The 72,089-nt window shown below is 41.9% G+C and overlaps 1 protein-coding gene across 1 annotated transcript; it reads left to right on the plus strand.

Moving 5' to 3' along the window:
* Nucleotides 1-36,699: 36,699 nt before the first annotated feature.
* On the plus strand, nucleotides 36,700-43,123 carry LOC308289295 (CD276 antigen-like; the record flags this gene model as incomplete). Its single annotated transcript, XM_080730943.1, has 4 exons — nucleotides 36,700-36,843; nucleotides 37,491-37,757; nucleotides 41,977-42,285; nucleotides 43,050-43,123. Exons 1-4 carry the CDS (start codon nucleotides 36,714-36,716, stop codon nucleotides 43,121-43,123), a joined length of 780 nt encoding a protein of 259 aa, XP_080587069.1. The 5' UTR covers nucleotides 36,700-36,713.
* Between the last annotated feature and the right edge of the window lie 28,966 nt (nucleotides 43,124-72,089).

Raw genomic sequence — 72,089 nt, forward strand, 5'->3', positions numbered from 1 at the left:
AAAAAGTACGGCAGAAAATCACAGGTACCCCTCTTTTCTTTGAGCTTTTGGCCGTGTGGGTCCTCGACTAACATTGATTTTTCCAGTAGTGCTAAGGGTTTAGGTGTAGTCTGAAAAGGTGAGTCTTCCACGAGTCCACGGCGAGTCCACGGCGAAAGCTAGCGAGTGAGCCCGTTCTAAGTGCGACAGGGAGTTTATTCCACAGCTTGGGGGCCTGGAGGGCAAACTGTCTAGGACGAATGGATTTTTGCCCTGGGGTTTTTAGCGAGGGACGAGGGTTCTGTCAGCATCCCGGTGTTTCCTGATCTAAGTGCACGGGTGGGGGTGTAGGGGTTGATCAGGTTTTGGAGGTATGGAGGAGCCATACCTTTGGCTGCTTTGAAGGTCAGCATCATTGTTTTGTATTCAGTGCGTTCAGTGTATTCAGTGTATTCAGGGCCGCAACCGGGAGCCAGTGGAGGCTGCGGAGAAGGGGAGAGACATGTGAGAACTTAGGCTGGTTGAAGACCAGTCGTGCCGCGGCATTTTGGATCAGTTGGAGAGGTTTAAGTGCACATGCCGGGAGACCAGTGAGGAGAGAGTTACAATAGTCAAGTTTTGATATGACAGATGTCTGGATGAGGAGCTGGGCTGCCTCCTGGGTGAGGAAAGGTCTGGGTGAGGAAAGGTCTGATCTTTCTTTCTTTCTCTCTTTCTTTCTTTCTTTCTTTCTTTCTTTCTTTCTTTCTTTCTTTCTTTCTTTCTTTCTTTTAGTTTCTAGATGAGAACATGGTGATCTCATATATGATCTACGATCAGAGCCATCCATTAAGTCTGTTAGTTCTGTATCTGCTCTTCATCACTGAAGGTAAGTAATTACTCTGCAACTAACCTACAGATGTGACATAAACGTTGCCCTTACATTACATTGACATAGAAATAGAGGAGAACAGGTCCTTTTAAATGCAGGAAATTCAAATGAAGTGAAAGAAATTAATCTCTGGTGTTACAATAAGACACTACCGGTAGTTTAGTTTACAATAATGTTATAACAGCAGCAAGTGTTCTAAAACAACTAACCTCGTGTCATGTGGCCTTGTGGCTTATTGCTTTTTGCAACCAAAGTTCGCAGTATACCATGGGAAATGTTGCAGCTTGTCTCTGTCTGTCTGTCTGTGTCTGTCAGTCATTACACATTTTTGAGCGGTGCAAACCGCTCCTATATTTCACTTTCGGTTTATCTAGTTAAAACATATTAGCACGGGACGATTCTTTCATTCTTCATCGATTGGCTAGTTGATTAAATAAACATTAGAATCGACCAATCAGAAACCGTTCTACTCGTGACGACATGTGTTAGCCAAACAGAACAGACCAATCAAATGCTGTGTTGTTCATGCTAATTTAGATCTGTCTTGGCCATTACACTTGCACTTGAGACCGGTTTAAAGTTCATGAAAGGTCCAGGCGTAATGACCAGGTTGTTTCATATCCTGGACTTTTCCTAAACCCTCTGTCTGTTTTGTTTGAGCTTCTGGTCTGGACTGCATATTATTTTTCTCTTCTATTCACTCTTTGACTGCCACCAGGCTGTTGATGGCCAGGCTGTTTGTCTGACATCCTGTCTGTTCTCCCTCTGTCTCCCCCTTGCTTTATAACCCACAAGAAGCTCTATTTGGCTCTATCTGGTTTCAGACAGCGACAATTAGGAGTTTCTCCTGCATCTCGGCTACTCAAAATGGAGTTTCTGGTGACACATAAATGTGCACATGAATGTGCACGATAAATTGTTATTAGCCTTTGGTCTGGTCAAGGATACTAACAAACCTTAATATACTCCCGACATAATCTGTTTCCAAGAGGCAACCCAGCACTTCTTGGCGTTGGCCGTCAGTCAAAGTTAGAGGGAAAAAGTCTGACCAACCGCATATCCTGGAACTTTCTGGCGCAAATCTACGACCACCCAGGATTCAAGACAGGGACCACGCTACATTAAACCCTGTAGTCTATGGTTGCTGTTTCGAATCCTGGTTGGTGTTCAATTTGAGCCGGTGTAAAGGTCAGGACACACGAAAACCTTATATAGTCTGAGCAGACCTCTAGACTGACATCATACACAACACAAAGAATATTGCCATGCATGCCTATCAACACTGATTCGCGCAGGCGCCCTTGCAGGAATTATTTGCACCGCTCACTTCGCACGGGTGCGATTTTTACAGTCTATAGACTATGGGTTGGTTCCCTTGTCACTGTGACATCACATGTGATATCACAGGTGCAGGTGACATCACCTATGTAAAAGATCCATATGTATATGGATCTTTTACATAGGTGATGAACACTTTTCTTTTCTTTTCTTTTCTTTTCTTTTCTTTTCTTTTCTTTTCTTTTCTTTTCTTTTCAGGACAAGGGCTGGTAGTGCAAACAACTGTTGGAGCGGATGCTGTTCTACCATGTGTCGTTGATCCTACCCCTCATCCCACCATTGACCTGGCTGACCTTATCATAAAGTGGTTCAGGCCAGGTCATCAAGATAATGTGTACTACCAGAAGTACGGGGGTGATGACATTGAAGACTACGAGGGAAGAACATCCCTCTTCAAGGATGAAGTGAAGAAAGGCAACGTGTCCATCAAACTGTCCAGAGTGCAACCATCTGATGAAGGAAACTACACCTGCAGAATTAGAAACAAGAAGGTGCCCACTGATGCAAAGCTGTCCACTGTCCAACTCACTGTTGGTAAGACAATTGTTCTGAAGATTATAATTGTGGGGGAACTAAAGTCTTTAAAAAAATATAGCCTGCAGCTATATTCTTATAGCTATAGCCCCTTGTATCGCTAGCAGCGATAAGAGGGGCCAAGCAGGAATTGGAAGGAAAAAAAAGGAAGAACATGTGGCAAGTGGGAAAGGAGAAAACAAGAAACAAAAATATTTTTGCACACAATATTTACACATAGACAAGATAAGATATAAAGGTGCGTGAGCATTGCAGCGTGTACTGTGCATGACACACTTATGGAAGTTAGTTAATGTGCTAGAAAAACACAAAAAAATACAAAGAATCATGGGTTTAAGTGCAATTATGTCCGTGCGTGTCAACCATATGCACTAAGCCACCCCCAGGGGGTCCCCAAATTATTTGTGGGTGTCCCCAGATGATTAGCTTAATGTGCAACATTGTTTTCTCACTCAACAGCTCAACAGTAAACAAACCAGCACAAAGTTTAAGTGTATAGATAGAGGGTATCTGCACATTTCTAAACTGACAATTTTATTTTATTTTATTTTATTTAAATATTATTACCTAAAAAATGACAAATTAAACATTGGCCAAATTGTCAAATATTAGAGGAAGGAAAGTTAAAATATGATTATTTTGGGGGTTGCGGACTGAAAAGGTTGAGAACCACTGCGCTAGCAATAACAAAAAAAAGCAACATGCACAATAAGCCATAGAAACATTGAAGACTCTACTTGAAGACCACGCAATTAACATCATTTTTAAACAGCTGAACTGAGCAGAGATCTGAGGGATTGTTGATATTAAAAAGGCAGGTCTTTATTTTGCTCAGAATTGCACATAAAAAAAAAGAGATCAGTCAAGAATCTACCCTTATAGTTAACTATTATAACTATTAAGGATTATTATAGTCTGGTCAGTGCCATGAAAATTCCTTACCTTTGCGATTATATCGAAAAATAACCGTCCATTATTTCCAATTGCGGTCTTGTGTAAAAGACGGGTGTATCTCTCATAGAGTCGCGAAAAAATTACGAGTGTTTGTCAAGCAGTAAAAGAGTTAAGAAAATAAACTGAACTGATGCATTTGTAATATATAAAAAACTTTTTTTTTAGCCCATCGTAGCTCACGCATGGTCGTAGAGACCAAGCCCCGACCGCCATGTTCCTGTGTTTCCATGGGTTTGGGAAACCCGGCCAATGTCATATTGCACACCCAACGAACAAACAATTCATCAGTTAACAGTAAAACGACCTCTCCCCGTATTACAGCCACAGTGTTCAGTGTCTCCATGAAGCTGGAAGGTGACGACACGTTAACCTGCTCATCCAGAGGAATCTACCCAGAGCCCACACTGACCTGGTCCACCAGCCCTCCCACCATCCACACCTTCTATAACTCTACCAGGGTCACCAAGACTACAGAGGGGCTCTATGACGTCAGCAGTTCTCTGACCTTCACAGCAAAAGACTCACAGCTTGGTTACATCTGCTCTGTTGGCACGGAGAGAGGAGGAAAGGCTGCCACCTTGAGACAACTAAGTAAGACATTTGATCTACTGACTTGAATAAGCATTTTACAATAACACAATGAAAGTGAATGCTATGCACAGACGGGTCCCATGGGTTTTCAGTCGGGTTTCCCAGCTCTAAAATCCACCCTGGCACAAAATATTTTCTGATGGGTATCCGTGGACATATTAATTTGGGGGTACTTGACAAGAAAATGTTTGTGAACAACTTGTCTACAACAGCTATGACAGTTGGGTATATACCCACAGTCTTTTACAGATTGTTTGATATGGCACTCGACACCTACGACAACAATCAAGCATTTCACAGCCTTTATGCATTAACTCTCCTACTGCCAGATTATTTATTTATTTATTGGGTCTGGCGCCATCAAAAAGCGGCTTACCTTGGCGACGTTATAGTAGATAGACAGACAGACATTTATTTTTATTTTTTATTTTTTTTTGGTTGTGCAATAGTGCACTTTGGTCTGCCAGGCAGCAGAGGGCGGCGTCATGCGAGAATGAATGTGAATTTGCCTGTTATGTGTTGAAGAAGAAGAAGACCAGTCACTGGCCACAGAGCCTTACAGCCGGAGGAAATCAACAAGGAAGTGAATTGTTCTCCGTTGATCTAACGCATAATGGATTTTTTACACCATCACCGCGGAAAATGTGTTTACAGTAGACGGCCGCGCGACCCCTCATCAGCTTACAGTCATCAGACGAACGAACCGAACGAGCGCCGTATTGGCATCGAGGTTCTGTAAAAAATGGGGCGAACGTTAACGTTCAAAGCGTGGGAAGAGTTAACACTGTTTCAAAATGATGCAGTAACTCAGGGCTTGCTCACAGACTAACATTATGTTAGATTACAGTACAGTATGTATGGGAGCAGATTCCAAACATCTCCACCATTCTATTTCCTTGAGAATATGCACATTTTCACCTAGGAGTAGTTCATGTCCACATCATCATAATCAGTCTTGTGTTTATTAGAGGGGAACACACATCGCCTGTGGACGGCGTGTGTCTAAAGTTTTGCCCCCATTATTTTCAATGAACATACCCACACCGGCAGAATCAGACGCGTGCAGGTGCGCGTTCACGCCTCACCCGTCACTCCACTATGCCACTGTTCTATTTCCAGGCGTTGCTGTGAAAAAAGTCCAGCAGCTTGTCCGCAGCCAGTGTGTGTTCCCCTCAGCTCTGCCGACACAAACAGTGGTAGAAACGTTATGACGCTGAAGTCATGAAGTTGGTCCCTCATCAGCAGTGTTAATTTTGACAGCAAATGTGGTTGTAGTCAGTCTTTTGAATAAAATGTCATATAGTTTTAGTATGTTAGTAATCTGAAAAGTTTTAGTCTACTTTTAGTCAACTAAATCTAGATTTGATTTTGTCGACACAAATGTATTTTGGCAGTCCTTGATGGCGTCGTAATGGCCGATTTTACACATGCTAAAAATGGTAGATCTGCTATTTCTTTAGAGCAACACCTGAGTTGGATGAATGGATGGATCGACAACCTTTTAAACCAGGGTTTCATGCCAGCCTGCCTTGAATTTAACGTTCGGAGATCTTCCTGGGCGTTTAACATCGAGTCACATTATCGATTAGGAACACGCCTCTGTTCAATTCAGCGTAGGTCCAAAACATAAATATAAAAAAGGTTGTTTCAACCCACCGATACCATCCAAACAACTGTAGATTACAACCTTTTACATTTTTCATAAGGATGTTCAGAAGAATACATCTTATAGACGCGGGACTGAATCCCATTGCTACAGTGTACAGCGGAGTGAGTTAACAGATGGGGCTAGACTCGAGATAAACTGTTTCATATTGCTATTTGGGTTAGATCAGCGGTTCTCAAACTATGGGTCACAACCCAAAGTGGGGTCGCGGGCAGGTGCTGTTTGGGTCGCACTTTCAGCTTACAGACACACATTGTCCACATTATAACCACAACAGAGGATCTTTGTCAACTTCATAGACACATAAAAAACAGGAAATGTACATAAATCATGGCACCCCATCTTTAACTAAGATAAGATTACCTTTAACTTTGCATCCCAGAACCAGGGCCGATTTTAGGTATAGGTGACATAAGCGCCCCCCTCCTGTCCAAATAATGTATAATGCGCAGCAAGCCAAGCGTCCTTCTCTTCCCTATGCTCGTCAGCCCATAGACGTCAGCCAAGTTGGTCTGTGTCATGTAATTCTAATTAAGTCCATTGTCCTGTAAGTAGACTTAAAAATAAGACCAGTTGCCTAATCATATTACGGGAGTATAAATCCACCGTTTTGAGAGGAAGATCTTCTGATTGTTGTTATTGGCTACTTGAGCAGCCTACGTCTGCAGCTGGGATGTAAACCGAACTCACATGTGGACCAGTGTGGATTGTACACAAGGCCTCTGTGACTTAAACAATGTACAGTCTTTGAAAGTTTGTTAAACTTCAAACCTCCACAGCAGATTAGGTAAGGAGCTGGTTAATTACCTTCTGCTGGTTAGGCTGTTGTGCTGCGGTGAGAGCATAGATTGTAGAAAATATGAGAGGAGTCTGTTGTTTCTTTCTCTTTATAATATAGTTGTTAATTGTGTCTTGCGCCATGCTAGCGTCTAGGCTGGATCCTCAACATCTCTCTGTGATACAGTTGTGCTCTGTGTGTATATTCCTATACAGGAGTGTAGAGTATTGTCAAGTAAAATAAGCATGTCGTCATGCCGTAGGCTAGTTAATGGTTCATTGCTTTTAAATGTTCGAACAATGTTTTATATGGCTCTGTTGCACTGCACTGTTATGTGCTCTAAATCAGTGCTGAAACTTTCTCCTCTATAGGCTAATGATTCTGTTTTTGCACAGTTGGAATTGGCTTGACATTTTGAGGGTGATTACTTATCTTTCTGACGCTATTGTATATTTGTCCCCTTCTCTTGTATCATATTGAACAGTTAATAAGCCACCCAATCCGACCCAACGCTGTAAAAAAAAAGAAAAAAAAAATCAAAACCGCCAAAGAGGGGATTGTGTAGGGCCGCATTTGAGAGAGCTCGCATAGAACGCTGATTAGGCTGGCCACGGGCCTGCCCATAACAGACTTGTTCTAATAACAGCTGGGCCACCTTGTCCTTTAACATTTCAGCTCCGGTCCATGGCTACGACTCTGATGAGGTTGAGATTCCCTGTGAGGCACCCAGCTCTGCTCTGAAGGACTTCAGTATCACCTGGAGCTTCAACCACAGTGAGATCATCCTCAGCTACTCCTCCACCAGCCGTCTACTCCTGGTCCAGGACCAGTGGAAGGAACGAGTGAAGGGTGTGTCTGAGTCCGGTGCTCTCCAGCTCAGCGCCTCCTCTGGGAAACTGAAGGGTGTCTACAAGTGTGAACTCTGCTATGCTGATGACACATATGTGGCCTATACCACCCTGAAGATGGAGCAGAAACCAGGTAGTGTTCTCCAAATACATACAGTATTATGCTGTTACTTGTGTTACTCTTCTGCAGTGGTTCCCATTTGTTTAACTCAAGACACAAGAGAAATTATAAGTTTTCCCGAACTCTCACAAACCAGTGAAAATAGCAGATCTACAAGCTCACAACACGTTGCTTTGCGTCGCGTTGTGAACTTGTAAATCAGCTATTTTCACTTCTTCTTAAACCTTTTAAAACTTATTTATGTAAATTATTCATTTTTCTTAGGAAACGGAAAAAAGGGTATATTTACTCGCGACCCATAAAATGGGTCCCAACCCACTGTTTGAGAAACACTGCTCTACTTTACTCTAATAAAAAAATCTTTTGTAATTCACTGAAGCGTAAAGAGAAAATGCACATTTTATGTCAACTTGCTGTTGTTTCATCAGATTGTAGGCCGTCATTTCACTTGACTAGACTGGGCTGTCTTATATGAGGTTATAACACATTCTCATGATCAGGAAATAGAAAGTCCTGTTGAACATGAACAATGTAAAGAAAGGGAGCTCCTATAGCAACATAAACACATTACAACATCACCAGTTGCAGACCTTGGATTTCTCTAAAAGTTTGGCAGGTTTCACATTATAGATTTGATTGCTTTTGGTCAAGCAGGTCATTGTTACATTGCACTATTGTTGCCTTTCTGCAGACAAAACCCCTGCTATTCTTTTGGACAGCATATTATTTCTAGGCTTTGAAAATGGGATATTGTAGAGAGATGGCACAATACATTATACATTTTCCCTCTTTTAGGTGGTTATGTTAGAGCCCTGGGAAGTGGAATCGTGGCTGCAGTCCTCTTTGGTATAGCAGCAGCAGCAGCAGCAGCAGCAGCAGCAGCTGTATTCTGGTTCCGAAAACAGAGAAAGCCGAAACAAACCCTCACAGGTAAAATGAAAATCAATCCCCACTGACCCTCCTTTTATTAATTTTACATAGTGTAGGTTGATTATATTGCTGAGAATTTCTCTACCACTCATGTCATCTCTCTATTCAGCAGGGAACAACAGCTGAAAACCAAACCCTTCAGGACTCAGTTACAGTCACTTGTTTTTGTACAGTAGTGATGCAATGAATGTGTTAGACTAACAATTATTATTCTAACTGGTTATGATAATAATGCACCTTTTTCATTGGTAGCAGAAGACAAGACACCAGCTGAAAAGCAAACCCTTCAGACCCAATCAGGTACAGTCACTTGTTTTTGTACAGTAGTGATGCAATGAATCTTAGTCTAACAATTATTCATCTAAAATAGGTTAATGAATGATGATGATAATAATGCACATTTTTCATTGGCGAAGCCAATCTCAAAAGGACTTAAATGCTATTCTGCGAATTAGTATTGCAGTGAGCTCTAATGAACCTCTTTTATTTGCAGGAATAATATGACTGGACCTGGAAAATATGACTGCCTTCGCGGGATTGTGAGCTTTGAGCTTCTGCTATTTTCTAATTTTTTACATTTTAACTTGGGAAATGGGACATTCTGTACAATGAGTTCAATGATTTAATGTGTAATTAATTGGTGATTGATGGAAGCACCCTATTGGCACCTCATCTATGGGTGTCTCTGTGGGTGGCCTCCAGCTATGATAATGATAATGATAGATAGTTACCTACTCCTCCCGCGGGGGAAATTCGGGTATCGCAGCCCAACCCAGCTGCTTTTTTTCAGCTTAACCCAGCTGAACCCTATGAGGCAGCCCACAAGGAGCGCGAGGGGGGGAGCAGTGATAGCTGGAGCGGGGGATCGTACCTGCGACCTCTGGGGTCTCCGGAGTCCTAGGTATGGACACTAACCACTCAGCCATCACTGCTCTAAATATAGCCAAGCTATAAAATGATGACTCTCACCTGCTCACTCTCATGGCCGGTGTGATCATTTTGAAGGCAGGGTGAGCTGGTAAAGACATATTTTGTTGACCGCACTTTTCGCACTATCGCACTTTCACATTTTGTGAAATGCCAGGGTCCCTAGTGCCAGGGAACTTTCTGTTACTATCAGCCACTTCAAGTATACTTTAAGTGTATTTTGTGGCCGATATCTTTGCACTTGTACCAAAATATACACATTTGCACTTGCAGTATTTCTCTTTGGATAAAAGCATCAAACAACAGCACTCATATTGCTAACCACTTGATAACATCGACCCCCCTGATATTGTCATATATATATATTATATATATATATATATATATATATATATATATATATATATATATATATATATATATATATATACATCCACAACTTTCCAACACCCCATAGTGCATTGCGCAGACGCTGTACCGAGCTTCTGGCGCCGCAGCCGAGTGTGATTTACAAGCTCACAACTAGAATTGTAACTGGTGTTTGAGTGGGACATCTTGTACCCAGTATGAATTCCTTTTGAGAGCATAGGGTATATGAAGAATTTCAGCTATTTTGTATTTTGTTTCTGTGTTTTTAAAATGGGCAAACCTTATTTTATTGATTTTGATTGCTGATTAATATTATTCACTATGAACTTGCTAACGTTATTATTGACTTTGATTATCTTTTACTATTCAGTATGTATTTTCCTTGCAATGTAGCACTCTGAGAATCACTGAATGAAAAGTGCAATACAAATAACATTTATTATTATTATTATTACCCTTATTATTATTATTATTATTATTACCCTTATATATTCTGTTTCTTTCTGTTTGTTGTGTGAAGCCATGGAACGCTTGCCTGTGATCGTCAAGCTAATACTGAATTGTTAATTGATGGGATGTTGGATTGACAGATTAGGGCCATAGCCTACTTGTTTTATTATGTTTATATTATGTTTTGTGTGTGTCTTTCAATAAAGTTGTCTTTCTGTCTGTAGGCTATGTTATGTTATTACTTATTATGTTTGAATGCTTAACAGCATGTTGTGTTTTAGGGACCATTATTGAGGGCCAAATGCAGGTGCCTATATGTAAATGCTAATTGTTCATGAATGATTAGAACTGGATTCTAAAAATGTAAAAAGGGGAAGATGGGCCCTGTTCTACCCACTGGAGCTTAGCTGTAGGACCGAAGGCTGTTTTTCCCACTTGAGTTATTAAAATTTGTCTCCCTCTAGTGGACATTCACTCTAGTGGCAGGATAGCGTTTGTTCCATCCTTTCTGTGATGAGCATCTTATATTGGAAGAAAACATCACATTTACTCATAATGATCAAAGTCTGAAGTGTAGACTGACTTTAGCACTTTTTTTTAATCATTTGAAATGATCAATGATTGGTCTTCATCTATCAGTAGGGCAAATGTGTTGTTCTTCTACAGACAGTAGATCTTGATGAGGATCTCTTCCTCCTCTTCAAGTTTCCTCCCAAACATGATCAAACACCACCAGACCCAGAATGCTCACACTGTCCAAGTCCACTTTCAAAATGCTCCAATTTTGAAAGCCCTGGGGTTGACATGAATGGATGGCCATTCTGACTTCTGATGGTGGACCTTTCTGTCAAAATATTCTTTTTGCCATGGACATACAAATGAATGGACACAAGAGACACATAAAGAGTTATAGTCTTACATTAAAGGGGCTATGGACAACTTTGTTTTTGTAGGGCCGCCACTTTGTTTACATCCTAGTCTAACATAGACAAGAATGTAAACAAAGTGTCAGCCTGACAATGGCCAATATGATTATTTTATCCATATTTTACGCTTTGTGTGGTCATTTTTAAATAGAAACACATATATGAAGCTTATTTTTTCAGAAAATATTTTTGAAACATTATTTTTATTTTAGCATCCGTTAAAAAAAAAAAGTTGACTATAGTAGCTCCTTTAACTTTACAGGTCTGTAACTCTGAGAGTGCCCAAATGGACACATAAAATGTCATACATATTCTGAGGAAAATCTGTGCCATTCCCGGTAATCAACTTGCAGCTCATATCATTATTAGTATTGATGTTTTTATATAATAATGATAATGCAATTTATGTGCATTTGTGTTATTTCTGTAGTATTCACTCTTCATATTTCAAACTTCAGATATGAAACTATAGGCTTCTGGAAAGCTACTGACTGAATATTCTATTTGTCTTCTATTTTATATAGAACGTTTAATTTTCAAGATAGAAAGGTCATCTTGGGCTCAAATTGAAGCTTAGGGACATTGGAAGTGTTCCATATACAAATGAGGCAGTGATATTCACCATAAAGTGATGGGATATTACTGTTATTTGCCAAGCGGACAGTATTTATTTGTGTGTTCCTGTGTGTGCCACAGGCTGATCACCTTCATGCCACGCCCTATTTGATGAAGTAATTTGTTCAAAGGTATTCCAGACCAAGTATTGAGTGCATAGGTTGCAGCATCAAGAGATTGGGGTAAGTCCCGGCTCCTGCCCTATGGGCCTCATGGCTTGGCAAAGCTTACTTTCTTTTGCGACCTTTATTAGGCGAACCTGAGACCCAGGTTTGAATCCCTTTCCAGAGAAAAAAAAGAATCCCTTCTCTGTGGACTGTGGTTGTTGACCGGGTGTTCCGCTGTTTCCTCTGTGTGAGAGACACAGGCAGGGGAGAGCGTGAAGTTTGAGAGAGAGGGGAGACAGTGGGTCTGAATAATGAACGGCACTGAGTGCCACGCTGCAAGCTTGTAGATCTGCTATTTTTGAAAAATCGTGAAAATGTCTGCAAATCTTCGAATATATCATTTTCAAAGCAGACCTTTGTAACTCAAATCTTTGCTACTGGGGGTCCCTGGAACAAAATCTTTTGAGATTTTGAGGTCCACGGCCAAATAAATGTAATTTTGGGGGTCCTTGACATGAAAAAGTTTGAGAACCACTGATTCAGAAGGATTTAGAAGACATTTATAGAATCGGGTCAAAGATATTCAAAGCCTTGCAAAATTTGTCCTGATTTTTCACAAATATATCTACTCAAAAGTACAAATACCTCAAATGTACTATGTTACTTTACACCAGGGCTGTCCAAAGTGCTGCCCGGGGGCCAAATGCGGCCCGAGGACACTTTTTATACCGGCCGCAGCTTCATTCCTAAATTGTATAATAAACGGCCCGTCAGCACGGTCAAACATGAATATTTTCCCAGAGACTAGAGTATAATTTTGTCAGGATTCCTTGTTCCCTGTTGTCTCATTCTGAAGGGGTCAAAGAAAGACTATGTTATCGTATTTTTTTACCTTGCACTTCTGGTTTACATTTGGTAATGTGAAATAAGGCTGAGTTATTTCTGTTTTGTTCAAAGCACACACCGTAAATAACATCCCTTAAATACGATGCATGTATGTGACTTTGTTATGGTCCGACCGAAAGTACATTATGTCAGGAGATATAGAGTCGGCCCTTGGGTGTTTAAATATTTTCTAATGTGGCTACCTTTGAAAAAAGTTTGCACACCCCTGCTTTACACCATAGAAGCTCCTGCCAATTAAAAATGGCAAAGAATTATTCCGGATTCCAATTCAGAAATGGCAAAAATTGCAGATCTACAAGCTCAAAACCTGTGGCACTGTGACACAACTTGTAGATCGGCTATTTTTGCTACTTTTGCATGACATATTAAAAAAGTTAAGTTAGAGATAAGAGATTTCTGCCCAACAGTATGCCTCTGGAGTGAGTGTGGAAATATAGTGGCCCTCATCACCATTGTTAAAGTTACCCACCCTTGATTTAAAGGATCCCTCAGAATTCTGTCATTCTGCCATGATAACTTGTTTTGTACTTGTCTCTTAGGATTTTAGCTTGCCCTGTTTTAGGAAGTGTTCTTTGTTAATAAATGTTTTTCTTTATCTGATTCGTCAATGTTTAAATGCATTCTCTATTCACTGTAACACACAGAACCATCTCAAGGGAAGGCTTGCCCCCAAAAACACACTCAACCCCATTCCTTTCACTGACCGTTCACCCCCAACGGTTCTTGTATTCGTTTTAGGCATTGTTTTACTGAGGTTACGTTAAGGAATAAGGTTAGGTTTAGGCACTTATACAATAAGGTACCGCTTTGTTTACACACACACACACACACACACACACACACACACACACACACACACACACACACACACACACACACACACACACACACACACACACACACACACACACACACACACACACACAAATGTAGCGACCTGCAGGAACACACAGACAGAAACTATGAGTATTCCTGTATACTGTATGCGTCACTACATGTATTCCATAAATAGACACTGAGTGCACACACTCACCTCATGGTCCACAGAGAGGAAGCTGAACCCACAGGTTGAAGAATTCAAGGGACTTCTCTTGTAGAAAAGTAGTTTTATTTTAAAACTCACAGTAATAAACAGCAATAGTATAAAATAAAAAGAAAGGAAAATGTATAAAATTTCTTGTAAAACAGACAAGTATACCGACAAACATTGGCACAGGGGAGGGTGATAACTGGCACACTGGCAGAAGTGTGAAAGAGGATTTATATTTCAAATATTGTTTAAACGTGGTCAATTAAATTAAGTAACCCAATTTGAAGCAAATTACATCATGCACATTATTCTACATTCATTAAAACTCTGAACTTTGACTGGGGAGGGAGTCGGGGAGATGATATAATGATCGTTATAACAATGTCCTGCCAATCAAAATATGTCTGTCAGAATGTTGACGGGGTGTCATTAAAATTAATGTTGACTACTGACTACTGTATGTAGAAAATAAAAACATGGCACTTCATTTCAAAAAGGTTGCTGACCTCTGATCTAAGGTAGGAGATGTCTGCGTGCTTCAGCCAGCAGTTATTGGTAGAAGGACTCGTTGGTGCTCAACAAGGACAAACTATATCAAAAAGATACCTGGGCACTTCAAAAATGACTACCCAAATAAAAATGATGGAGCACTCAACTGGTCTGCACATTCATTTATTTACTAAACGTCGAAACGTCAGTCACCCTGTCGCTCTACAATAAATGAACGCGCAGACCAGTTGAGTGCCTCTGATCTAAGGTGTCAAAATATCGGTTCCATACAAGGCTATGTTTCTCACCCGATCGTAAGTCAGGGGAACAATGTGACACCTCAAACGTACACAAGGCTCCTCTACCAACCAACCCCCCGAACCGAATTACACAGCAGCCCTAGGGTTTATACAGGCCTTATATAAAGTGTGTTTCAACGATGTTGATTGCAGATCCGACAAACCTGACATGGCATTGCTTCTTCAACAGTCAAAATGATACGACACCATAGCAACGGGTCATAACATGCATAGTCAGAAACAGCAAGTCATTGATCAGAGGAATTTATGGTGTAAGCTGTTCTGAAGCAATCATGGAGAGACAGGACGTGGGTCAGATCTAGCCTCGTAAACCAACAACTTCCGTAAATCCAGAAGGACTCCAGAAGACACATGACAATGCGGTTTCTGGAAATTTTACGAGGCTATAGGTCAGATCTAGCCTCACGTTGCCAGACCGCCTCATCCACCCCACCTGCCGGTAGTATGAATGAGTCTGGCAACACCAGGCTAGGTCAGATCCACACCACGAATACTCTGTCTACTCAACAACGCATATGCACATGCATATGCACGCACACACACACACACACACACACACACACGCACACACCTCAGACCCTATGCATAGTGCACACCCCATGAGGACCCCCCGCACCCCACCCACACATACCAAAAAAAACAACTAATTCTGTAGAAGTGTGTGTGTTTGGTGGTATCGAAATACGCTGCTATGGTATTGGTTAGACGGAAGAGACTGTTCTACATGAGCAGGAAATATGAGCTGTGGTTTTGAGGTGTGGAAAAACAACAAACTTCCCCCTGCTTCAGTCCTCAGTGTTAAGCCCACCATTTGATTTTAGAATGCCACTGATGCTTTGTATGTGTACAGAATGCTGCATGGTATCAGCCTCACGGTTGACTATTTAACCTGTTCAAATAGCATGTGTGTCACAATATTTCTAAAATATCAGATATACAAGCTCATATGAGCATGGATTGGGGGGGGGGGGGGGGGTCTTTGACATGAAAATGTTTGAGTACCACTGATATAGAAACAGGCTTTTCAGACAGTCGTAGAATCAGCCTCAGGTAATGGGTCTTAATTCAAATACACATTTGAAGGTCATCTTGAAGCACCATGAAATGTGATTCAGACACACAGTGTGACTTTACACACCGGGGGCGAATAATATTTAAGCGAATAATTCGCTTAAAAAAACAAACTAAAAAACTCATAAGGTCAATGCAAGCTTCCGCACCGGAAATACATTTTTACGAGCGAAAAAGCGGCTGTTATTTATTCTCTCTTGTGTCGAATTGTGTAGACATTCGCTGGCGAACTCAGTTCAAAACGTTTTAAATGGGCCATTCTGCATAATGAATACTAACTACTTTAACTTTTTGTACTTTAAGTACATTTTGATGACAATACTTAGAGTATTTCTCCATTGCTCAGTGTATTGCTCAAGGACACTTCGGGCAGGTGACCTTATGTGTGTCCATGACCTGAGGCCTCCGACAAACATTGGAAGCACAAGCCTCTATCCCCTGGCAGCAGTCTGGACAGATACTGTAGCTGTAAGAGTACATTATGGCTGACCGGTGGGTGCCAGCACAGTGCAGTAGATGGCTTGTCCTGCAGGACTCTGGTCTGGAAAACAAACAAAAACAAAATAGTTTCAGCTCAGGTTGTACTGTCAGGAATCATGCATGGGAATCATGAATCATGCACATGTTTTATGTGTATAGCAGAGTCTGTCCTACAGCCTGCCGTGCACACACGCACGCACGCACACACACACACACACACACACACACACACACACACACACACACACACACACACACACACACACACACACACACACACACACACACACACATGCATGTCCATGTTTTATGTGTGTTGTAGAGTGACTACCTCTCTTGTTCCTGTGTCGATCGGGAACATTATAATACACTGGCACATCTTCACTCTGTCTGCCTGTCCTACAGCCTGCAACACACACACACACACGCACGCACGCACACGCACACACAATATTATGAATTATAATAAATGTACTGTATATCTTTAGACTGACTGTAGATAAATGGTAGATAAGGGAGTGTTACTGAAGCTAAGGAAATGGTAAAGCTATCATGTGAGCAGCCTGTACAAATCGTTGTTTTGTCTTCTTGTATACCTCTGCATTTCCTCCACAGACACAGACCCAGGATCAGCAGAACGACAGAGACTCCGGACAACATCAGAGGGTAGAAATATGGAGGCAGGTCCTTGTCTTTGATGGCTGGCTTGGCTAGAGAGAGAGAGAGAGAGAGAGAGAGAGAGAGAGAGAGAGAGAGAGAGAGAGAGAGAGAGAGAGAGAGACAGACAGACAGACAGACAGACAGACAGACAGACAGACAGACAGACAGACAGACAGACAGACAGAGATTATCATTTATTAGTTGTTGCTTCGGCAGGTTTCTAGTCAGGTTTCTGAGCTGTCCAAGAATAATGTATTCTAACCTCACTGTTGACCTCACCTTACCATTACAGCTGCCTAGACCCCTTGGGAAGATATGGCTTTAGCTTGCATTGACTGGTCAACTGTGACATCAGCCTTAGGGTTTATACAGCAGCTGACCAATCAGCACAACCTCTAAGGCAGGGGTGCCCACACTTTTTTGACGTGAGATCTACTTTTAAAATGACTAGCTCAACATGATCTACCCATCCAAAATGTTTCAGCTGAGGGCCTGAGGGGGGCTTTGGAATAGCAGCACTGGCATTACATTTGAGACAAACACACTTACTGTAAGAGGGAAATAAATGGGAAATACTGTGGGAAATGTCTTCATCCCATTCTGTATGGAAGTGGTAGGTTTTGGGGCTCTTTGTAATGCTACTGATTCTTGAACAAAGTATTGCATTGGAGGTTTGCCTACTTTAGAAGCCATGAAGAGTACTGACAGGCCCTTCTATATATCATATTGACACATTCTTTTTATATTTTAATTATATATTTTTAGAGGCATGTCATGTGATCTACCTGCACACCCTTGGTGATCTACTGTTAGATCACGATCTACCTTTTGGGCACCCTTGCTCTAAGGCCTTATATAAAGTGTGTTTGTGATAAGATGATCTCACCTCTCGCTTCCATCCAGCTCTCTGGTGACTCTCCAAGGCCAGAGATGAGACACTTGTAGAATCCTTCATCAGACTTGGAAACACTGTGGATGGTCATCTGTCCTGTAGCCTGAGACCTGATGAGGGATCCATCTTTATAGAAATCAGCTGGACGGTCAGAGGATGGTTTAGCAGTCGTCTTGTCTTTGTACCAGCAGTGCAGAGTGACATCACTTCCCTCCATCACAGGAAGTACAGGAACCCCCACAATGACATCTCCACCTGAACAATGATAAATAACATCACAATAGAAAAACATTTATTACATCAGTCTGATAAATAACATCATAATAGTGTATTCTACTATCATATGAGGACATATGAGGACACTGACAAAGGCCATTTTTCACTTTCCCCAAATGTAGTACAGTAACATATCGTTCATTCTCATTTTAGGCTAGTCAATCTGAGGTTTGACCCAAAAGAAATTGCAATAGTAATGGTTCAAGGTTTTTTATGATCCTTAGGGTCATCCAAAAAACATGTTAAAAATGTTCCATTATATTCTTAGTGGATCAAGGTGAATTCATGGGGTTCAAGTTTGGGTCCCTTCACTTACTATACAGCAAAAAAAGACCTAAAAAGGGACACAACAAAACTGAGCTGACCCCAGAAAAGTGATGACTCATCACTAAACCATAGTTTTGGGGGTCAGTTTTTAGCCCAAGGAATGTTTTTTGTGCAAAACAAATGCTTGGAATGGATTCAGAATCATGAAAACCCCCTAGTTATAGTAAGAGTAAGTAGTAAGTGAAGGGACCCAAACTTGAACCCCCTGAATTCACCTTGATCCACTAAGAATAAAATGGAAAACTTTTAACATGTTTTTTGGATGACTCTAAGGATCATAAAAAACCTTGAACCATTACTATTGCAATTTCTTTTGGGGCAGGCCCTTTTTTTGCTTAGATTGACTGGCCTATTGTCTCCACCACCCAAAAGGCATGTTTTTGCTTCCGTCCATCCGTCCGTTCGTGCATGCGTCCGTGTGTCCGTCCGTCCATCCAGCTAATCTCCGGCGCCGTTGGCCCGGTCGCTGCCAATTTTTTCACATGGGCCTGTTCTAGTGCCACCAGGAGGCCGATTTTTGCTAAACTAACTTTTTGCCAGTGTAACGGAGGTGATCCAAAAGGACATTCCTATGCAACAAGGGCAGATACTAGACTTTTGAGGCTTCAGGCTGGGGCTGCAACTCTCCACCACACTCACCCCCCTTTGACCTCCTCCTACGGGGAAGCCCGGATCCGGGTCACGGCACCAATGTGACAGAGGTGATCCGAACCTCCCCACCCGGCTTCGAACCCGGGTCTCCCACGTGAAAGTCCAATATCTTAACCATTACCTCAAAGGGACATCCCTATGGAACGAGGGCAGATACTAGACTTTTGAGGCTTCAGGCTGGGGCTGCGACTCTCTCCACCACACCAGTACTCCAACAGATTTTGTCTAAAAATCCCACAAATTGGTAGACAGTATCTCTACAGTCATGTGATCGACATGGATCTCTCAGATTTTCCATATTCCATCCCGATTGGCTAAAACTGTCTTCCAAAGTTTGCAGGATTGGTCTGTTTTTAATAAAATGCCTGAATCATGAACGCAGTGTGCGATTTTGGTGAAATTGTGGATGCACATTCCCACTAGGCAAAGGAAGAAATGCCACTTCAATTATTTATAAATCAGCCTCATTGTGGCCAATTTGTTTTTACCTATAACTCCACCGATCAGTGTCAAACTTTGTATGTGCACTCCCTAGAGACCAAGGAAAAACCTTTGCCCTACATTTTTCACATCAGCCTTTTATAGCGCCACCAGGAGGCTGACTTATTTAAAACAGATTTTTGGATATTACTCCTTCAGATTTTATCCAAAAATAACACAAATCAGTACACACAGTCTTCATGTGATCAAGATGGATCTGTGCGATATTTCATATTCCATCCTGATTGGCTAAGATTTGCCTCCAAACTTTGCAGGAATGGTCCATTTTGAACAAAATGCCTCAAATCATTAACGCAGCTTGCGCTTACCGTGAAACTTTGCACACACATTCCCACTAGGTCAAAGAACAAATGCCACCCTTTCACATTGGCCTGTTATAATGCCACCATCAGGTCGACCTTTGAAAAACATTTCTTTTTTAATAAAATCATGCATGCAGCATCTGTGAAACAGCCGTGAAGAAGACCTGGCACCATTTTCACATTGGCCGATTATGACACCACCAGGAGGCCAGAATGACCTTCCTGACCTGGTGGAGACCTGTGCTCGGAAGAGCACTGCTTCTATTTGAATCTTGAAGCTTGTCCGACTCTCCACCAGCCGAAGGCATGGGGGAGAGTATGTTTTCGCCCCTGTCCGTCCATCCGTCCGTGCGTCCGTCCCTCCGTTACCAGCTAATATCCGGCGCCGTTGTCCCGGTCGCTGCCAAACTCTGCACACACACTCCCTGGATGCCAATTCAGAACCTCTGCCCCACATTTCTCACATGGGCCTGTTCTAGTGCCACCAGGAGGATGATTTTTGCTAAACTAACTTTTGACAGAACTCCTACAGATTTTGTCCAAAAATCAGGCACATCAGTAGACAGTATCTCTACAGTGATCGACATGGATCTGTCCGATTTTCCATATTCCATCCTGTTTGGCTAAAACTGGCTTCCAAAGTTTGCAGGATTGGTCCGTTTTGAATAAAATGCTTGAAATCATAAACGCAGTGTGCAATTTTGGTGAAATTGTGCATGCACATTCCCAATAGGCAGAGGAATCAATGCAACTTAAAAGATTTCAAATCAGCCTCATGGTGGCGCTATAACAGGCCGATTTGTGTTTTTACCTATAACTCCACTGAACAGTGTACCACGCTACTTTTACTTTACTTTAATTGAAAATTCAACTTCTCCCAAATATGAAAATGGCTGACAAGTTGTCTGACATTATAGACCATCAATGAGACACAGAGTGAGTAGACAGAAATTGTGTCATCTTGTAATGAACATTAGTGAGGACCAATTATATAAGATAAGGTTGAATATGGCTGAAGTGCTCCTTTAACAGAAACTGAATTGATTATGTGTACTGAACGTACCAGTTACAGTGAGTTTAACAGAGCCACTCCTTCCCTCTGAAGACTCACACCAGTAATCCCCACTATCTGAAGGTTGCAGGTCCGTGACAAAACATCCTGTGTTGTTCATCTTCCCCCAGTGACCTCCATCACCACCACACTCTGATGTCTTGTTTCTGATGTTGGTTCTCTTCACTCTCCAGCCTGTAGAGTCACAGCTCAGAAAGACAGACTCTTCTTCCAAGAATTGAGATCTGTCAGGACTGAATGTGAGAGAGGCTGTGGACGAGAGGGAGAAGAAAGGTGATTTAATGTAGGATACTGTATGTTCAAATTAAAACTGTATGTCTTGTTGCAGTTCTGTAATGTTTGTGTTTTATCATCATATCTGATCGACAAACAAACTTACCTTTCATAACATCACCACTACTTGGAACGATCACCATGGAAATAACCACTGGGGGGGGGGGGGGGGGGGGGAGAGAGAGAGAGAGAGAGAGAGGGTATATAAAGAGGCACAGGGCCGGATCTACAATATGGGCACTTTGGGCACGTGCCCAGGGGCCCTTGGCATCAGGGGGCCCTCCAGAAAAATAAGGGAAAAAAAAGTTGAGAAAAAAAAGTCGAAAAAAAAAAAGAAAGGAACCCCCAGCCATTTAGTTATCTAATCCAAATGAAATGAATTAAATTATGCCCCAAGACCCCCAATTTGGTGGTCACAAATGGTATTTTGTAATTTTTTGGGGGAAGGATATGGCTTGTTTTGACCATATATTAGTACTATAATTGTACATTGTTATTTATTTTGATTGTCAGTGGCCACACTGCCACTGTTTCTTACCTCAGACTGTTATTGTCTTAGGTGTGTTCACTGGCTGCTGATATCGTTAAGCTACTTTTTAAAATATTGAAAACGGTTAGTCTGGAGCCCTGTAGCGCGTACGCAGAGGGGGGCCCTTGGAGCTTCAGTGCCCAGGGGCCCTCAGAGGTGGTAATCCTGGCCTGATCATACACCAATGGCGGAGGCACCAACCTGCTCACCTGGAGCAACTTGGGTTCAGAGTCTTGCTCAAGGACTCTTCGACACTAACTCAGGTGGAGCCCGGGATTGAACTGGGAACCATTCGTGTTCTAGTGACATTTGTTTCTACCCAGGGGCATAGTTCTGCCGATTTAAAATGACTCCAATACGGAACTAAAACTTCCTATGATTGGCCGCTAGTTGCGCTGTTTTCCCCCCCGGCCGATCACAAAAAGAATTGCCCACCATTGGATCCCATTCATTTTCCCCTTTCGTTTTCTAACCTTAATTAACATTTTCATGAATACTGTATGGTTCCTATCGCTAGTTAAAAATTGCCTTTCAATCACCATCATATTCGTTTTGTCGAAATGTGGTCCAATGTATTTTAAAATAAATGATAAAGTTGCGGGGGGGCGTGGCCAACTAAACTAATACCAGCCGGCTGTGTTCTTCTTCGTGTGCTGTATTTCGGGAGGCTCCGACCACATTCTCCCATGTATCCCTGCGTTGCACGTGACTGTTGGCAGCCAATAGCATCTCTGATGCTTTTACAATTCTATGATGGCGACACCCATTCCAAGGGGTAGAAAGGGCCATTTGGGCTGCATAGAAACCAATGGCTTCGCTTCGTCCATATTTTTCTACAGTCTATGTTTCTACCCCTGACATTTGTTTCTACCCCTACAATGCCGCCATTGTACTTGCATGCTGTGCAGTACTCTGGTAAACCTTGTTTTTAAACATGCTCTATAAATAAAATTGATTGAGGTTTTTCATGATCAAAGGTAATTCAGGTGAATACTAAACACAAACAGGATGTATAACATCACCACTGTTTGGAACATCTGCGGACACATGCAAGCATTACTGTATAAGCACATATAACTCTAGTCCAGGCCGATTATACTTCCTTGTGTTTTTCATACACAAGGTAGTTTGGGTGAATAATCGATGACAGTCGAAGGATGATGATGATGATGATTGTGGCTTCATATTATGAAATACACAAGCGGGGCATTTTTGTGGTCAGACATGGAACCTTCAAGCACTTTATTTTGGAATGTATTCATTCTAATTCTTATTAATAAGAATATTACTAATAAAAGTAACAGGAGGAGGAATATGTATGCCCACACATCACGGCCATGGAGAGTATGTGGTCCGACTTCCACTTGATTGTTTTAGTGAGTGGAGAGCATTTGTTATACACATTATTCTGCTCCCATAGATGGACATTTTTTTTGCACACTAATGTATCTGTTTCCTCTGCATTAGTTTCTCCACCGTTATTTTAACATTCATATATTATATCTTATAAATGCTTATACTTATAAGTGCTGGTCATAATAAATGCAGTATAGCTCAGTGGAACAGTACATAATAACTTGGTCAGTGATCAAGTGTATTTGTTATGAGTTATGCATAATTATATACATTTTTATAACAAATGTTATGGAGCCTTATAAGTGCATCACAATGCATTATAGACACAACCTAGTATTTTCTTTGCATACAACATAACGAATCCTCATAATTTCCGTACAAGAAAATGGACCAACACACATAACCTGAAAGTGAGTGTAATAATAAATAAAGTACAACATAATAAAGTATGTTTGTACTTACAGGCTAGAAGGCAGAGAGACGTTCTCACCATCCTGTCTTGTTGCACACTGACTGACTGATCTGGTGTCTAGAGCAATGGTCTAAGGAATTGTTTCTACAACAGGGGGAGTGGGGTCTGGGACCCCTTGTGGGTTCTCAGAGTTACTACAGGAGGTGGTAACAAATGTTTCTGTGATGGGAACATTTTTTATTTTTGGAGCTGTGTGAAACACAGGCTCCCTATACGTGGCTGTGTGGGTCTGTGTGTGTGTGTGTGTGTGTGTGTGTGTGTGTGTCTGTCTGTCTGTCTGTGTGTCTGTGTGTATGTAGCCTGACTTCGGCGCGTAACTAGTGCCGCACCATTTACGCCACTCGCGCAATATATACATCAAAATGTGCGGCTCGGCCGGGAATGGTGTTCTATTACCTTTCGTTCCGATCCGCCTTACCATGCCGACGTAATCGGCAAAAAACGACGCTTAATTGTCCCCATTGACTTATAATGGGACAATGCAAGAAATCACTTTCAAGTATTTTTCTCTCGTAAACCATAGGAGCTACAGTTTCAAACCTCGGAGAGGACATTCATAATGATTTTAAGAATGAATCGAAAAATAATTACATCACTCGGCCTCATGGTGGCGCTATAATGGCCCACTTTACGTTTTGCCCCGTAACTCTTGAACCGTGGATCGGAAAATTAAAATTCTTTTTTCCCTGGATTCCTTGGGTCAAGACGCATCTCCCCATATAGGCCACGCCCATTTGCGCCAGGATAGATTTTCCGCCATCTTGAATTTTCTCCAAAACACACTTTTTGCTCCTTTTCCTACATATTTTCTTCAAATGTCACAAAAATCGGTACACATGATCTACACACACACACACACACACACACACACACACACACACACACACACACACACACACAGCTCCACTTCACACGGGTGTGATTTTTTAAATATCACCATGAATCCATATTGCAAAAACAATGTTCCAATAAAATAAAATAATAAACATAAACAAAGATGATTAATCTGCACATGATTTGCACATTAAAAATATAAATTAAGCATTTAAACAAAGCTATAGTTTCTGTGTAAAACTTTTTTTTAATAACATAAATAAATCTAATCTAAATGTATAAATGCTGTTCACTGGAGTGCATTGCCTTTACAAATTGGACACCGGACAGGAGATGGCTCTTCGTGCCAGCACTTTTTACATACGCACGCACTTGGGGAGACCTCCTCTTCCATACCACATTCTCCACAAGCGGAAGAGGTGTAAAGAAAAGAGTGGCGGGCCGTCCAGTGCGCCCAGAGGTCAGCAAAGTGCAATTTTCAGAATTATAATGGTCGCTGGACAGGAGACGGCTTTTCGTGCCAGCACTTTTGACATACACACACGCTCAGGGAGACCTCCTCTGCCACACCACACTCTTTGCTATGCGGGGGAGAGATGTAAAAGAAAAGTGGCCAGAGGCACTCTTCTGACCTCTGGCCACACTGGACAGCCTGCCATGCCTTTTTCTAACCTCTTGTCTTCTCACACACACACACACACACACACACACACACACGCACACGCACACGCACACACACACACACACACACACACACACACACACACACACAGAATCTATAAGCCCACAATGTGTTGCATCAGAGACGCATTGTGGACTTGTGAATCGGCTCGCCTTTGCACTTGGAGGCAGACTCTTGGGGGGGGGGGGGGGGGGGGATTTTCAAGAATCCTAAAACCACCCTGGTATAGTTAGGTTCTTGTAAAGGAGCACTCATTTTCTATTGACCATGACGGAGGTGCGCTGTCTCAGGCGACCTTGATCCACGTGAGACACCGCCGAGCAGGGACGTACTGGGCCCCTGATTCAACCTGGGAAAAAGAGTTGGAGAGGCCCTCATTGCACGCGGGCATCGGCCATGCACCAGATTTTGTCGCCTTCTGGACACGCTGCGAGGCCCCAAATACTAACCGATGAACGGTTACTGTAATTTTAGGTCTCATTGTTATTCTGGTATAAAGAGAGTCTAATGATGTAAACCATGTAAACCATGTAGAAGTAGTCAAGGAAGCTAGGGAGTAGTCTAAGTAGTGGGCCAGTATTCAGATGATATACAAGCCAGAGCATGGGGCCAATGTGATGGCTCTGTGGGCTGCTGCTACTCAGTGCTATAGACAGAGCTCTCTATAGCTGCTGCTACTCAAAGATTGTCCATCAACCAGCAAGTTGCATTTCATGTCTTTGTGATTATGGTCTGACCATCTGCTTAGAATAGAACTTGTTACAACCATGCTAGTTGTGATGTAGTAGCCTAATGCAGGTGTATGTAAGCCATGTTGTGTTTGTATTGTGTTTTAGGTATAACGGTGCCAAATAGGGATCTCCATGTATGGGCATAACATATATTGTATGTACATGGATACATATTATTATTAATAAAGGATAACATAACATTGAAAGTCCATTATGGGCTTTCCCAGAAACAAAATCTATTTTATGCCCATATGGAGATTTCTGATGTGATCAATCCCAGTCCGAAAATGTCAATATTAAGTCCATATATGTATATGGATATATATTAATAAAGGATAAAATAAATAAAATGTCCATACAGTATGGGCATTCCCAGATGATGCTCTGTTTAGGGTACCCCCTTATGCCCATATATGGAGATCCCCAGGCATCAAACCCAAGCCCGAACTCGCCAAGGCCCTGATTGGCTTGTCGCATGTCACATCGGTGTCAGGCATATTCGCCTATAACATATTCGCCAACACGCATTTGGTCCTTTCGCCTGGCATTTTCGCCTTGGAGGAGAGTCTTTTCACCTACCTGTCTGAGCCATTTCGCCTACCCTCAATTCTGCTGTCAGACTGTCCATGTTTTCATATTATCTCTTTGTCATTTAAATATTATAGTGACTGTGACAGTGGTGTTACATGTCAAACCTACACACGGCTATCCTATGCACTCCATAGTAATCACATCAATACAGAGCTATTGGAATCAGGTGCGCCCAAATAATTAATTAATCCATGTCCCGATACTATACATTCTTTGGTGCAGTATTGAACAGTATTGTAAAATGAACAGTATTGTAGGCCTACGGTATATTGTTTTAACACTAGAAAAATATTGTTCCTTCGAAACAATTGTGGGCTCGCTTCTAGCCGGAAAACAATGGCTATAAAAGTACAAAATGTCAAGATCGCAGGCAGTGCTCTCTTTGACGTTACTGACGTCAAAGATTGGTCAATTTTTTCCAAAAATGTTATGCAAAAGTTGACCCGCTGGTGGCGCTATAACAGGCCAATGATAGAAGGGTGGTATCTGTTCCTTGACCTATTGGGAATGTGCTTGCAAGATTTCACGCACATCCCAGGCTGTGTTCATGATTTGAGGTGTTTTTGGCTTTGGCCACTTTATCGCTGCTTGCAGCTATATTTATTATTATTATTTTATTATTTTATTGTATGCACTTCATAGGCATGTTAGATAAAGGTCCTTAGATTGCGTGTAGAATGTTTCATGCAAATTGCTAAAAAGAAATCCTAGAATAAAAACGGTTTTAAGCGTTTCACAAACTGCTCAAAATGATATAGCGCCCCCCTTTGGCCAATTGGGGTATGATTGGTTTTAGTGATATTTGGAATAACACTCTACATCTTTGCCAAATGCCATGAACATGCTACTTTGTATGTATGATTTAGAGGCAGAAGAATAATTTGCATAAAAATGCAATATTCTTTGAATTATTTAAAAAAGCATGTTTCAATTTTAAAGAAATCCGATCTGACAGATCTTTAGATATCGGTCCAAAGTTCACGTAAAAAAAAAATTGTGCATGTGACGCGAAAATTTCAGAATAAAAGTGGGTTTACGCGTTTTACAAACTGCTCAAATTGGCGGAAAATCCAAGGGCGGAGCTTACTTAACAACGACACAAATGTCTTCCGCTCGAGTCAAAGCATGCGTGTAACAAGTTGCATGTCTTCAAACGAAACGAGTCAAGACTTATGCCCGTTTGAAGTTTGAATTTTCAAACGCTTTGTATAGCGCCCCCCTTTGGCCAATTGGAATAAGATTGGTTTCAGTGATATTTGGACTAACCCTCTACATGTTTGCCAAATGCCATGAAAGTAACACTTTGCATGTTTGATTTAGAGGCAGAATAATAATTTGCATAAAACCGCAATATGAATTGAATTATTAAAAATTAATGGTTTAACGTACAAACTTCTCACCACATAGACTGTATAGGTATTGGTCCAAAGTTCATGTGAAAAAAGTCCCAGGAGGAGATAGATTTTTACTGTTTTTCATATAATTCCGAATTGTGGGAGACCTAAAGGTCAGAGGTCAAAAGTTAGAGGGTAAAAGTTGTTCGGCATGAGGAGACGCATAAGTGTATACAGGTTTCATGGCTGTATGTATAACACAGCATGAGCTATACCTGTTCAAAGATCGCACTTTCGAAGGCTTCCTACAGCGCCACCATTTGGCCGATTGCTATAAAAAATAATAGCACACTTCGCCACTGTAAACTGAACACATTGATGTTTTTATTTTCATTTTCTCACTAAGTATGTAGGAGTAGAAAGGAACCGAAGTTCCCGTCTACTGTATGACTGATAGATAAACAAATAAATAATGACAACATCTAAAGTGTGCTCGCCTTATAGGCGAGCCCACAATTAGGCTATACAAAATATATATGTAGGCTATTAGCCTATATAGGTCTATATAAGATATATGCTACACCTAAATAGCCTATAGAATCAACCTTGCCTGTCAACAGGCATAAAAAACTATTTTGCAATTTTTTAGGAATAAAATGTGATGTAAATAATAAATGTCAAATAAACTGTTAGATTCACTTGACACCACTGTCACAGTCATTATAATATTTAAATGACAAAGAGATCATTTGCAAACATGGACAGTCTGACAGCAGAATTGAGGGTAGGCGAAATGGCTCAGACAGGTAGGTGAAAATACTCTCCTCCAAGGCGGAAATGCCAGGCGAAAGGACCAAATGCGTGTAGGCGAATATGTTATAGGCGAAAGTGGTGGTGACCGTCACATCGCATGTCACTCTGAGGTAAAATGTCTGGGTTTCCGAGGCTACTCTGAGGTGTCTTACTAGTTTATTTTTGTGTGAGTCTAGTGGGAAGGACTTCCTATATGGTAGGGAATCTTAGGAGTCGAAAAATGGTGATATGCAAAGCATTCTGGGAGTTGGAGTAATGCAGTCAAACACAGAATGTCATGAAATACTAAGATTTCTAAAGACACGTTTTGAACACATAAGAACCCCAGGAGTGTGTTTATTGTCACCACAAACAACATTAAAATAAGATTTGGTTGTCAGGGGTGAAGTGAGCCTTAACCGAGGTGCAGTGGCGAGGATCAGCCGCCGGGTGACGCCTCCGTGCCAGGGTTTGCCTGCGGACACGAACATAGAGTAAACAAGGGGCTGGACCCCAACTCTATGGGCTGGACCCCAACTCTATGGGCTGGACTCCAACTCTATGGGCTGGACTAGCGTCATAAACCTACCTAGGCTCCTCTTGCGCTGCATGTTGCACACACTCCACAAAGCCGAGAAGAGACTGGTGTGGAGAGACCGTTAATAAGGGAGAGACAGAGAGTAGAGAGTTCTTCTACCACAGACTGTAACTGACGGCTCCGTGATCTCTCGCAGCATTTTTTTTTCTTCTTTAATTTTGAAAAGAAAGATGAGGATAACGTTGCTGGTATTAGCCCTATGGACAAGCTGTTACAACACTTCTGTGCCAGGTAACGTCAAGTCAAGTTGTAGTAATTGCATATTACAAGTGTAGAAGTAGAACCCAAATGTGGCCAAATGTGAAAGCTGTGCTGTGTGTTGCTCAGCTCTTATCTAGTTATAAACGTGTTTACAAAAATACTGTTTGAATCATGTATTAGATTTAGAAGTTTGTGTAGGTCAGTAGCCTACGTAGGGATGCGCGGAAGCCAGACAGAGCCGCGCTGAGATGCGCTGCTGCGGGCATTACACTGCAAACACGAAATATGATAGAATGTGATCATTTACAGTTAGCTGACTTTTCCTGTCCACTGGGTGGACAGCTCTGCGTTATTGATGAGATGTTATTGATGAGATGATTGACAACGTCTTATAAATCCATGAATGTGTACCGAAAAAACTCTATGGTCCGGACTCGTTGTCAAATCTGTTGTTGTGTCTGTTTCATTAGGGCTAATCAAACCATGATATTTTTGTTAGAAGAAAGCTTATAATTTATAAACTTCCTGTAGTCGTAAGGTAAGTTTTTCTTGGTACGGCATTGAACATTATTTCAGAATGTCTTGAGGAAACTATGATTATTTTGTGTTTATGTTGTAGCCTACATTGCTTGCAAATTAAAAAATATCAAAGTTATTTTAATTCCATGAATAAATTAGGCTATAAATACAATCGAAGAAATTATATAAATTAGAACACAAATATTTAAGAAATATTGAAAATAGCTGATCTACATGCTCACAAAGGGGCGCAAAGCGATTGTGAGCTTGTAGATCTGCTGTTTTCACTAGTTTGGGTCACGGGCAAATGTCTGATTTCTCTTTTGGGTCACAAGCTATAAAGTTTAGGAACCACTGGTATAGACCATTGCTTAGCAGAGTTCAGTGCAATGCATAAGTGATGACAATTAAGGCTATATGGGAGCCCAACTAAAAGTAACTAAAAAGTGACTTAAACGCATTACTTTTTGGTGTAGGCCTACGTTTTTTTCTTTTTTTTTCTTCTTTTCTTTCCAGTAACAACACTGTTGAAGACCCCTAGTTTATGCCATTGTGACCTCCACAGGTTTTAGCAATGGGACAGGTGGCCAATAGGGACATCTGGGCACTGAAGTACAAAAGTACATCAGACTAAAGTTTATCCTTCAAATTATGTTGACGATATGTTTTGTAGAAATATTAGACCTTAATTATTATAATCATGTAGGCCTATACTTTACTGTTGTATGCATGCTTCAGCTGTTACCTTTAAATCATGTATATTTTACCTTATTTCTCTCCATCTTCCAAAGCATAGGCCTATACCTGGTTCTTATTTGCCTACTCTGGTTACCCAACCCAGCACTAGTTTAATCATATTGGCATACAGTAACAACCATTAGGTTTTAAAAACAAAATCAACATGCATTATTTCACATACCATTGTTTACCAGTCTGGGGTCGCTTAAGTCGCATAAGTTGGCAGACAAGGTAGCAGGCTACTGTGTCAATGTTCCCAGTCCCATGGCTTCTATGCTGCTTGCTTCCCTGCTTTTTCACTTTGTTGTTCAGGCTATCATGGATTCAATGTCTAATCTGTTTTTACATAATCTTCTGTCACACGTTATAGCCATGCTTATTTTCCCCCCGCTCAGTCGCCATAATTTCTCTATTAAATCGCCCCGTCATTCATATTTATCCTCCGACCTTAAAATATGGGACAATTATTTTCCAAAAACGTGACGATCCCGTATTTTACGGGACAGTTGGTAACCCTAAAGGTCGATTCACACTCTTATAAAGAGCCTAACTTATTTCGGTTCGGCACTAGGCGAACCCAAATATGAGTCGTCGTCCCCGGTTCGGGGGGGGGGCGTCAACCGAATAAACTCGGCTCCACGGTGCTGCCGAAATTTTGTGAGCTCCCGACTTAATTTCGGTACTCAGCGGTGTCTTCTCATTCATTCAGCCCGGCTTCATGTTCATATTCTCGGCTGTGAATCCAAGGAAACAGTGGTCGTTTGGGAGGGAGACACGGCGACTTCCAAATGCTTGTGTGGCCATGTATTGAGCGTCGCAGAGCGGATACATTGTCAGCTGGTTCTCGCGCGTGACAGACACACACACACACGCACGCACACACACACACACACACACACACACAGCCTTGCTGCGTGTCTAGTTGCCGACCGTTTTAAAGAGAAAAGAAGAGCTTAAACACAACGTTGCTAGTGTTCCGTGTTGATAGGTTTTCCACGACGAGTTGTGACTGTGTGCATGCAGCAAGAGATGCGACACGTCTATAATGTGAGCTTGTAGTTTAAATGTTTTCGACAATGCTCGAGCGTTTGTGAGAGTGAGTGAGAGAGAGAGAAGAGAGGTGGTGCTGCTGCCTGCTGGAGCTGATACTCACTGGACCTTCGGTCATTCAGCGTGAAGCGTGAGGGCCAGTCAGATATGTATCCGCCCTGCAACGCTCATGTATCGGCGACAAACATTGTCATGCCGTGGACCTCCAATATGTACAAGCGACTTCGGCACTAGCCGTTAAGCAAGTATGAATGGAGGTGGTTGTGTTCCATTTTATATCCTTCTCCTATCACAGCAGCTCACAAATCTTGCTGCTGTGTTTGCACATTGTCGTATTTTACCCAGTAGATATGGGAGTTTTTCATCACTGGTCATGTTTCAAACTCTTTGTGGTTATGATCTGTGGGAAGTATGTGTCTCTGATGTCTTGGTACAGTGGGCAGGCGGCTAGGAAGTGTAGTTCATTTTCCACTTCATTTTGTGCGCGGTGGGTGCAAAGTCTGTTTTCTCTAGGGAGCCAGGTATGCCTATGGCGGCCTTTCTCGATCGCAAGACTGTGCTCACTGAGCCTGTACCTAGTCTGTATTCAAGATTTGTCTCTGTTTTGGGTCTGTCAACTTGCTCAGGTATTCTGCCACTATGTATTCTCTAGTTTGCTTAGCTCCTTTCGGAACCACTCACTCCACGGCTATGCCGCTCCGAGATGTGGTTCCTAGTCAGGGCATGCCCGAATGAGGTATTGCCGGCAATGCCGGGGGTGGTTCGCCAGGTAAACAACGGCTCTTACCGTCATCCAAGCGTTGTGTTGAAACAATACTTTAAAAATGCTCACTTTTTTAGCCTGGTCTGTGTCAGGTAGCTTTCTTTCTGCTGTTTTATAAATATTGGTTTAATCCAGTGAGTTTTCTGTCGGGTGGCTCAGCTTGTGTACAGAGTTCCTGGACCAGTTGGCTGAGGGGGCATCTCTCTAGATTTTCTCTGTGTGTGAGTGCCTTGTTATGGAGTGTATCTGGGTCACTTTCATTTAGGTGGCATATATATATTCTTTTTTTATTTTATTTATTATGAGTGGATATTATTATGAGTGGATATCTTCCTAATTCTGCCCTGCATGCATTCTAATAAGGGCCGGTGCTGGGGACGACCTACCAAGGCAATGACACTCCCAAATGATCACAGCAAACCAAACTTAAAAGCAATAGCAAACACATAAAACATGGGAATTCCTACCACCTTGTCACCCTGTCCCAATTATAAGAGCCCCAGCACCAGGCCTATAACAGAAAACAGAATTAGGACTCAATGAAATATATTTACACAGACAAGCCTATTTAAGTACAGGCTATTATGAATGAACAATAATGTTGGCCCCACAATATGAGACTAGGAAACAGGGACGGCTCCAGGGGGGGGCGCTTTAGCGTCACCTGGTGAAGGCTTAGCCCCCCCCCCCCCCCACAAACCCAATTGTGATGAAAAAATATTTAAAGAATAAATAAATAAGACAATTGACTGTCTTCTATGTAAACCATAATATGAAATCATACTTTTTATGCTGGAAAGCATCTTCAGCCTCACAAAAACCCTATCCGATCACCTACAGTCCTCATATTTGGAGCTGGAAACTGCCAATGATCTGGTCTGTTCAGTTATTCATAACCTAGGTGAGAGAATCTTGTTTGTCGTATTAGTATTATTTATTATTGTTTGTTGACAAAATTCATTAGCCCCCGCTCTAAAAAAAGCCAGCCCCCCCATAGCTCCCTCAGTCACAATTCTCTGGAGCCGTCGCTGCTAGGAAACCAAAGTGCTGTGTCTTCATGATGACAGGGCATTGTATGACTGGTATGGGAGATTAAAGAGTTATGGGTATTTCTTATGGGGCGGTAACACCAAAACAGCAGCAAAACAGCAGATTGACACCTTGGCCTGAAATAGCAGGCACAAGCGGCCGTATTAGTATTTTAGTATAATTTGTAGACCAACATTCAGAGACAGTAATGGAGAGATGCACCATGAACATACCGTGTTCGCCTGCGTAGCACACACTCACACACACACGTCCTCAGCGGACGCTGGGCAGAATTGCTGGTGTGCGTGGCAAACTGTTGCCACAAGCCAGGGCTGGAACTCCGGAAGGAAAGCCTAGAACAACCACACTCACGGTCAAGTTCAAGTTATAATGATACAAGTAATTGCTTAATAGCAGCAAAACCAGAGGAACCTACCTTCACTGAGTAAGATACAAATATAGCTAAGCCAGAAGGCCAGCATGAGCTGGGGGACCACCTCAGTGCTGTGCATACTGCACACACATGCAGTGCAAGGTGCAGCACCCCCCACTTGAACCAGAGACAGACAGCTACTGATAGCTGAAAGCCATACTGCTTAAGTACTGCACTCAATCAGTAGACTAACAAGTGGGAGGAGGATGGGTGGTGGGAAACGCCCATACTGCTACATTTCAACATATTCTCACCTACAAAGCGTCAGACAACTGGCGCGCTGTACTGCGTTGGACGAGGGGACGCTTTGGGTATGCCTACTGTTTCAAGTGTTGGACGCATTGTGTATGGCCAGTGGTCTAGGACCACTGGCCACTATAAACAACGGAGCACCACTATAAACAACGGAGCCACGCCCTCTCAGGCGCCGATGAGCCCCGGGAGCCGCCGCCGAGGGAGCGGTAGCGACCGAGCCGCCGCGGCGATCGGTGCGAACGGTGCATGAGCCGACTCAGCAGCGTTACCGAATTATGTGCCGTTATGGACAGAATAGTACATTTTGGGGACTGCTTCCGCGTCCGAATGGGACTACGTTCTGTTATCATCCACGTTGTCAAATATAAAAGCACAAAAAAAGGAATTTCCCAGCCGTCTCCTTAGCTCAGTCGGTAGAGCTTGATTACTGCTAAAACTGAGACTCGGTTCGATTCCCTGTGACTGGAAAATATTCCAGTAAACACGTGTCGGCTCATGCGCACTAAGACTCTCTGTTCGCGTCTGACAGATGACGCTCTGTCAGGGGGTTGAAGCAGAGGGGGAGAGAATGGGCTGTACATTTGCATAGGAAAAGGTACGAGGTACTTTTTGTTGTCCTGCAGTTAATTCCCCCCGATTGCTCATATGCCTTAGTGTTGTAGTTAATATCTCATATGCCTTTTTGTTGAATTGTAGGCAACATTTCTTGTGCCACTCAGCACTGTGTGCTTTCAGAGTGGATTCAATGCATCCCCATCATCTAAACAGTCCAGGTTGAGATCCAGGGGCATGTGTGGAAGGGAGCGGAACCGGAGAAATGTCTTCGGCCAGGGATGCATAGCCACTACCAACAGGCTGTTTTGTTGATCTGAATGGACATTGTAAAGTCTCATCTGTTACTGCTTGGTAGAGGACACAAATGTCCCAGTTAGTGCTGGGGGGTGGCTTGGATTGCTTGGATGTAGGCTGGGTAGGGTCTATCACCCTGTGACACTTTGGCATGGTTGAGACAAAATCACCACGACAAAAGAGTGAATGGACTAACTGAATAATAATTACTATATTATAACATTATGGAGGCATGCTGTTTTTGTAAAGTGATTTGAGTATTTTGAGAAGTGCTATAAATAAAATGCTTACTGTTGTTATTATTATTATTATTAGGCTATTATTAACCCATTTAGGCCTAACCTATAGAATAGGGCTAAATCAGAAATTAGCCTACAAAACAAATATGTTGCTACATACTGTACATGTACTGTAAGCCCCTCCCAAACAGCAAAATGTGTTCCCGGCCTGAATGGGTTAATGTTATTATTAATATTAAAATAGATTTTCATGGAATTTTCGGTCACTATGGCAACAGACTAAACACCATGCGACCACAAGTTTCAAAACTGCTGTCAAGCATATACATACACATGTTATACATCAAAATGTTCACACCATTCTGCTGCTTCTTGCACTTTCTATGGGTAATCTGTGTGATTTATAGTTTTTTGTGCTGTAACCTTTTGTTTGAACACTGTGCCTCCCATTCAAACCAATGGAACTTTCAAACTGTGCTAACTCAGTTAATTTCACCGTTTCAACACGTTTTTTAAACTGCCGTCATGAGTCCTACACTGTGTTCAGTTAATCTGGGCAAGTTATATTTTTAGCTGTAGACCTGCCTGAATCCAGCTATGCTTCTTTCACCGAATGTCAGTGTAATTTGACCTTGACCTAAATGCATTTTCTTGACTTCTGATGATCTCAAAGGTATCACCAAATGAATGGGCATCCCTAACTTAGTTGGAAAGGACATCTTAAGTGTTGGGGGTCAAATCTGACTTGCCTCCACATCTGAAAATAAACCTTATGGTATGTACTAGCTATGGTAGAAATGTCATGCTTTTTTCAAAAAGTGCACAATCTCTCATAATATGAGAGCTTAGCCTCAGTCTCAGTGAAGAGAGGCATGGAGGAGGAAGAGGGACAGATACCATGTCTTTTCAAGACTGCTTTCTAAATTTGATGTTAATTGTAAACCCCTTTTATATTAGTTCTTTTTTTTTTAGAAATTATAGAAAACGATGACATTTTGGTGCTTCTACATTTTTGAAGTGGAAGCATCAGTGTTGCAAGTAAAAGAGTTCATTTTGAATCATGACGTGCCAAATAATTTTACATTTTTTAACTCAATTCTTTTGTGCTACGAACAATAGAAAAGGATTGATATTGATCAATAAGGAACCCATATTTAATAATTAAACTTGTTGTCTAATTATTTTCTTTTCTTTTCTTTTCTTTTCTTTTCTTTTCTTTTCATTTCTTTTCTTTTCTTTTCTTTTCTTTTCTTTTCTTTTCTTTTCTTTTTTTTTCTTTTCTTTTCTGGACAAGGGCTGGTAGTGCAAACAACTGTTGGAGAGGATGCTGTTCTACCATGTGATGTTGGTCCCATCATTGACCTGGCTGACCTGCCCATAAAGTGGTTCAGGCCAGGTTCTCAACATCATGTGTACTACCAGAGGAACAGGCATGAACTTGATGGCGATAAGGATCCTTCCTACATGGAAAGAACTTCTCTCTTCAACGATAAAGGCAACGTGTCCCTCAAACTGTCCAGAGTGCAACCATCTGATGAAGGAATCTACACCTGCAAATTTAAAAACAAGGAGTCCACTGTTCAACTCAATGTTGGTAAGACAATTGTTCAGAAAATTATGTAAATGTGGCAGAACCTGTGCACGGTGGAGCAGTGGTTAGCACTTCGCCTCACAGCTAGAAGGTCCTGGGTTCAATTCCTGCCGGGGGACGTGGTGGGTGCTGGGGGCGTGTTCCTCCCTCCGCGTCATCAGTGCCCACACCCTAGGTGGGGTTGGCGATAGGGCCTTTCTGTGGAGTTTGCATGTTCTCCCCGTGTCTCCTAGGGTAGATGCCCTCACAAAAACATGCAGTAGTCCTGGTTTCTATACTACCTCCCCCTAGCCAGTCGGGTGCTCCACAATGTCCCCTGGCGCGGCAGGGGGAGAGCGGAAACCAGGACTACAGGTTAGGTTGTTGCCACTGGGTGAGAAAATGGGTTGCAAAACCGTGGGATAAAAATTATAAAAAGAGAGGTAAAAAAACAAATAAAAAATAAATAAAAAAATGTGGCAGAACCTAAGTCTTAAAAAGAATATAGCTTATTCTTATAGTATTCTTATAGCTATACTATAGCCTCCAATTCCTGCTTGGCGCGATAAGAGGGGCCAAGCAGGAATTTAAAGGAGAAAAAAGGGAATAAAATGTGACAAGATGAGACAATTCATCAGTTAACAGTAAAATAACCTCTCACCATGTTACAGCTACAGTTGTCAAAGTCTCCATGGAACTAAAAGGTGACACAATAACCTGCTCGTCCAGAGGAATCTACCCAGAGCCCACACTGACCTGGTCCACCAGCCCTCCCACCAACCACACCTTCTACAACTCTACCACGGTCACCAACACTACAGAGGGGCTCTATGATGTCAACAGTTTTCTGAACTTATCAGCAAAGTACTCACAGCTCAATTACACCTGCTCGGTAGGCACAGAGAGAGGAGGAAATACTGCCACCTTGAGACAACTACGTAAGACATTCAATCTACTGACTTGAATAAGCATTTTACAATTAACACAATGAAAGTGAATGTTATGCACAGTAGCAGATGCAAGCATATCTCTCCATATTTGAGAACTTTCATTTTCAAAATCTATCCTTTCACAAAATATTTTCTGATGGATATCCATTGACAAATACATATGAATTTGGGGGTCCTTGACATGAAAAAGATTGAGAACAACTCTGACCACAGTTTTACAGATTGTTTGATATGGCACAGGGCACCTACAACATCAATCAAGCATTTCACAGCCTTTATGCGTTAATGCCGTTTCAAAATGATGCAGTAACTCAGAGGTTAATCACAGAAGCGATTATGTTAGATCACTGTATGTAAACTCAGCACAAAAAGAAAGGAAACATATTAATAATACATTATATCTCCCCTTTAATAATACCAATTTGTATTGTGTTTTATATCATTTGTATTGTTGATTCGTCACCTTTACAGTGAGGTACAGCTTGTAAGCATCGGGTATTCGAGGCATGAGCTACACAGCCAAACGTGTGGGTAGCGCCAACCCAAAATTTGCTAACATTTGGTCCATTATATCTCCTCTTTAATTATGCCAAATGGTAGTATTGTCTTTGATATCTGTTGATTTGTCACCTTTACAACGAGGTACAGCTTATAAGCATCGGGCATTCGTGGAATGAGCTACACAGCCAAACGTGTGGGTAGGGCCCCTCCAAAAATGGTAAAAATGGCCTGGCAGGCCTGCAATACTGTTCTTTTGGTGTTCACCTTTGTTGCTTGGAGCATTGAATGATTGCACTCTCCCACAGTAATAAGGAAAGAAAAAAACAACACATATTGGCAATTTTTACACTTTGTTAATGTTAAGCTCAGTGTCAGGGAAGCCCAAAACGAGAGTAAAAGCCAGAAGAACAGTGTATTGCAACTAAGCCATTTTGGCAAAATTCTGGTCGGCGCTACCCACACGTTTGGCTGTGTAACTCATGCCTCAAATGCCAGATGGTTACAAGCTGTACCTTGTTGTAAAGGTAACGAATCAACGATAAAAATGATATAAAACACAATACAATTTGGTATTATTAAAGGGGAGATATAATTAATTATTAATATGTTTCCTTTCTTTTTGTAAATAAAATACAGTAAATGTAAATAAAAATGAAAAGAATATATACAAAAGTGAGCAGTGCAAACATGACACACGTGCATATCTCCTTGTATGGGCCGTTCTGTCCTTGATGTTAGTTACTTTATGTGTATGAGCACAGATCTCCATATATGGATCTGTACTAATACACGGATCGGACTAATACACACAAAGGGAAATGTTGGAGAGGTTTGCAGTATAATCACGGTTATGAACTCTACATCGCGGTATGCATTACACTACTGCGGTATGGCGGTATTGCGGTTATTGCACCCAGCTCTATATGGGCAGATATAAAACATCTCACTGTGCTCTCATCTATACTATAATTTTGCGAATGTCTGAGTGAGTGTCTGTCTGTCTGTCACAGCGTTTCTCCTCAGTGGCTGGAGCAATTAATCTGAAATCGCATCACCATTAGCATATGAACACACCTGACATAACTGTGAAGCCCGTTTGTCACTTTCACAAATCATATGCTGTATATTAGCATTTATATGGTGTATCTATATCTATTCTGCATCTAGCATGAGGCATATCTATTCTGCATCTAGCATGGGGCAACATGTTTAACCAGCTCTGTGTGTGTGTGTGTGTGTGTGTGTGTGTGTGTGTGTGGGGGGGGGGGGGGGCGGGGGGGGGGGGGGGGTGTGTTGGCTGGCCCTCTTTCAGATGTTGTCATGTAGATCGGTACACAGTATCTCTGTAGCCTTTAAACGAAACGGGTATTTCTTACATTGATGCTCCTACATATTATCATGCAAGCACCAGAAAGTTACTTTCCATCCCTCATATACTGTGTGCACAGTGCACACCCCATAACCCACACACTGCACATCATTTCGGAGCTCATATCTTTGAACGGGTAAGGACTAGTTTTGTATAGTCCTTAGAACTAATTGGCATACCTCCAGAAATGGAGATTGAAACTCAGCGTGGCAAAGACGCTGTCTGCAGCCTTCCATCTTAACAAGAAGGCTAAACATGATATATTCTGTACCGGTGGAACACCCCTACCATTTTGCGCAGAGCCAATCTACCTTGGTGTAACATTGGACAGGTTGCTCATGTTTCGCCGACAACTCGAGTAAAGCTAACAACACGCGTGGCATTGATGAGGCGACTAGTTGGGTCAGGCTGGGGTGCCGGCGCAAGAACTTTGCGCATAGCAACCCTGGCCCTTGTTTACTCAACTAGCGAGTACTGCGCTCCAATATGGAATCGCAGTGCTCATACTCACCTCATCGATAAGCCCATCCACGAAGCCTTGCCAGGATGCCTACGCCCCACTCCTGTGGACAGAGTTTTAAAAACACTGAGAGAGCTGGCCTTTTACCTAAACCCACTATTACCACTATTATGGCACTATTACCTAAACCCAAACGACAGAGAGAGATCTACACCATTCTATTTCCTTGAGCACACACACATTTTCACCTATGAATACTTTATGTCCGGTAACCTAATCAGTCTTGTGTTCATTATTGAGAAACATGTTATGTCTCCAACTAGAGGGGAATATACAATTATACATCGTTTGCGGACGTCGTGCGTCAAAACAGCCGCCCCAATTATTTTCCATGAACTAACCAACACCGGCAGCTGTGAAAAATGTCCTGCAGACTGTCCACAGCCATTGTTCTCCTTAGCTCTGCCGACCCAAACAGTGGTAGAAATGGTATGACTCGAGTTGGTCCCTCGTCTGCAGTGTTAATTTTGAGAGCAAATGTGGATTTTTTATACATGCCAAAATACATTTGTGTCAACAAAATCAACTGTAGATACAGTATGGTCTACTAAAATCTTATGATATTTTGTTGACTAAAACTAAAACTTTTCAGAAGACTAAAATATGAACTAAATTAAATTGTAGTGTAAAGTGTCCATTTTACACTTGCATGTTGAAAATGGAAGATATGCTATTTTTTTTTAACAACACAGAGTCGGATGGATAGATGGACAACCTTTTAAACCAGGGTTTCATGCCAGCCTGCCTTGAATTTATCATGCAGAGATGTTCCTCGGCCATGGCCATGGCCATGGAGTCACATTCTTGATCAGAAACGGTTCTCTTTGTTTAATTCAGCGTAGGCAGCCAGAAAAAAAAGAAATATTAAAGCTAGGGTAAGCGATTTCATTTAATTCAAATAATAACAAAATGGGTCTATGTTCTGATAGTACTAGTTACTATAGAGTGTTTGGTCCATATTTGGACTTCAGCCTTATCCCCTGTGAGGAGAAAAAAGCCGTTTCAGAAACTGGGGACCGAATCCCATTGCTACAGTGGAACAAGGTACAAACTGTTTCATGGGGGAAATCTCGCTATTTCTACATCCCATTATTTCGACTAAGGGCGTCGGCAGGTTAGCTACTCACCTGCGTCAGGGTTACTGAGGTTAGGGTTAGGGTTTGGCTTAGGTTTAGGTTTAGGCATAGAGGTTAACATTCACCAGCGTTGGCAGTTTAGGTACTCACCAGCGTCGGACGTCGGTAGGTTAGCATTTCACCAGGTTAACATTCACCTGCGTCAAAATACTGGAACGTTGTACAAATGACACGCTCCCGTTTCATGTTGCTATTTGGGTTGATACGTTCCTGTGTACCCAGGATAAATTGTCAGGATGGCGCTTGGCTTCAGTATTTTCTTTATTAAGACTAAAGGCTACTTTCCAAGTCATCTTTAGTGTGCACTGGGGGAGACTGTGGAAGGAATCTCCCGCCACGCAGGAAAGGTCATCGGGATCGGGACTCGAACCTGCAACATGCTGTCAGGCTGGCATTGCAGCCTAGGGTGCCCGGACCACCACGCCCACGGCCCGGGTCAGAGAAGGGATGTTTTTAGTTTTACGCCATGAAAATGATCTTTTTCAATTGCTTAGAGACACACATTGTACTCATTATATAACCACACCAGATGATCTATGTCAACTTCATATAGACGCATCAAAAACAGGCAATGTACATTAATTATGGCACCCCATCTTTAATTAAGATTACTTTTAACTTTGCTTCCAAAACAGACTCACTCTAATAACTGCTGGGTCAACGTGTCTCTTAACATTTCAGCTCCAGTCCCTTGCTACGACTCTGTTGAGGTTGAGATTTCCTGCAAGGCACCCAGCTTTTTCCCCCCGGAGGACTTCAGTATCACCTGGAGCTTCAACCACAGTGAGACCATCCTCAGCTACTCCTCCGCCAGCCGTCTACCTCTGGTCCAGGACCAGTGGAAGGAAGGAGTGAAGGGTGTGTCTGAGTCCGGTGCTCTCCAGCTCAGCGCCTCCTCTGTGAAACTGGAGGGTGTCTATGTATGTGAACTCAGCCATGCTAATTTCACACATGTCACCTATGCCAAATTGAAGATAATCCAGAAAGAAGGTAGTGTAATAAAAATACACAAATAATACTTTTACTTGTGATTTGCTCACATAAAATCCTTTGTATCGAAGCATGACAGGAAAAAAAGGATGGTAATTTGACTTATATGAGGTTATAACAAAGATAATGGATTCTCGCAAGCAGGAGTCCTGTTGAACATGAACAATGTAAAGAAAGGGAGTTCCTAGCACAGTATGCAACATCACCAGTGCAGACCTTGTATTTCTCTAAGTTTGCCAGGTTTCATATTTCTGAAACCTGGCAAATCTGGGTTTTAAAAATGGGATATTGTAGAAAGATAGCACAATACATTATACATTTTCCCTCTTTTAGGTAGTTCTGTCCGAGCCATTGTAGGTGGAATTGTGGCTGCAGTTGTCATCGTTATAGCAGCAGCAGCAGCAGCAGCTATATTCTTGTTCCGAAAATCAAGAAAAAGCAAAAACAAAACTTCAGAGGTAAAAAATAAAATCAATCCCCACTGACCCACTTTTAATTTATTTTACATATTGTAGGTTGATTACATTGTTGAGAATTTCCTAACCACTCATGTCATCTCTCTATTCAGCATGGAACAACAGATGAAAATCAAGCCCTTCCGCCCTCACAAGGTACAGTCACTGTTTTTGTACAGTAGTGATGCAATGAATATGTTAGACTAATAATTAATATTTTAAATATAGGTTAATGGTAATGATAATGATGCAAAGTTTTCATTCGAAGACAATCTTCTTATTTTTTTTATTTATTTTTTTGTTTAATAGGACTGAAGCCAGAAGTGAAGCAGGACTGCTACGACCCGGCCCTACCCTACTCTGTGTCTCAGGTCCTCAAATGAAATCCTTTCCTTGTATATTAGTCCCACCCACTGAGTAAGCATGTAGGAAACGAAAAGAGGAGAGAGGAAAGGAGGAACATTTGTTTACAGAAGTGGGACGTCAATTCCTCTGAAGTGTCATGTCTTGCGACGTCCATTTCTGATGACAAAACTTCACAGGTGAAAGGTCAACTCCCTTTTTTGGGCTTTATATTGTCAGCTAGAGGGGCTGGATCATCACACGTCACGCTGTTCAGCTTGCAAACACTTACTGGTAGGAAGAATCACAGTTTCCTACGTCCTACCTATCAGCCTGATCCTATTTCCTTTGTCCTTCGAGCAGGCATAAGAGACTTGACGTGAGGAAAAACTCCTACTTCATGTGGAGATAGGACAGAACAGAATAAGGACCTGAGACACAGCCCAAGACTGCACCTCTAAATCACTTTCAAATATAAAAACTGGTGTGGTTGGGAGACTGGCAAGGAGGAGGACATTTCTTTTACATATTCTTGGGTCTTTTTGATAGTGTAAATGGACAGGAAATGGGGAGAGAGGAGACATGCAGCAAAGATCATCTGGAACGGGATTCGAACCTTGCGGTACTTTGTCAGGCCGCTTTACAGCCTAAGTGCCTGGCCACGAAGCAAGCTTTGACAGGCAGCTTTATCGTTGAGCCTGGACACAGGAGCCAGTCACCAGCAGACTCCACCTAGTAGCCAAGTACTCACATTCAGACACCATTCACACACCAGCTGATAACTCACCCACTCACCTTTTTACATATCAAGGTCTATTATTTATTGGAATATTCTTTTGTTGTTTTGTCCACAATTCCATGCTGTATTGACATGGTTACCATAGGAGAGATAACAGGCAAACATTGATCAAAATAACAATTCTTCTAGAGTAGACATCTTGTGAATAAGTGATGTTTAACAATAATTTACCTCTTGAGAGGGTAAAATGAAACCAAATGGACAACGATTTTATTCATTTTACACTCTCAAGAGTTAAAGATCTTTAAGTCCATTTGTGTACAAACTCTCCATCTTTTAGCTGGGGCTATTGTATAGATGTGTGTATAAATTACTTACAGCATCTTGCATTTGGTAAGTCCCCAAATTCAGAGTGAACATTTTTAACTTAAATCGTTGCTTCTGGAGGTCTCTGGAACAAAATATTTTGAGATGAGGGTCCGCGGCGAAATACATCATTTTGAGGGACCTTGACACAGTTTCTCAAAAGTTTTCATGTCAAGGACCCCCAAAAGGATATATATTTGGCCGTGGACCCCCATCTCAAAATATTTTGTTCCAGGGACCCCCAGAAGCAAAGATGTTAGTTAAAAAATTTCACTCTGAATTTGGGTCTTGCCAAATGCCAGGTGCTGTGGTTACATACATAAGGTCATAACAGTGTTATGAAGGCCTGTTGATTGATTGATTGATTTATTTAGGTATTTATAAGAAGTATTGCATAGGGAAAGGTACAGGTTCATGACAGTACATTTCACTGATACAAGATCAACTAAAAGTTAAGCTTATTTCCGTTGAGATCCTTCTCTTTAACTATAACATTGATTGATTGATCACTGAAGGTCGGTTACTGTCCCTGCCCTCAGTAGCTGCTATTCTGTTGCTCACACCATGACGTGATTATGGCTAACAGTTGAAGTGTGCTAGGCCTACGTTTGGGTCGCTGCCTATAGTGGATGTGAGTAACTTTGTGAATGTGACTCAGGGTACTGCTTTCAGAGCCAAGGCATCAAACGCCAAATGTGTGATTTATTTTCATCAAATGTCATTTATTGTTGAGATCCTGCTGTTTGTTGAAAATCAGACCTGGAATGTATTGTTTTCTTCAATTCTATCCAACAAGTATGATCGGTGGGTTATAAGCTGTGGTGGAAAGTAACTCAAGTTCTATTTAGAGGTACTTTTACTTTAGTGTCATACTTCGCCATACTTGTACTCCACTACAATTCAGAGGCACATAATGTAAGACTCCTCTAGTTATTTGAAAAATTAAGTATAGTTTCTTTTTAGATTTAGATCATTATTACAAAAATAACATTAACCAGTATATATACATTTTTTAGACATTTAAAACTTGTGAAATGAGACATTCGCACAATGAGTACTTTTACTGATGCGATACTTTTGAACTTTGTACTTGTAACAGAGTAGACTATATTTACATTGAAGTATTGATAATTCTAATTAAGTAAAGAAATGTAGTACTTTTCCCACCACTGGTTATTAGCAATCCAAATCAACTAAACTAAATGCAGGTGAACAAAAAGGTTGACGGCATTTGTCTCTGAAACCACATTTGTATTTGACAGGCCTGAAGAAAATACATATTTGCACTTACAGTATTGCACTTAGGATAAAAGCACTCGTACTGGTAACCACTTGAAATAGAGATGTCCGATATCATCGGCCTGCCGATATTGTCAGACGGTATTAACATAAAGGTTGAATAGGGGGGGAGTCTGCATTTATCTGTATCGGTTGATATCGGAATTTAAGATTTTAAGAATTTAGTATTTTTTTGCCAATGTCGGAAAATTGATATCGGACATCTCTAACTTGAACCCTAGCATCTAGCTGAAACACTTACCAATTTACAAGTTCACAAGTTTGTAGGTCAGCTATTTTCAAAATGAGTTTTTCAGAAAAGGTTAGGATTTAGAATCTGTTTTTAGAATCGGCCTCAGGTCTTAATTTGAAAATAGCTGACTTTTTAAACACTTCTGGGGTCATTTTAACATCTACTCAGGCTCTTTTTTTGCACCCCAGAAAATTATGTTGATTGATTCAATATTGAGATTTTTGATATTTATCAGACATCCTATGTAAATCCATTGAACTTCAGACTCAATTCTAACCATGTTAGACTCATTGAAATACATGTCCCTGCTCCTGGTGACTGATATATTGTTTTCTAATGCGCCCTAAAAAAATGGCCCTATCACACATAATGCAGCAATTCTTTACAAATTAAATATTCTGTCGGTAAAGAATATGAAATACCTAAATATTGAATCAAGCAACTTAAAACCCCGGTCTATCATTGATATCGATGTCTTATAAGTGCACTATCTACTTAAATTATAAGACTGTGGTGCTAACATTGTCTTCCTGCCTTATCTTCTCACTCAAAGACCTTACTTGAAGCCATTGTAAACGACAACCAAAGCAATGCATTCATAATGAATGGAATGATTTGATGCGGTGCTTGTTGCTTTTTAAAATGCAGGAGAAAATATCATAATTGGTGGAAACATGTGTCTTGTATCCTCATACTGTACCTGTCAAACTACTTCTCCAAAGTGAATGACACCCACTGCCACAACATTAGAGGGAGCGACCATGATCTGGTACCTCCCAGATTTAGAACAAAAATGGGAAAGTTCTCATTCTACTCTATGGTCTCTATACCACCAGAATGTGGGATGCCTGTCACACACCGTCCATAAAATATATGTGAATTACTGGTTTCTTTCAAAACTGACCTGAAAAATCACCTATCAGGAGACCACAAGGGGAGGTAAATGTAAATTCCCATCCTTTTTCTACGGTGTATATATATATAGGGTTTGTTACATATTTATTGATGAATTGAACTTTCCATTCCATGTGCTGCTTTTAGCCTCGATGTCTTTTTTTTATTATTATTTTTTTTTTATGTGTTTTCATAAGCTGTATGCCATAACAATCCCAAAGTTTTATGCACACATGATAAGCTCAGAGACGGTGTGTAGTAGGCAGGGATCAACATATTCTAAAAAATAATGCAAAATAAAGTTCAAGCTGAGTATTCTGGACAAATACTGAATTGTGCGATTAATGGATTTATTGACCAAACGTGTTAATAGATGGAATGTTGGACTGACAGATTAGGGCTATACCTGTTTTGTTTTGTTATGTTTGATTATGTTCTTCACAGTTCTTCTTTATTGTGATAGGGTGTCGCTCTCCATTCCGACATGCCGCCACTCCGAAATTGACTTCTTATTGTCGGAGTGGCGACACTTCCATAGAGGTTAAGTTTAGGGTTAGGGTTAGAGATAGGATTGGTGTCGGAATGGAGACATGTCGGAAAGGAGACATGTCGGAGTGGCTGGGTGTAACCATTGTGATGAAAGTAAAGAAGCGTAAAAGAAGAAGGGGAAGAAATAAGCTTTATGTCTAACACTGTAAATACAAATTCATGTAATATTAAATACATTTTCATTCATTCATCTACTGTATTCATATTCACTTCATGTCTAACACTGTAAATACAAATTCATGTAATATTAAATACATTTTCATTCATTCATCTACTGTATTCATATTCACTTCAAAGGAATTCAGCTCAAATCAGGGCTGGCCTTCATATTGACACAGGTAGTAGGACAGACAGAGTGAAGATGTGCCAGTGTATTATAATGTTTCCTGATCGACACAGGAACAAGAGAGGTAGTCACTCTACAACACACATAAAACATGCACACACATGCACACATGCACTCACACATGTGCTTGCATGTATTTGTACAGTCTGACATGATAACTTTACTATTAACATTGCTTCAGTAACACTCCCTTATCTACCATTATCTAAAGTCAGTCTAAAGGTATACATGTAATATAAGTCCAGAGTCAACACAGCCATCTAGATTTTACAGCACTGAATCAATCAATCAATGGCGCTACATTTATTATGATCACATTTTTATCTTAACAATACGACTAAAACTAAAAACTACTATTGAACTCAAGTCTCCATGGGGTGAGTAATTGATAGGAAATGTTTCATTTTGGGGGTGAACTACTCCTTTAAGGCCTCTATCAAAACAAACCTGGTCTTCCATAACACCCCAACAGTGCCAAAGGCACCTCCATGCCACACCCCATTTGATTAAGTAATTTGTTCAAAAGTATTCCAGACCATGTATTGAGAGCATACATTAACATATTTCAAGTGGTCTTGACGTGTGTGTGTGTGTGTGTGTGTGTGTGTGTGTGTGTGTGTGTGTGTGTGTGTGTGTGTGTGTGTGTGTGTGCGTGCGTGCGTGCGTGCGTGCGCGTGTGTGCGTGTGTGTGTGTGTGTGTGTGTATATATATAAATATATATATATATATATATATATAAATATATCAAACATATAATTTTCCGAATGTCTGTCTGTCTGTCTGTCTGAATGAGTGAGTGAGTGAGTGTCTGTCTGAGTGAGTGTCTGTCTGTCTGTCTGTCACAGCGTTTCTCCTCAGTGGCTGGAGCAATTGATCTGAAATCGCATCACCATTAGCATATGAACACACCTGACATAACTGTGAAGCCCGTTTGTCACTTTCACAAATCATATGCTGTATATTAGCATTTTTTCTGCATCTAGCATGAGGCATATCTATTCTGCATCTAGCATGAGGCAACATGTTTAACCAGCTCTGTGTGTGTGTGTGTGTGTGTGTGTGTGTGTGTGTGTGTGTGTGTGTGTGTGTGTGTGTGTGTGTGTGTGTGTGTGTGTGTGTGTGTGTGTGCAGGCGGGTGGGCAGTTGTCTGGCCCTGTTACAGATGTTGTCCAAAAATCATGCAGATCGGTACACAGTATCTCTATAGCCATTAAACGAAACGAGTATTTCTTACATTGATGCTCCTACATATTATCATGCAAGCACCAGTTAAAGTTACTTTCCATCCCTCATATACTGTGTGCACAGTGCACACCCCATAACCCACACACTGCACATCATTTCGGAGCTCATATCTTTGAACGGGTAAGGGTTAGTATATATAACACAAGAGTCAATGCGATTTAAAAAAAATATATATTTTCATAAGCTGTATGCCATAAAAATCCAAATTGGAAACAAAGTCTTATAGATAAACTCAGATACGGTGTGTAGGCAGGGATCAACATATTCTAAACAATAATGCACAAAATGTACATAATGACCTGCACACCATCTACACTTGCAATATGAACACTTTTATTATTATGCAAAGTTTCAGTCACAGACCTTCAGGCATCTGCTGGCATGTACCGGTAGTAGCAAACCAGCTAGGTGAATAGCGAGGGCTGTTAGGGCCAGATTTGAGCAAAAACCAGACACAGCTGACAAAAGCGCCACATTTTTCCCACGTGTTTCATTTTGGAGATGGCAGAAGGCGGCCATCTTGGACTTCAAAGATGGTGCCCCCCTGGTGCCAATATCTCAGCTTCCAAACCACTAAGAAGGTCAATCTTTGTGTCAAAATATAAATTTATTGGGACAAGGAATCCAATAAAAATAGGGATTATCAATGAGTGACTTATTCTGATAGCACAAACAAAACATCTATTGGTATTCTCAATGGCTTTATTGTGATTCTTAACTCAGAAAATGTATATTTTGACACCAAGATTGACCTTCTAAGTGGCTAAGAAGCCCCCTTCCAAAATAAAACTTATGGTGATGGAGAAAATATTTGGCGCTTTTGTCAGCCATGTCTGGTTTTCTTTGGTAAGCTGCCTGACTACAAAGCACAAGTTATTCAATCACTTTATAATCCATGTGTGTACAATGGAGAATCTCTTCAATAGGTTTACGGGACAAAAAAGGTATTCGGCTCGGGCGCCCTAGCTAAATCATTAGAGCAAGCCCTGGGCTACATCTGTGCAAAATTTGGCGCTTTTAGACTGATTTGCATTAAATGAGCATTGTCTCCCCTTAAGGCCCCACAATAGTGACCCAAAGGAATCTGCCTAGGGGAGAAACTAGATTTTGAAAGGGTTCAGGCTGGGGCGATATCTGCCTGAACTGAATATAGTGGAACACCCTAACACAGTGAGTGACTTACTGCTGACATGGGCAGTGATGATGGGCAACTCGATAGTAGAAACATACAGTAAGCTTTGGAGTGTGGGTGGGAGCGTGTGAGAGCCAGGGGTCGCTGCTGTGGTCTGAGCAGGGCTGCTGATAGTGGGACACCCTAGCGTGACACCCTGCCTCAGCTTGATGACTTAAAAAAGAAAGTATAATATCTCCCCCGGTCCATAGGGATATCCCTTTGAAAAAAGACGATGGGTTCCCATATTGCAACATTACAGTACAAACAAAATGAACATTGGCATCAACAATGTCTTAACACCTTCATGTTAGAAGTGATGATCACATGTCAGACTAATAGCATTAAGTGACAATACTGTTGATCATAATATTGACAATCACAGTAATGTGCGTGTCCATCTGTATGTTGTTAATGCGTAGTGGTTCAATAACATTTTCAAATCAGGCTGCAACAAAACCCAACACCTCCACAAATTCTAAATCCTCTCATACAACCTTGTTGGTAGCAGAGACCTATAATACCCACAAGGACTGTTCTTCTGTCAATCACAGATTGTGGTTGCCTGTTTAGTTGTTGGGTTGGGCTTTAGAGAACATTATGAGCAAATACTTAAGTGCTTCTTCATGTGAGACTCATTGTCCTTCTGTGATATAGATCTATTTTAAAAAAACAAAACAAGACAAAACATCCAAAACAAGAATAATGGATCACAATATACACAATAGTTTTCCCATTTTGGCCATTTTGTGATACGATATAGTGCTAATAATAATGATTGCAGACATAGAATGTCTGAATCCAATTACCCCATTGTGTGTGTGTGTGTGTGTGTGTGTGTGTGTGTGTGTGTGTGTGTGTGTGTGTGTGTGTGTGTGTGTGTGTGTGTGTGTGTGTGTGTGTGTATGTGTGTGTGTGCGTGTGCGTGTCTTTGTCCGTGTGTGTGTGTGTGTGTGTGTGATTACAGACAGAGCTAAATTTGCCGGACTGCCAGCCAGCAGATGAATTTTGGCTTCTTCTTTTCATTCTATACATATTTTAGCACCCCTAAACTTGAAGGAATGACTCCCGATGCCTATGTCAGCAATTTATGTACATTTGAAAATGTTACCTATAGCGATGGACAGGTATGCAGTGGAAACACAGCTGAGGTTGATTCTTTTAGGTCAGGGGTTCTCAACCTTTTCAGGCCTCGACCCCCCCCCCATATAATCATATTTGAACTGGGGACCCCCATATAATCATATTTTAACTGGGAACCACCCATATAATGCACATTTGAACTGCAGGGGACCCCACAAAATAATCATATTTGAACTGGGGACCCCCCAACATAATCATATTTGAACTCGGGACCCCCCAAAATTATCATATTTGAACTGGGGACCCCCCAAAATGACCCTGACAAGCTCTTGTTATAAAACAAAATAGCCGAACTACAAGTTCCTCGCAAGTTCCTCTCCGCCCCGTGCCCGTGCGCGCACACACACACACACACACACACACACACACACACACACACACACACACACACACACACACACACACACACACACACACACACACACACACACACACACACACACACACACACACACACACACACACACTCACTCAGAGAGACACACACACACAGTATGAAGTGGGAAAACAACCATATCCAGCAGCAAGTTGTTAATGTGTCTGAAGAAACATTTCCTGTATAGCTTTACACCACAGAGAGCAGCAGCATGTCCACTCAACACTCTGCTTCAAGTGTAGAGTTCTAGAGATAGAGAGAGAGAGAGAGAGACAGAGGTATAGAGAGTGAGGAGGAGATACAGAGAGAGACAGAGAAACCGAGTCAGAGCGACAGAGATAGTACATACTGTATAGACAGATGGGAGAGAGATAAAGAAAGACAGAGACAAAGAGAACGAGACAGAGAGAGAGAAGGGTTAAACATGCTATGCGTACACTTAGTTTGTCTTTTCAGAGTGACTGCAGATTAGACTATAGACCCTACTTGCTGAATTGACCCTGCACAACCTTCAGCACTGCTTTGCAGTTTGCCCCGCATAACCGCATTCCACAGCTACTGTAGGTCCACTCCACACGGAATGGGGCGGCCACAGTTACAGACCATCACAGGTCTGTAACTCTGAGAATGTAACAAATGGACCCAAATGGATCGTTACAGGGTCCATTTGTTTCCATGTGCACACTCTCAGATTGATTCATTAATTGGGTGGCCATTGATACTTATGATAAAAAATAGGAATATGATGGTGTGCAAAACAATATAGTATTTGCCACAGACGAGGCAAAGTCTTGCCCTGTGTACAGACACATTGATGACCCCTGACCTCAACCCAGCATCGCGGATGCGAGCTGCTGTGAGCTTGTAGATCGGCCACTTTTGGCACGCAACACAGTGTGATGACGAAGGGTTAGCCAGGATTGACTTGGACGATGTAACGGACGAGGCTTGCACACAACAGAGACGTAAAAAGAACATCCAATGCAAGTTACATTTTTAGGGACGGTTTTAAGGGACACACATCGACACGTTACTGGCCTGTCCTGGAATCGGACCTGGAACACCCAGGGGCTCTGGCTGCCCAGGCGGCCTCACTAACCACTCAGCTGTGGCTGCCCCATTTTATAGGGTGGAATTATTCGACCTCTGCAAACCCCACTCACCCGGGTTACACAAAATGACTCCCCAAACCCATTTGGCTGTTCTCTCGACAATCCCACCCGCCACCTCTTTCACCCGGGGTTCAACAAAATATTGCCCATATCCTATTTAATCATGGGATGATTCTGGGTCCCCAGATGATTGGCTTAAACTTAAAGGGATAGTTCACCCCCAGGATGACTTTTATTCTATCGATCACTCACCCCCTGGAGACTTGAATTCATGGATATTTTTAGGCGAATTCCTGAGCCAATAATTTTGAGGTTGAGAAATCGGGAGGTTGAGACAGAGAGCGAGAAGGGGGAGAGAGAGAGAGATTGAGGGAGAGAGAGAGAAAGGAACATGGAGAGGGACAGGTTAGAAGATGTATGAACATTTTTCAACACGGAAACGATTATAGCGATTAGGCTTGGGAGTAAGGCTGGGCGATATTAGGAAAACCTCCGATATTCGATAACGTTGAATACCTCGATATCGATATTAGTAAAAACAATTGCATTATATAGTATTTAATGTTTTTCTGCTTTAGGTCCACTGCCTGCCTAACCCAGATAATGAATAGCATATCCATGCATGCACACTGCACAGGTCACATAGAATAAAGAAATTAAATGCTTTATTTCCATTTTCCAACAATGGTTTTATTGAAATAACCACAACTGGTTACAGATGGACTGCTTTTTTGCATACATGCATGCATAGTGTGTCTGTTACAGTTTTTTTCGATTGCTAAAACACGTTTTTCAAAACTACGTTTTTTTCAAAACTGCACACACAAAACTCCAAACATCACACACAAATTGCTAAACCCTGGCATCCCTTTGCAAAACAACTCTTTGCCATCAAATCTCTTAACATGTTCACAAAATGGAACTCGTGTTTTCATTTGGTAAACACAGCCATATTTTCACATGACACACACATACCATTCATTGAATAAACACAACTAAGCTTTTGGCTGAACACTACCAAGCATGTACAGAACACTGAAGAGCAAAATTGAAAACACAATTATAGAAATGGAACACACTGAATGAATGACAATGACGCTGGTAAATGAACCAATTCTCTTTTTGTAAAATGACCCAGTGTATGCCCACTTCTCTCATAGACACACATAAAACAGCACACAAATATGCATACAAAAAGATTTATTGATTTACAGTAGATTTAGGCATCATGCCTGAAATGTAAATTATTAATAGTTAAATAAATATGGATCTATAAATCCATAATCAAAATAAGAGAGACGAGCCAAAGGACTGATCAATAAATTGCTGTATTTGAAGTCAGACAAGGAAGACAAACAGTGAGCGTACCATCCTAGTGGTAGCTTTGCTAATTCTCTCTCTTCTCCAAAATGGAAGTGTTTTTTTCGATTGCTAAAACACAAAAAGTTAAAATTAGGCACAATTTTCACAACCTTTACTTCTGTCCCCAATCACTTGACTCAATTTGTTACTACTTTAGATTTCCTTATCATATTAGACTCTGACTTTCCTTCTTTACACTCTGATGTAAATTTCACATCACCTTGTTGTCAAAACACAACACACAATTTTCAGGTTTGCACACACCTCTCACATAAAATCTCAAAGCATCAATCCACAACACACAAATATTCAAATCTCTAAACTTTCGGGTCTAGTGTCAATTACAAATTCCCCTGTTGTCTAAAAACCACAGTTGTTGCACAACTGAACATTGAGACAGGAACCGGGGGCAGAGATGGGCACAAAATACAAAAACATTTTTGAAATACAAAGGTATAAATACCAGGATACTGTCACCAGGATAGTATCTTGGTGACAGTATCCTGGTCAGTAGACCAATTTCTTTCAAAATATTTTTTTTGTGCCCATCTCTGACCAGAGGCATGTTGCCTAAATCTACTGTAAATCAAAAAACTTGTTTGTTTGGATGCATATTTGTGTGCTGTTTTATGTTTGACTATGAAAAAAGTAGGCCTACACTGAGTCATTTTACAAAAGGAGAAATATCTTATTCTCCAGAGCCATGGTCATTCTTATGGTGTGTTCCATTTCGACAATTGTGTTTTCAGTTTTGCTCTTCAGTGTTCTGTACATGCTTGGTAGTGTTCAGCCAAAAGCTAGTTGTGTTTATTCAATGAATGGTATGTCTGTGTCATGTGAAAATATGGCTGTGTTTACCAAATGAAAACACAAGTTCCATTTTGTGAACATGTTAAGAGATTTGATGGCTAAGAGTTGTTTTGCAAAGGGATGCCAGGGTTTAGCAATTTGAGTGTAATGTTTGGAGTTTTGTGTGTGCAGTTTTGAAAAGAACGTACAGTTTTGAAAAATGTGTTTTAGCAATCGAAAAAAACTGTAACAGTATATAAAGAGTCCAGTTATGACAGTATAAGATCGTGGGACTCATTAATTTGTTCCCAGATCATAACAAGGAAGACAGTGACACGTAGTGTTGGTAACTTTCCACTAGTGACATACAGTATATCATGATTTCGTAGTCAGGGCAACCAAAGTTACTATGACCTGTAATCTATTAGCCTGAGCTTACAGTATCCGACCAAAATGTGGTCTCCTATACTGTAAGTTCACTTCATAATATAACCTTATATGGTCATATGAGCCTCGTACACAAATCATAGAATTATGTAACATAATTCTACCCTAACAATGCCTCTGGTCAAAATGGGCACAAAATACAAACAAGTATTTTTAAAAGAAATCGAAATACTTGGTCTACTTGGTTTACTGTAATACTGACCAGGATACCGTCACCAAGATACTATCCTGGTGACAATATCCTGGTATTTGTATCTTTGTATTTCAAATATATATATATATGTTTGTATTTTGTGCCCATCTCTGCCTCCGGTTCCTGTCTGCACGTTCAGTTGTGCAACAACTGAACATTGTGTGTAGTGTTTAGACAACAGTGATGTGTAATTGACATCAGACCTGAAAGTGTAGAGATTTGAATAGTTGTGTGTTGTGGATTGATGCTTTGAGATTGTATGTGAGAAGTGTGTGCAAACCTGAAAATTGTGTGTTGGTGATGTGAAATTTACATCAGAGTGTAAAGAAGGAAATCTAAAGTAGTAACAAATTGAGTCTAATGTTTTGCCCTTTTTGTGTTTTAGCAATCGAAAAAAAAAACTGTAATTAATTTGACACATACACCAATACCTCATTTCAAACCGTCTTTGTCGATATGTATAACTCGCATGTTGATACCTCGATATTGATATATTTTCGATATATTGCCCAGCCTTGGGAGTGTCTGTAGTTAGAGGAAGGACGGGGAGGATGGAAAGACAGGAGAGAGAGAGAGAGAGAGAGAGAGAGAGAGAGAGAGAGAGAGAGAGAGAGAGAGAGACACGGGGGGGTGGGGGAGAGGGAAGGAAAAAAAGAGAGAGGTGGGTCTGGAGAGAGGGGGAGGGAGAGGGGGTAGAAAGAGGGGGCTTGGGAAGAAATAGTTGTTGAATGATATATCCATTTTCAGGTCAGACAAAGAAGGTTTTAGTGGACAGTGTGTGTGTGCATGTGGGTGTGGTGATGTTCATTTGAGAAAGCTAGACCACAAGCATTTTTTCCACTCTCCTGTCTGTTTGTGCTCACTGATCAGCCACTCTTATGTCTCTCACAAACCCGTGACTTGAGTTTGTGAGCTTGTAGATTTGTTATTTTCTACAACACAGCGTTAGAATAAGATGCATGGCCTCTCATTGCTCTCGCATCAACCTTGTCTGTGACCCATGGGAGGCCTCTGTAGAGGTCCACAGACTTTTGGTGTGGTCCTCCCCAGTGCCGAGGGAAGTAGGGGTGCTGGGGGTGCGGCCGCACCCCCTCCCCCACGTCCCACCGCACCCCCCACCGCACCCCCTAAAGGGGGGTTGGGGGAAAAATATTGCCGATCGGCAAGTAGAGGCTCTGACATCAGTGGCGTGAAGTAGGAGCTATTGGCTACTTCTATTTCCAGTACAATTTCAAAATAAACATGTGTTGAATGATCGATTGTATAGACAAAAAAAAAAGAAAGGCTCTTGTTTTGAAATGTGCTTCTGGGCACTGTTTAGACAGGAAATGGCTTTCAAAGGACTTCCCTTTTAACTTGTCTAAGCGTCTGTCTCTCCGTGCGTAACATGATGCGTCATGGACTCGGGTGAATTATAACAATACGGGCATAAAAGGAATATACAGAACACCAAGACAACACAACCTAGGCTATGAAGGCATCAAACATCGCCCTCTGCTAGCCCTGGCGTCCTCACTGGTGAGTCGTGGCTAAAGACTTGTAATGATGAATGCTATGTAATGCTGCTGTGCTGCCTGGCTAGGCTAATGTTTGGGCTAGCTAGTGGCTAATGGCTATGGTGTACCAGAAGTTGACCAGCTGTTTCCTAACACTGGGGTCTGGACCGATGCGGCGGACAATATAGCATCTAATAATATCCTGCTGGCTGCAATCAGATCAGTGGCATATGGCCACTGTGTGCGCATTTTTTATATGTCTCCGCACTGTCCACAGCCCGTTTGGAGAGGCAAAGGGAAAGTTTAGTGTGCAGTTCCCAATTGTGTTACATTTAGCTAAAAAATAAACCGCGGAAACCCGAATAAAACATGCAAAAAAGGTTATAAAACACAATTAAAATCCGCAAATAACCGCAATTTTTCACGTTCCCGCGGCTATGGTCCTCCCTTGTGACATCAAGTGCAATTTGTAGCATTCTTGGGACATCATCCAGGGCTTTTTCTTGTGTGTGATGTGTCTCATGTCTCAGCCCTGTATACTGCAGTAGTGGACTTCACTGTAGCCACGAGCAGACGCTTCTTGAGGTCAACTCCTCAGATAGATAGATAGATAGATAGACAGACAGACAGACAGACAGACAGACAGACAGATAGATGGATAGATACCTTCCTTTATTATCCCAAGGGGGAAATCAGTCGCCCGGAGGCAGCACAGCAGTTTAAAGTTGTACCATGTAACTTTTTTTATAAAACAAATCTTAAAATTATAGATCCATATTTATTTAACTATTAATAATTTACATTTCAGGCATGATGCCTAAATCTACTGTAAATCAATAAATCTTTTTGTATGCATATTTGTGTGCTGTTTTATGTGTGTCTATGAGAGAAGTGGGCATACACTGGGTCATTTTACAAAAAGAGAATTGGTTCATTTACCAGCGTCATTGTCATTCATTCAGTGTGTTCCATTTCTATAATTGTGTTTTCAGTTTTGCTCTTCAGTGTTCTGTACATGCTTGGTAGTGTTCAGCCAAAAGCTAGTTGTGTTTATTCAATGAATGGTATGTCTGTGTCATGTGAAAATATGGCTGTGTTTACCAAATGAAAACACAAGTTCCATTTTGTGAACATGTTAAGAGATTTGATGGCTAAGAGTTGTTTTGCAAAGGGATGCCAGGGTTTAGCAATTTGAGTGTAATGTTTGGAGTTTTGTGTGTGCAGTTTTGAAAAGAACGTACAGTTTTGAAAAATGTGTTTTAGCAATCGAAAAAAACTGTAACAGTATATAAAGAGTCCAGTTATGACAGTATAAGATCGTGGGACTCATTAATTTGTTCCCAGATCATAACAAGGAAGACAGTGACACGTAGTGTTGGTAACTTTCCACTAGTGACATACAGTATATCATGATTTCGTAGTCAGGGCAACCAAAGTTACTATGACCTGTAATCTATTAGCCTGAGCTTACAGTATCCGACCAAAATGTGGTCTCCTATACTGTAAGTTCACTTCATAATATAACCTTATATGGTCATATGAGCCTCGTACACAAATCATAGAATTATGTAACATAATTCTACCCTAACAATGCCTCTGGTCAAAATGGGCACAAAATACAAACAAGTATTTTTAAAAGAAATCGAAATACTTGGTCTACTTGGTTTACTGTAATACTGACCAGGATACCGTCACCAAGATACTATCCTGGTGACAATATCCTGGTATTTGTATCTTTGTATTTCAAATATATATATATATGTTTGTATTTTGTGCCCATCTCTGCCTCCGGTTCCTGTCTGCACGTTCAGTTGTGCAACAACTGAACATTGTGTGTAGTGTTTAGACAACAGTGATGTGTAATTGACATCAGACCTGAAAGTGTAGAGATTTGAATAGTTGTGTGTTGTGGATTGATGCTTTGAGATTGTATGTGAGAAGTGTGTGCAAACCTGAAAATTGTGTGTTGGTGATGTGAAATTTACATCAGAGTGTAAAGAAGGAAATCTAAAGTAGTAACAAATTGAGTCTAATGTTTTGCCCTTTTTGTGTTTTAGCAATCGAAAAAAAAAACTGTAATTAATTTGACACATACACCAATACCTCATTTCAAACCGTCTTTGTCGATATGTATAACTCGCATGTTGATACCTCGATATTGATATATTTTCGATATATTGCCCAGCCTTGGGAGTGTCTGTAGTTAGAGGAAGGACGGGGAGGATGGAAAGACAGGAGAGAGAGAGAGAGAGAGAGAGAGAGAGAGAGAGAGAGAGAGAGAGAGAGAGAGAGAGACACGGGGGGGTGGGGGAGAGGGAAGGAAAAAAAGAGAGAGGTGGGTCTGGAGAGAGGGGGAGGGAGAGGGGGTAGAAAGAGGGGGCTTGGGAAGAAATAGTTGTTGAATGATATATCCATTTTCAGGTCAGACAAAGAAGGTTTTAGTGGACAGTGTGTGTGTGCATGTGGGTGTGGTGATGTTCATTTGAGAAAGCTAGACCACAAGCATTTTTTCCACTCTCCTGTCTGTTTGTGCTCACTGATCAGCCACTCTTATGTCTCTCACAAACCCGTGACTTGAGTTTGTGAGCTTGTAGATTTGTTATTTTCTACAACACAGCGTTAGAATAAGATGCATGGCCTCTCATTGCTCTCGCATCAACCTTGTCTGTGACCCATGGGAGGCCTCTGTAGAGGTCCACAGACTTTTGGTGTGGTCCTCCCCAGTGCCGAGGGAAGTAGGGGTGCTGGGGGTGCGGCCGCACCCCCTCCCCCACGTCCCACCGCACCCCCCACCGCACCCCCTAAAGGGGGGTTGGGGGAAAAATATTGCCGATCGGCAAGTAGAGGCTCTGACATCAGTGGCGTGAAGTAGGAGCTATTGGCTACTTCTATTTCCAGTACAATTTCAAAATAAACATGTGTTGAATGATCGATTGTATAGACAAAAAAAAAAGAAAGGCTCTTGTTTTGAAATGTGCTTCTGGGCACTGTTTAGACAGGAAATGGCTTTCAAAGGACTTCCCTTTTAACTTGTCTAAGCGTCTGTCTCTCCGTGCGTAACATGATGCGTCATGGACTCGGGTGAATTATAACAATACGGGCATAAAAGGAATATACAGAACACCAAGACAACACAACCTAGGCTATGAAGGCATCAAACATCGCCCTCTGCTAGCCCTGGCGTCCTCACTGGTGAGTCGTGGCTAAAGACTTGTAATGATGAATGCTATGTAATGCTGCTGTGCTGCCTGGCTAGGCTAATGTTTGGGCTAGCTAGTGGCTAATGGCTATGGTGTACCAGAAGTTGACCAGCTGTTTCCTAACACTGGGGTCTGGACCGATGCGGCGGACAATATAGCATCTAATAATATCCTGCTGGCTGCAATCAGATCAGTGGCATATGGCCACTGTGTGCGCATTTTTTATATGTCTCCGCACTGTCCACAGCCCGTTTGGAGAGGCAAAGGGAAAGTTTAGTGTGCAGTTCCCAATTGTGTTACATTTAGCTAAAAAATAAACCGCGGAAACCCGAATAAAACATGCAAAAAAGGTTATAAAACACAATTAAAATCCGCAAATAACCGCAATTTTTCACGTTCCCGCGGCTATGGTCCTCCCTTGTGACATCAAGTGCAATTTGTAGCATTCTTGGGACATCATCCAGGGCTTTTTCTTGTGTGTGATGTGTCTCATGTCTCAGCCCTGTATACTGCAGTAGTGGACTTCACTGTAGCCACGAGCAGACGCTTCTTGAGGTCAACTCCTCAGATAGATAGATAGATAGATAGACAGACAGACAGACAGACAGACAGACAGATAGATGGATAGATACCTTCCTTTATTATCCCAAGGGGGAAATCAGTCGCCCGGAGGCAGCACAGCAGTTTAAAGTTGTACCATGTAACTTTTTTTATAAAACAAATCTTAAAATTGTCCTAACTGTTAAATCGCTAAAGTTTTAGAACACCCACTCCGTGAATTTCAGCCTGTAAAGCCTTCTCTATATATGTAAAGTGCGATCCTTGCCGGGGACCGGATCTCGCGCCAAAATTGCGTCATCACACTACCGGCCAATCACAGCGAGGGTTATACAACTGCCGGCCAATCACAGCGCATCTTGAAGTGGGGTCGCTATGGCAGCCATATTTGTTGTTGCCCGTTTGTACCATCCCTTCTCTAGGTAATTTCGCCTACCAGGCAGGGTGAAGGAGTCCGTATCTCTGGAATTACTGAACGCACAGGAACAAGGGACCCCTCAAAAGATAGATCTCAGCGAGGTGGAGGCAGACGCGGGGGTCTGAAGGTACGAAAAACGGCCGAAAGACGCGGACGCGGTTTGCTATAGGGCTAATGACCACTAGTTGGGCATCTTACACAGTATAGCTTTAAGGTTATTTACAAAGTTACAGAGAAGTATGAAAAGAAAAAGATTGTACAGTTTACACAGTAAAAGAGCAAGGTACACCAAAAAAAGAGAAGAATATATACAGTACAAGTGTCAAAAACAGTCAACGCTCATAAGTGTAATAGCAATACTTAAAGCACAACTTATCAATTTATACACTCTCCTCATCCAATGGCAAGATATTCCAGGTGAGTGTCCTTCAGATCCTGTTCCACTGAGGCATTTCGGGCACCAGGATATTTGCTGGTGCACGGCCCAACAGAATGAAAGGAGAAAACAGCCAGCACTCAGTAATGCCCTTTCATTTTTTATTTGTCTCACCAGGAGAAAAGCAATTAAGGCATTTTTCGACCTGGTCAGTGTTCCTCAGCGTTGTCAAAACACTCCATTTCCACCGCTGGTAGTCGTTCTCTTCCTTTCTCTTGCTGTGTCGGTGACCAGGGCTCTGACGTCGAGTCGTCTACATCTAGAGGTTGGTCATTGTGATTAGTCTGCTTCGAGGCCAGTGTGAACCCCAATGTCCCTGCCACTGAATGTTAAGTCTCATGGCATGGCTAATCACCACGATGAGTAGGAATGGGACTAGAGTGTCACTCTGTGTAGGACGCCCACGACAATCTCAGACTCTTACCCACATTTTTGAATAGCACCACAGTCTTGCTCTTGCCTGAACCTTGACTCAAGTCCAGCTATTAACTTGCCTATATCATCTGCACCATCTTCTCAGGAACTTCATAACCCAGAAAGTGTCCACGAGTTTCCCTATAATATATATTGTAGTGTCAAAAGATTTTTGGAAGTCAATGACAGTGATCACTGCATGCTGACAATTGATTACACTGTAGCTCCTGACTAAATACAAAGGATTACACTGTAGCTCCTGCTGTACATTTCTCCATTGCAGGCTGTCTTCTTACGTGTTATCCAGGACTACATACCTATACTGTCATTCTTCATTTATTTTCTATTATTTGCTAGTTTCCCTGCAGGGAATTTGACTTTGACATTTTATTTTTGCTTTGATTAACCTTTTCACATTGAATCACTCCACATTTACTGTGTAGACACTTCGGAGTCCAGCTGGACTCTCACACGCAACAAGCCAAACAAGCCAAAATCGAAGGGATTTTCTTCTCCAGTCTTCCGTACCCCACACTTACACCCTCTTCCCCTCAACTGTCATCATCCCCTATCCATCCATCCATCCATCCATCATGTATCCACTTATTCCAACAAAAACTGCCTCTGATGGTGGCAGATCTACAAGCTCAAAATGTGTCGCTTTGTGACGCGTTTTGAGCTTGTAGATCTGCCACTTTTGATGCTTTTGTGTGACGCTGTAGTGCGATCAAGCAGAGCATTAATCTATGAAAAAACACGAAAAGTTAAAATATGGAGATAAGAGGTTTCTGCCCTGACAGCAGCGACTTGAAAGTGAACCCTGTATGATTTACAAACAGACGTGTTGCCCGCTCATAAATTATCTCACAATGATTTCATTTATTACAGAGTGTCTATCATTACAGTAGGGCATTTATGTCACTCAACACATATTTATAAAGCTGTAAACGTGAGGTTTAAGTAATACGTTTAACCATGCCAAGTGTGAAGAATCAAAGAAGACTCAAATGCATGGTTAGATTTTCCTATTCAATAAATATTAAGGATACAGTCTTAATATAGGCTAATTAGTCTGGAGCTCTGGCATCTCAGTGAGGCCACCCTTAACACTGGAACATCAACATCAATTGTTCACAGATTGGATGCTGGCTGATAGGTGTGGTTTTATATCCACGGTTATGAAGTCTGCCTTTGTTATGTGCCACCCCCAGGCAAGCAGTGTGTGATAGCGGCTGGCCCGCCAGGCTACCAAGTCATGTGGTTGTTCAACGGAGGTTCTGCTGTAAGTTACGCTGTTCCGCTGTTCTTTGCAAGAGAGAGACGGGCAGGCAGGGGAGGGGAGAGGGGGTGGGAGACGTGGGGTCAATGGGTCTAACATTACTCATCTCACTGCACAATAAGTTCCCTTTAACATCCCTGTGTGTGTGTGTGTGTGTGTGTGTGTGTGTGTGTGTGTGTGTGTGTGTGTGTGTGTGTGTGTGTGTGTGTGTGTGTGTGTGTGTGTGTGGTGTGTGTGTGTGTGTGTGTGTGTGGGTGGGTGTTTGCGTGCGTGTGTCGGGTGGTGGTGGAAAGGAGGATCAGTGACAGATGTTGATTTTGACAATGAAATAAAGAAAGCATCGGTGTTGAGTGCTGACTGCCGACACCCAGCATTCACCAGGTTAGCATTCACCAGTGTCGGCAAGTTAGCATTCACCAGCCTTGAACAGGGGAGTTAGATTCTGGGCGGAGTGAGAATATGATAACAACAGCAAAGGTGCCGAGGTAGCTGCACCGTCTCAGAGAGAAACTTGCACTCACTCAATAATTTGACTCATACAGAGAGTCGGTATATAGTCGGTCTCAGTTTCATCCACGAGTGACGAGTAATGACTTTCCTCACAGATGCACGCTATTTTTGATATTGCTATACTTTATATTATTGTATTTCACCCTGAGGCCTGAGACAGATTGAACTGATCCGTTCACATCAGAGTTTAACAGTTTACACTTGTTTAAGCATTTAGCAGACGCGCTTAACTTTTTCTCTGCCATTTTAAACATAGCTGTAGTAAGCAGCTGCCAAATTGTCCTTACCTTTTAACGTGGGCACGCGCACGCATCGTGCACAATCTGTGCGCGACTCATCTAGTAGACGTGTAGACTCGGTGATAAGCTTTCGAATACAAAAAACCCCATTGAAAAAGACATATCCGTTGCCACGCTGTATCTCTGCTTATCAGCCAGTGTTTACATGAAAAAGCATTGAAAAAAGCCAACTGTGCGCTATGGTAACACGTGGACACGTTCGCGCACAAAACGCACGATATGTGCGGGGATCATAATCCAGGCGTGTAGAGACTGGATCAAAGTTTCCAAACGCAAAAATCCGATTGAAAAACGAGCGTTCCATCGCCCAGTAGCTTCCACTTCTGTTACACAGTAAACCAATGGAGGCGGGACTATGGCCCAGGCTCAGACTGGATACGGAAAGCTGGATCCGGTCCAGACCGGAAATGACCGGATACAGTTAGGGGGGCGGGCCTAAAGAGCCAGAATCAGCGAAAATCTGCGCTAATACTTTTAATCCTTTCATAATGATTAAAGCTAATTAAACTTTGCGGGCTCTACGGGCATGGCAGCGCAGTACAGCGGGAAATCTACGGTCTCTACGGGGATCGCGAGGTATGAGTTAATCCAGAGCAATTTACAATAAAGCAATATACATCAGTATAGCCTACATCAACATCACTGTCTACATCAAATGCAAAAAAAGAAATAATAGGTTATCTGAGAAAAAACACACACACACACACACACACACACACACACACACACACACACACACACACACACACACACACACACACACATACACACACACACCATGTTATATTCTTATTTATTATACCACCCATAATGGAGTGAGCCACTGCGGCTAATGATTTGGACACTTACCGTACCGTGAAGCAATGAGTTTCTTAGATAAGATAACATTTTGTGGATCCATAAAAGCACTGTTGGAAATAAGAGAATGAAAATGCTGTCTGACCCACCGCTCTGGTAAACAACGAGGATGAAGTCTCTTCCAGTATGAGTAGACTCACAGTGATATCTTTACTTGCACCAGCAGAGTGTGCCAGTACTGCGTTCGGTGTTTCTGTCGTGTGTGTGTCTGTATTTACGCCCATAGCCAATCAGGGCTTGGTGACGTCACCATCAACAAGTGCGACCTGATATAAAAGACGCCTAAGGTTGTGCAGAGGGCAGCACAGAATTCACACAGGACGGAATTAATTATTATATATATCGGACCAGTTAACCATTTATGGAGATCCCTGATACCCATATATGGAGATCCATGTATATGGAGACATGGGCATGGCCTATACTGTATATTGGTTGGATCGGCGGTTCTACAAAATAATTTTGTTTCATACACGTTGTGGACTGTGTAAGTACAGTAACGGCAGCGGAAGCAGCTAAGAACATAGGCAAAATCTTAGCTATCTGTGTGCAAAGGTTGGAGTCTGTAGAACCAACCGTGTGCCTCTCTCTTTCTCTCGCCCCCTCCCTTGCTTGCTCTTTCCAGAGACATTTAAAGGCAAAATGTGGAAGTTTTGTGAACTAGGTGCCAGACCTCATCTGAGGCCCTGAGCTGAGGGAGCAGATTGCACGCTGACATCCGCTCTCTCCTTCACTCTCTCTCTCTCTCTCTCATCTCGTTAGATTCAAAGTAGTTATGAATCCTGCTGTAATCCGGTTGAAATGAATAGAAATACCACTTAATTTAAATATGATTTAATTTATTTTTGTCACTCACAGTGAGACACTGGTGCTTTTGGTCACCTGAATTCACACATCATCAGACACACACACAAACTGACAGAATTCTCCCTTGGCCCACAGTGTCACTTTGCGGTGGTTTCAGCTGGCGTCACCGAGTTTGATTTGAACAGCCATCGGTCTGAGAGGCCCGGCTGTCCTCTCTGGAGGCTTATAGCCCCCTTTCCACTGCAGCTTTAGCCACACCACACCACACCGCACCACACCATGAAATCTCTTCATTTTCCATCACACAAAAGTACCCCGGTAAAAAAACAAATTGACCCTTTTAACTGTGGTTATAATACAATATAAATTTGTATTACAACTATCCTAAATTATAATACACTATAATGGATTATAACTGTGATTACGACACAATATCATCTATTATCATATATTACAACTATATCCTGGTGGTCTAAATGAAAAGTCAGTGAGTGATCAGTCATTATGAAGTGTTTGGCCCTGTTTGGCCTAGCTCAGACCTACTCTGGATTGGATACTTTTTAGTACCCCGTTTTGTACCACTTTCACACCACTCTACCCAGGTCCTTGTAGTGGAAAACCTGGCACAAGTGGGCGGTGTGGTGTTTTGTTGGGCCATGTCAGTGGAAAGGGGGCAATAGAGGAAGATATAGATGGTATCTGCTTCCTCTAAACACGACCGCTACAGCTGACCGCTCTGTTCCTGGCCCTTTGTTACCACTTCCCATGTGACATCTGATTGGCCTGGCAGTGTTGGGGAATAAGTGTAACTTCACAGTGGAGCTTGCTTCACAGGGCCTACAGTCTAAAGGCAGTGTGAAACACAACATGTTAATAACTAACAGACAACCCTCCTGCCACCCCCAAGTACCAGCCCATCCGTGGCCATACATGAGCAAATTCATAAAGTTGGATGTGGGTGCTGCAGTGTGTACAGTATCCTCAACAAATCCTCTTTTTTTGTGGAATTTTATTTTAGGAACACAGAGGTTTACAAAAGAAAATGCCAACTTTGTTAAATACAAGTATAAAACTCAGTTGAGAGGCATAGGCCCAATGCCCAATTCCCTTCCCCCACTTTTCTGCCAGCGGATCAGAAAAAAAAAAACACGAGAAAAAGAAAAAAGAAAAAAACAGACTAAACTACTATACGAATAAAACAAAGTTTGCTGGCCCAGCTTGGCCAATGTAATGAGTCAAGAAGACAGGAAGAAAAAAAAGCAAGAAAAAGAGAAAGTAGGAGAAAATAACTGCTGAGCTGGGTTGCGACTGCCCTAACCTGAAGGCAGCATTCAAGAGAATTGCCTGAACTTGAATGCAGCATAACCCCTTATGTTGAAAGAACTGCCCTCACTGTGTAGACATCCATGCCATTATGCCACATCTGCAGCATTGACTTGATTATGCTTAGTTTAGTGTGGTATTGTTATGCCCCAGGCTAGGGGTCCCTAGGTGTAACATATCAAAATGGACTCCCTCCTTTCAAGTCCCCAAACAGCCAGGCCACATAGGTTTAGAATCCCCAAGACTTAAGGATTTATTATACACTTAAGGATACATTTACCTAAGGGTGGGATCATAAAATCTTAGATACAAAAATAACTCTTTTTACTAACCACCCCTACACACAGAACTCTTTGACATTTCAGCCCCTGCCTCACTAACATTCTCTGCACGTCCCTGAACCTGGGGAGAGCAACGGACTGACCTCATGCTTCCTTCTATGCATGAGTAGTCCAAGCCGTTTCTTTTCACCTGACAGGGGAGAGATTCCCCAGCTGGATACGGGGAGAACATGCAAACTCCACACAGAAAGGCCGCTTTGCCAACCTCGCCTAGGGTATGGGCAATGATGACGCAGAGGAGAGAACACGCCCACAGCGTTCCCTGGCGGTAATCAAACCCAGGACATTCCAGCTGTGAGGGACAAGCCTTTCTGATCCCTGACTGACTCTTCTATCGCAACTGCTCTGGGGATTGTATAGGCCTACATCGCTGCTGTTATTTTCAACAACGTCTGACATGCTTTCACATCATTGGTGTTGGATATTTAGTCATTTTTGGCGACAGACATTGGACAGAGTGTGCACTATCTCTCCCTGAGTATTGCCATCTGGTTGTGTTTGTTGTGGCTTAAGATATTACAGTATCATCATCACAGAGATGCAGTTTACGGTGTATTTTCTGACCGTGGTGATGGTTTAAACTATTCCTCATCTGTCTCTCTCTTTCTCCATCCCTTCTTCCTCTCACTCCTTTTATCTCCCATAGTCATATTCTTAACCCTAAACACACTATTTATTTGCTGTCTGTCTGTCTGTCTGTCTGTCTGTCTGTCTGTCTGTCTGTCTGTCTGTCTGTCTGTCTGTCTGTCTGTCTGTCATTCTGTCTGACTTCATTGGGTTGACCTTTTGATTGATGTGATTTATTGTTTTACTTCCTCTTTACACTATTCACACTCACACTTGTGTAATATTAAGTCTACTGTACTGGGTGTGTGAGAGAGAGTGGGTGGGTGGGTGCATGTGTACGTGTGTCTAGCACAAGATCTGCTACTTCCTGTGGCACTCAATATAGTAGCTTTATTAGAAGATTTCATTTCGGAGGGGTTCCTGTGGCATTTCCTGTGACACATCCTGTTTTTGTGTGTGTGGGAGAGAAAGTGAGAAATAAAGAGATAATGGAGAGACTAAACGATAGAGAGATAGAAATGTGAGCGAAGGCATGAATGAATGAACAAGCCACTGCATCATCACACTCTACTGTCTGTATATCCTTCAAACTCCCAGCAGGCTGTGCAGGGTTGAACCCGGTGTCACACCTCCACTACCTCCACTCACTGGCCCTCATTTATCAATGGAGTGTAAAAAATGGTCTATTTTTTTCACCAAATTTTGCGTAGGGCAACGTGTGCACGGCATTTATCAATGCTTCCTAAACAGACACACCTGGCGTACATTTGATCCCAGCGTTGATAAATGCGCAGGCTGAAATTTAAATAACACGCCCTTAATTATTCTCGAAACGCCCCGATTTTACGACTAGAACGACCTGAATACGACCTAACAACGAAAGGAAAGCCAATAGAAGAGTGTCCACGTCCCACACAGACCACGCACACATGCACGCATGCATGCATGCACGCACACACCACCAAGCCCAGCAGCATTTAGGTTCACTGTGGAACCATTATTACCATTTATTTTGTATAGTAGCCTAAGCTTGCAGCCTACATGAGTGACACCACACACCAGTCATTGTCACAAATGGAATATATTAATTTAACCCAATATCGGCGACGCTGCAGTGCGCGTTTGAGTGGTTACAAAAAAAAGAAGAAAAAAAATAACGCAAAATCATGTATTCCCGAAACCACAGGATGCCGTGCATGCGATGTTACTGAGAGATACTGACAAGGAGGCAGTTATAATCTGAAGGTTTGAAGCGTCGGGTGGGTTTTATCCTTAATACATAACTCCATATAGGACACACTTGTATAATACCTCACGGTCCACGAAAAGAATGTCACGGTCTCACTCTCACCACGTCGGGTTTCATCATTAACTCCAGCATAGTGTCGCTACCAGTCGCTACCAGTACTGTAGCGACTGTATAAATTGAGAGACCCCACAGTTACGTTTTGGATATAAATTTAACCCAATTTCGGCGACGAGCACAATGCGCGTTTGAGTGTTTGAACTTGCAATCATGCACCGTTCCCGCACGGGCGGGTCTTCTCCCCGCAGCGTGCGTGTGTTGGGCTGGGCACAGCCAGGTTTGGACCTTCGGGTTTTATCCATATTTAAAAGGACTCGCGTCACTGTATAAATTGGAGGCTCACGCCTCACGGTAAATCACAGCGGCGCCGCGCTGGACCCGAAAATGCTCTCGCATGCGTTCGTAGGCTATATCTGTGCTTGTTCTGAGCCAGGTCTGCAATCTTAAGATTTAGACTGTTAAAGCACTTAACAGTAGATTGCTTCTATATTGCTAGATTTTAATTGCTTGTCATTGTAACTTGGAAATAACATCGGCGTGCATGTCTATGATGTAGCTGGCTATAATAGGCTATGCTTTTATAAAATGTAATATTTTCACAGGATTATTTATTATTGTGTTGGATATACATTTTCGAGTGGATACATGTGTCCATTGCCTGTCAGATAGTTAGACAATGCTGCTCCGCACGTCTACAATGGAACAAAGTGGTGTAGGATGATTCCTACACCACCTCAGGACTTGACGTGAGATTTGATCCTACCCTAGACCAAAGTCAAAGTCAAGTTGAAATGATAAATGTCGAGACTTCCCTAAATTTCGGTGTACACCCAAATTTTGATCTGCACCACGTTGATAAATGAGGGCCACTGTGTCCACCGTCCAGAGGCCTTCAGACCAGTGGTGGAAAAAGTACTTAAGTAAAAGTATCAATACTGCAATGTAGAAAATACTCTCTAAGGGTGCACACACACCAAAGTACATATATGAGGGTGGAATCCGCGTTCCACCAATGCATTTCAATGGGAAGAGGGCGTTTTCATGTCAGTGGAGGATATCTGTGCGCCATCCTTGCGTTTATGCTGGAGCTCTGGTTTTTCCCCTGTCCAATCGGGTGAGTCAAAGGCGGAATGGGGAGGGTTCTGGAAGTGACTGACAGGCACGTCGCTGTTTTTGGGACAGAATGCGCTCTCTGCGTTTTTAGTCAGCCGCGCACCAAAAGAGTTTATCCGCTTGCGACCATATTTTGGCGTGTGTGCAGCCTTACAAGTAAAAGTACGGAATTCAAAATGTACTTGAGTGTTGGCATCCAAATGTACTTAAAGCACCAAAAGTAAAAGTACAAAATGTTTGAAAATAGCAGATCTACAAACTCACAATGCGTCGCAATGCAATGCGCCATGAGCCTGTAGATCGGCTATTTTCAAATAGCCAGGAATAAAATAGGGCTAAAGTGGTTCATGTATGTTTTATAATATTATAATTTACATCCGCAAAGTATCTTGTAACTAAACTGTAGAGAGAGTCCAAGATTCCCAGACCTCACTATAATGTGTGTGTTATGTGTGTGTTTGTTTAGGCTGTCTGGCATAGTGATCAAAACACAAAGGACTTATTTGTTGTATGGGTCAGGACTGGGTAAGTAAGCACAGGCGCACACATCTATCTCTCTCTCTCTCCAATCATCAGTGGAACAAATGGCCATATTCTACATAGTTTTATATGCACAGAGATTCTTGTGCATAGGACATAGAAGAAGAGAAGACAAGAGAAGACAAGACAAGACAAGACAAGACAAGACAAGACAAGAGAAGAGAAGAGAAGAGAAGAGAAGAGAAGAGAAGAGAAGAGAATGGTTCAGGGAGAGCCAATGAGAATAAAGGCGAGGAGAGGTAAAGAAAGGAAGAGAGTTACTGTAAGGAAACTATACAGGAAACGAGAAGAGAGGAAGTATTTCACGAGATCACCTCGCTGACAGAAATAGCCCCAGCATAGCCACACTCAGCCCAGCACAGGCACACACGGCGCATGCGGATCAAACGGACAACAACGAGAGACAGAAGGAAGGAGGGAGTAAAAGGAGTCCCTCGGTGCAGGGCTTCAGTCACAGAGCCACTAGATAGGATTACAGTTTTTCCACGATTGTTAATGTTTCTTACCAACCATGTTAGGATATGTGAGGAATGTGGGTATATGTTCGAAGAGCCACAGAAGTGTAAATTTGCCGGTCTGCCAGCCTGCAGATGAATATTTGCTTCTTTTCATTCTAAATAGATATTTTAGCACTCTTAAATCTGTGGGAATGACTCCCAATGCCTATGCCGGCAAATTTCTGTACATTTGAAATTGTTACCTTGCGATGTACAGCTACCGGTATGCAGTGGAAAGAGCACTTAGGCCTACGTCGATTCCTTTAGGTCAACCAAAGTAAATTCAGAATACCAGACTTTTACTTGTAACAGAGTATTCCTACACTGCGGTACACACGTTTACTTATGTGGGTACTTCTTCCACCACTGCCTGTGGGTGTGCATACTCACCATAGACCACTCCAGTCTGGTTTCCCCTGCATTAGAAGCACAAAGCCCACAGCTGTCTTCGAAGCTGAGGGGAAGAGTGTTCCTGCTAAAACCCACATGATGATGATATTCCTCACAGTCCTTACTGAACGGATGCACAGGAGACACAAACAGTTATGTTGGTATCACCTGTCATAATAATAATAACAAAAATGTATATAGGCCTACTGTACTGTGGGTTTTCTTTTTTCACCCTCAAATCCCCATGCCATGCAATACTGTGGATTCAAACCCACAACCTCTGTGACGGTGGGCAGGCATTTCACTACTGGTGCGCCTGAAGTCTTATTATCAAGGATGGCCATCATGGCCTTGCAAAGAGTGGAGCAGATATCTTCTTTTAATACATATT

The sequence above is a fragment of the Nannobrachium achirus genome (genome assembly GCF_963921795.1).
Source record: "Nannobrachium achirus genome assembly, chromosome: 1".
In the NCBI taxonomy this organism is placed as follows: domain Eukaryota; kingdom Metazoa; phylum Chordata; class Actinopteri; order Myctophiformes; family Myctophidae; genus Nannobrachium; species Nannobrachium achirus.